The sequence below is a fragment of the Triticum dicoccoides genome, chromosome 2A, assembly GCF_002162155.2.
Source record: "Triticum dicoccoides isolate Atlit2015 ecotype Zavitan chromosome 2A, WEW_v2.0, whole genome shotgun sequence".
Classification (NCBI taxonomy): Eukaryota; Viridiplantae; Streptophyta; class Magnoliopsida; order Poales; family Poaceae; genus Triticum; species Triticum dicoccoides.
The window spans coordinates 88,764,199-88,825,696 of NC_041382.1; the positions used below are offsets into that span (position 1 = coordinate 88,764,199).

General features: G+C 43.1%; 2 protein-coding genes and 1 pseudogene across 2 annotated transcripts; all 3 read left to right on the top strand.

Moving 5' to 3' along the window:
* Nucleotides 1-27,063: 27,063 nt before the first annotated feature.
* On the top strand, nt 27,064-28,113 carry LOC119359055. The gene is made up of 3 exons (XM_037625400.1): nt 27,064-27,289; nt 27,454-27,565; nt 27,664-28,113. The coding sequence occupies exons 1-3, from the start codon at nt 27,069-27,071 to the stop codon at nt 27,907-27,909; spliced, it is 579 nt and encodes a 192-aa protein (XP_037481297.1). The 5' UTR covers nt 27,064-27,068; the 3' UTR covers nt 27,910-28,113.
* An 11,636-nt stretch (nt 28,114-39,749) lies between these two features.
* LOC119353501 (3-oxoacyl-[acyl-carrier-protein] synthase I, chloroplastic-like) lies at nt 39,750-42,366 on the top strand. Its single transcript, XM_037620124.1, has 6 exons — nt 39,750-40,613; nt 41,176-41,349; nt 41,465-41,578; nt 41,686-41,787; nt 41,904-41,973; nt 42,070-42,366. The coding sequence occupies exons 1-6, from the start codon at nt 39,750-39,752 to the stop codon at nt 42,135-42,137; spliced, it is 1,392 nt and encodes a 463-aa protein (XP_037476021.1). The 3' UTR covers nt 42,138-42,366.
* A 4,649-nt stretch (nt 42,367-47,015) lies between these two features.
* Nucleotides 47,016-53,460, top strand: LOC119353503 (annotated as a pseudogene).
* Nucleotides 53,461-61,498: the final 8,038 nt, after the last annotated feature.

The window sequence follows — 61,498 nt, forward strand, 5'->3', positions numbered from 1 at the left end:
ATTGATAACATGTGGGTATTGGGAAGTAGTTGATGAGGTAGGAACCTACTGCCCTGCATTCAAACCTTGGGAGTTACTATTACATTATGCTTATATTGCCATGCTATGCTCGTAGACGTGGATTGGGTTTGAGAGTATTTCATGACAGATGTGAGTTTGTTAATTGATGGTTACTTAAGGTGGCAACTTTAACACACATCTGGGTGGATTGAGGCACCTGGGTATTCCAGCGATTGCCTGTCTAGGCACCTGGGTATTCCAGGATTGCCTGTTTTTTTATGGACCACCACCCAGGTTCAAAGGGATCATGAGATTATTCATACTAGAAACTTCTGTGTGCAGCCACAAGCTATTATGGGCTCTAGCATAGTTGATTAAGTCGTGTGAACTCTTACAGTGGTAGACTAGCAGATGTAGGGGTAGTAGGTGGTACGGTCTACCCATCGTAAGGTGCAAACGCTTCTGAAAGACTATGTCTCGGTCATCCGTTTCTCAAACACCATGTAGTGCGAGAAATCCAACGGAGGAGATCGAGTCTTGTGGGGAAAAGTGCGCAAACCTCTCCAGAGTGTATAAACTAATCATGATTAGCCGTGTCCTCGGTTATGGACGTTTTGAGTATCTAGTACTTGGATTATCATCTGAATCTCATCATGTGACTTTAAATAATTTTGTTGGGTTTAATGATGTTACTTAATTGGGATTGAGAATGCTGTCAACCATTCTCAATGATTAACAACCACCATGATAGTTAAATAAAATGTATTCCTTTGCAGTAGGGAAAAATTGGCTTTTCGCAAAAACATATAACCATAGAGCTTTTCCACCAGCCATATATGCATGTAGTGATAGACATTGTTCATCATTCTCTATGGTGTGAATTTGCTAGTACATTCAATGTACTGACCCTCTGTGGCTGCAACGTCTCATGTTGCAGGATATCTTACGACGAGTAAGTGATACGTTAGGGTTACGATTTCTACACTCAACTTTGCCGTTGGCGTTGATGGGAATCCACAACCTTGTTACTTCCGCTATTTTGGATTGAGGTAATAATATTTACGTTACTTTACACATGTGATTTACCTCTGTTATAAATCCTCGAGTACTGTGTATGTCAGCATACCGATCCAGGGATGACACTTAAGCACAGAGACTTGATCCATTCGGGTCAGGTCGCTACATTAGCTTTATCTAGGAACACATTAAAATTCAAAGGAACAGTAGCACGGGCCATTTATCTACAACAACATAGACATGCAAAATACTATCAGGTACTAAGTTCATGATAAATTAAAGTTCAATTAATCATATTACTTAAGAACTCCCACTTAGATAGACATCCCTCTAGTCATCTAAGTGATCACTTGATCCATATCAACTAAACCATGTCCGATCATCACGTGAGATGGAGTAGTTTTCAATGGTGAACATCACTATGTTGATCATATCTACTATATGATTCACGCTCGACCTTTCGGTCTTAGTGTTCCAAGGCCATATCTGCATATGCTAGGCTCGTCAAGTTTAACCTGAGTATTCTACTTGTGCAAAACTGGCTTGCACCTGTTGTATATGAACGTAGAGCTTATCACACCTGATCATCACGTGGTGTCTTGGCACAACGAACCGTCGCAATGGTGCATACTCAGGGAGAACACTTACACCTATAAATTTCAGTGAGGGATCATCTTATAATGCTACCATCGTACTAAGCAAAATAACATGCATAAAAATATAAACATCACATGCAATCAAAATATGTGACATGATATGGCCATCATCATCTTGTGCCTTTGATCTCCATCTCCAAAGCACCGTCATGATTTCCATCGTCACTGGCTTCACACCATGATCTTCATCGTAGCGTCATTGTCGTCTCGCCAACTATTGTTTCTACACTTATCGCTAACGCATAGTGATAAAGTAAAGCAATTACATGGCGATTGCATTTCATACAATAAAGCGACAACAATAAGGCTCCTGCCAGTTGCCGATAACTTTTACAAAACATGATCATCTCATACAATAACATATATCAAATCATGTCTTAACCATATCACATCACAACATGCCTTGCAAAAACAAGTTAGACATCCTCTACTTTGTTGTTGCAAGTTTTACGTGGCTGCCATGGGCTTCTAGTAAGAACCGTTCTTACCTACGCATCAAAACCACAATGATGTTTAGTCAAGTTTGTTGTTTTAACCTTCAACAAGGATCATCCCTAGTCAAATTGATTCAACTAAAGTTGGAGAAACAGACACCCGCCAGCCACCTTTATGCAAAACAAGTTGCATGTCTGTCAGTCGAACCGATCTCATGAACGTGGTCATGTAAGGTTGGTCTGGGCCGCTTCATCCAACAATGCTGCCGAATCAAAGTAAGATGTTGGTGGTCAGCGGTATGACTATGATTGCCCACAACTCTTTGTGTTCTATTCGTGCATATCATCTACGCATAAACCTGGCTCTGATACCACTGTTGGGAAACGTAGCATGCAATTTCGAAAAATTTCCTACGCTCACACAAGATCTATCTAGGAGATGCATAGCAACGAGAGGGGGATAGTGTGTCCACGTACCCTCATAGACCGAAAGCGGAAGCGTTAGCTTAATGCGGTTGATATAGTCGAACATCTTCTCGATTCAACCGATCAAGCACCGAACATACGGCACCTTCGAGTTCTGCACACGTTCAGCTCGATGATGTCCCCCAAACTCTTGATCCAGCAAAGTGTCGAGGGAGAGTTTCGTCAGCACGGCGGCGTGGTGACGGTGACGGTGAAGTGATCCGTGCAGGGCTTCGCCTAAGCACTACGACGATATGATCAGAGGCTTATCATGATGTGCATTACCGAGAGGGCCCGGAGATACCTCTCCGATACTCGGAGTAACAAATACTAATCTCGATCTGTGCCAACCCAACAAACACCTTCGGAGATACCTATAGAGCATCTTTATAATCACCCAATTACGTTGTGACGTTTGATAGCACACAAGGTATTCCTTCGGTATTCAGGAGTTGCATAATCTCATAGTCAAAGGAATCTGTATAAGTCATGGAGAAAGCAATAGCAATAAAACTTAACGATCATTATGCTAAGCTAACGGATGGGTCTTGTCCATCACATCATTCTCCTAATGATGTGATCTCGTTCATCAAATGACAGCACATGTCTATGGTTAGGAAACTTAACCATCTTTGATTAACAAGCTAGTCCAGTAGAGGCATACTAGGGACACTGTGTTTTGTCTATGTACTCACACATGTATCAATTTTCCGGTTAATACAATTATAGCATGAATAATAAACATTTATCATGATATAAGGAAATATAAATAACAACTTTGTTATTGCCTCTAGGGCATATTTCATTCACACTCCCCTTGGCAACTGCTAAGCTTGGGGGAGATGCCCCGGTATCGTATTGTTGGAAATATGCCCTAGAGGCAATAATAAATTGGTTATTATTATATTTCCTTGTTCATGATAATCATTTATTATACATGATAGAATTGTATTGATAGGAAACTCAAATACATGTGTGGATACATAGACAACACCATGTCCCTAGTAAGCCTCTAGTTGACTAGCTCTTTGATCAATAGATGGTTACGGTTTCCTAACCATGGACATTGGATGTCGTTGATAACGGGATCACATCATTAGGAGAATGATGTGATGGACCAGACCCAATCCTAAGCCTAGCACAAGATCATGTAGTTCGTATGCTAAAGCTTTTCTAATGTCAAGTATCATTTCCTTAGACCATGAGATTGTGCAACTCCCGGATACCGTAGGAGTGCTTTGGGTGTGCCCAACGTCACAACGTAACTGGGTGGCTATAAAGGTACACTACAGGTATCTCCGAAAGTGTCTGTTGGGTTGGCACGAATCGAGACTGGGATTTGTCACTCCGTGTAAACGGAGAGGTATCTCTGGGCCCACTCGGTAGGACATCATCATAATGTGCACAATGTGATCAAGGAGTTGATCACGGGATGATGTGTTACGGAACGAGTAAAGAGACTTGCCGGTAACGAGATTGAAAATGGTATCTGGATACCGACGATCGAATCTCGGGTAAGTATCGTACCGCTAGACAAAGGGAATTGTATACGGGATTGATTAAGTCCTTGACATCGTGGTTCATCCGATGAGATCATCGTGGAGCATGTGGGAGCCAACATGGGTATCCAGATCCCGCTGTTGGTTATTGACCGAAGAGTTATCTCGGTCATGTCTGCATGGTTCCCGAACACGTAGGGTCTACACACTTAAGGTTCGATGACGCTAGGGTTATAGGGAATAGATATACGTGGTTACCGAATGTTGTTTGGAGTCCCGGATGAGATCCCAGACGTCACGAGGAGTTCCGGAATGGTCCAGAGGTAAAGATTTATATATGGAAAGTCCTGTTTTGGTCGCCGGAAAAGTTTCGGGTTTTATCGGTAATGTACCGGGACCACCGGGAGGGTCCCGGTGGTCCACCAAGTGGGGCCACCAGCCCCGGAGGGCTGCATGGGCCAAGTGTGAGAGGGTACCAGCCCCTGGTGGGCTGGTGCGCCCCCCACCAAGGCCCAAGGCGCAAGGGAGAGTGGAAGGGGGCAAACCCTAGGCTCAGATGGGCCTAAGGCCCACCTAGTGGTGCGCCCCCCCTCTCTCCCCCCTTGGCCGCCCCCCTAGATGGGATCTAGGGCTGGCCGCCACCCCTAGGGGTGGAAACCTAGGTGGGGGCGCAGCCCCTCCCCCCCTATATATACTTGATGTTTTGGGCTGCCATAGAGATGATTTTCAATCTCCTTCTTGGCGCAGCCCTACCCCTCTCCCTCCTCGTCTCTTGCGGTGCTTGGCGAAGCCCTGCTAGAGTACCACGCTCCTCCACCACCACCACGTCGTCGTGCTGCTGCTGGATGGATTCTTCCCCAACCTCTCCTTCTCCCCTTGCTGGATCAAGGCGTAGGAGACGTCACCGGGCTGTACGTGTGTTGAACACGGAGGTGCCGTCCGTTCGGCACTAGGATCATCGGTGATTTGGATCACGACGAGTACGACTCCATCAACCCCGTTCACTTGAACGCTTCCGCTTAGCGATCTACAAGGGTATGCGGATGCACTCTCCTTCCCCTCGTTGCTAGATTACTCCATAGATTGATCTTGGTGATGCGTAGAAAATTTTGAATTTCTACTACGTTCCCCAACAGTGGCATCATGAGCTAGGTCTATGCGTAGTTACTATGTACGAGTAGAAGACAAAGTAGTTGTGGGCGTCGATATTGTCAATTATCTTGCCGTTACTAGTCTTATCTTGATTCGGTGGCGTCGTGGGATGAAGCGGCTCGGACCAACCTTACACGTACGCTTACGTGAGACCGGTTCCACCGACTGACATGCACTAGTTGCATAAGGTGGCTGGCGGGTGTTTGTCTCTCCCACTTTAGTCAGATCGGATTCGATGAACAGGGTCCTTATGAAGGGTAAATAGAAATTGGCAATTCACGTTGTGGTTTTGGCGTAGGTAAGAAACGTTCTTGCTAGCAACCTATAGCAGCCACGTAAAAAACTTGCAACAACAATTAGAGGACGTCTAACTTGTTTTGCAGCATATGCCTTGTGATGTGATATGGCCAGAAGGATGTGATGAATGATATATGTGATGTATGAGATTGATCATGTTCTTGTAATAGGAATCACGACTTGCATGTCGATGAGTATGACAACCGGCAGGAGCCATAGGAGTTGTCTTAATTTATTTATGACCTGCGTGTCAACATAAACGACATGTAATTACTTTACTTTATTGCTAAAGCGTTAGCCATAGTAGTAGAAGTAATAGATGACGAGACAACTTCAAGAAGACACGATGATGGAGATCATGATGATGGAGATCATGGTGTCATGCTGGTGACAACGATGATCATGGAGCCCCGAAGATGGAGATCAAGAGGAGCAAAATGATATTGGCCATATCATGTCACTATTTGATTGCATGTGATGTTTATCATGTTTTACATCTTATTTGCTTAGAACGACGGTAGCTTAAATAAGATGATCCCTCACTAAAATTTCAAGAAAGGTGTTCCCCCTAACTGTGCAGCGTTGCGAAGGTTCGTTGTTTCGAAGCACCACATGATGATCGGGTGTGATAGATTCTAACGTTCGAATACAATGGGTGTTGACGAGCCTAGCATGTACAGACATGGCCTCGGGACACATGCGAAACACTTAGGTTGACTTGAAGAGCCTAGCATGTACAGACATGGCCTCGGAACACGGTAGACCGAAAGGTCGAAAATGAGTCGTATAGAAGATATGATCAACATGAAGATGTTCACCGATGATGACTAGTCCGTCTCACGTGATGATCGAACACGGCCTAGTTGACTCGGATCATGTAATCACTTAGATGACTAGAGGGATGTCTATCTGAGTGGGAGTTCATAAGATGAACTTAATTATCCTGAACATAGTCAAAAGGTCTTCGCAAATTATGCCGTAGCTCGCGCTTCAGTTCTATTGTTTAGATATGTTCCTAGAGAAAATTTAGTTGAAAGTTAATAGTAGCAATTATGCGGACTAGGTCCGTAAACTGAGGATTGTCCTCATTGCTTCATAGAAGGCTTATGTCCTTAATGCATCGCTCAGTGTGCTGAACCTCGAACGTTGTCTGTGGATGTTGCGAACATCTGACATACACATTTTGATAACTACGTGATAGTTCAGTTAAACGGTTTAGAGTTGAGGCACCGAAGACGTTTTGAAACGTCGCGAAACATATGAGATGTTTCGAGGGCTGAAATTGGGATTTCAGGCTCGTGCCCACGTCAAGACGTATAAGACCTCCGACGATTTTCTTAGCCTGCAAACTAAGGGAGAAATGCTCAATTGTTGAGCTTGTGCTCAGATTGTCTAAGTACAACAATCATTTGAATCGAGTGGGAGTTGATCTTCCAGATGAGAAAGTGATGTTTCTCCAAAGTCATTACCACCAAGCTGCTAGAGCTTCGTGATGAACTATAATATATCAGGGACATATATGATGATCCTTGAGATATTCGCGATGTTTGACACCACAAAAGTAGAAATCAAGAAGGAGCGTCAATTGTTGATGGTTGGTGAAACCACTAGTTTCAAGAAGGGCAAGGGCAAGGGCAAGAAGGGATACTTCATGAAACGGCAATTCAGCTGCTGCTCTAGTGAAGAAACCCAAGGTTGAACCCAAACCCGAGACTAAGTGCTTCTGTAATAAGAGGAACAGCCACTGCAGCAGAATTACCCTAGATACTTGGTAGATGAGAAGGCTGGCAAGGTCGATAGAAGTATATTGGATATACATTGTGTTAATGTGTACTTTACTAGTACTCCTAGTAGCACCATGGTATTAGATATCGGTTCGGTTGCTAAGTGTTATTAAACTCGAAATAAAAGGCTGCGGAGTAAACGGAGACTAGCTAAAGGTGAGCTGGCGATATGTGTTGGAAGTTTTTCCAAGCTTGATGTGATCAAGCATCGCACGCTCCCTCTATCATCGAGATTGGTGTTTGCGTTGAGCATAGACATGATTGGATTATGTCTATCGCAATACAGTTATTCATTTAAGGAGAATAATGGTTACTTTGTTTATTTGAATAATACCTTCAATGGTCTTGCACCTAAAATGAATGGTTTATTGAATCTCGATCGTAGTGATACACATGTTCATACCAAAAGATATAAGATAATAATGATAGTACCACCTACTTGTGGCACTGCCACGTAAGTCATATCGGTATAAAACGCATGAAGAAGCTCCATGTTGATGGATCTTTGGGCTCACTCATTTTTGAAAAGTTTGAGACATGCGAACCATGTCTATTGGTGTATATGCATGAAGAAACTCCATCCAAATGGACCGTTTGGACTCACTTGATTTTGAATCACTTGAGACATGCAAATCATACCACGGGGGAAAGATGACGGAAAGCCTCGTTTTCAGTAAAATGGAACCAGAAAGCAACTTGTTGGAAGTAATACATTTTGATGTGTGCAGTCCAATGAGTGCTGAGGCGTGTAGTGGATATCGTTATGTTCTTACTTCACAGATGATTTGAGTAGATGTTGAGTATATTTACTTGATGAATCACGAGTCTGAATTGTTGAAAGGTTCAAGTAATTTCAGGGTGAAGTTGAAAGATCGTCGTGACAAGAGGATAAAATATCTATGATATGATCATAGAGATGAATATCTGATTTACGAGTTTGGCACAGAATTAAGACATTGTGGAAATTGTTTCACAACTAATATAGCCTGGAACACCATAGTGTGATGGTGTGTCCGAACATCATAACTGCACCCTATTGGATATGATGGATACCATGATGTCTCTTATCGAATTACCACGATAGTTTATGGGTTAGGCATTAGAGACAACCACATTCACTTTAAATAGGGCACCACGTAATTGTGATGAGATGACATCGTATGAACTATGGTTTAGAGAAACCTAAGCTGTCATTTCTTAAAAGTTTGGGGCTGCGACGCTTATGTGAAAAAGTTTCAGGCTGATAAGCTCGAACCCAAAGCGGATAAATGCATCTTCATAGGACACCCAAAACAGTTGGGTATACCTCCTGTCTCAGATCCGAAATCAATAAGGGATTGTTTCTAGAATCGGGTCCTTTCTCGAGGAAAAGTTTCTCTCAAAAGAATTGAGTGGGAGGATGGTGGAGACTTGATGAGGTTATTGAACCGTCTCTTCAACTAGTGTGTGGCAGGGCACAGGGAGTTGTTCCTGTGGCACCTACACCAATTGAAGTGGAAGCTTATGATAGTGATCATGAAACTTCAGATCAAGTCACTACCAAACCTCGTGGGATGACAAGGATGTGTACTACTTCAGAATGGTACGTAATCCTGTCTTGGAAGTCATGTTGCTAGACAACAACGAACCTACGAGCTATGGAGAAGCGATGGTGGGCCTCGATTCCAAAATGACTCAAGGCCATATAATCCGAGAGAGGATCCATATATGAAAACAAAGTGTAGACTTTGGAAGAACTGCTTGATGGTCGTTAGGCTGTTAGGTACATATGGATTTTAAAAGGAAGACGGACAATGATGGTAAGTATCACCATTAAGAAAGCTCGACTTGTCGTTAAGATGTTTTCCGACAAGTTCAAGGAGTTGACTACGATGAGACTTTCTCACTCGTAGCGATGCTAAGAGTCTGTTGGAATTATATTAGCGATTACTGCATTATTTATGAAATCTTGCAGATAGGATATCAAAACATTGTTTCCTCAACGTTTTTCTTGAGGAAAGGTTGTATGTGATACAACCGGAAGGTTTTGTCAATCCTAAAAGATGCTAACAAGTATGCAAAGCTCCAGCAATCCTTCTAAGGACCGGAGTAAGCATCTCGGAGTTGGAATGTATGCTTTGATGAGATGATCAAAGATTTTGGGTGTATACAAAGTTTATAACAAACTTGTATTTCCAAAGAAGTGAGTGGGAGCACTATAGAATTCTTGATGAATATATGTTGTTGACATATTGTTGATCAGAAATGACGTAGAATTGCTGGAAAGCATATAGGGTTATTTGGAAAGTGTTTTTCAATGGAAAACTTGGATTAAGCTACTTGAACATTGAGCATCAAGATCTATAAGGATAGATCAAAACGCTTAATGGTACTTTCAAATGAGCACATACCTTGATATGATCTTGAAGGTGTTCAAGATGGATCAGTCAAAGAAGGAGTTCTTGCCTGAGTTGTAAGGTATGAAGTTAAGACTTAAAGCTCGACCACGGTAGAAGAAAGAGGAAGGACGGAGGTCATCCCCTATGCTTTTGTCATAGGCTCTATACGGTATACCATGCTGAGTACCGCACCTGATGTGTGCCTTGCCACATATCTGGTAAGAGGGTACAAAGGTAATCTAGGAGTAGATCACTAGATAGCGGTCTAAATTATCCTTAGAGGAATAAGGATATGTTTCTCGGTTATGGAGGTGATAAAGAGGTCGACGTAAAGAGTTACGTCGATGCAAGCTTAACACCTATCCGGATAGCTCTGAGTAGAGATACCGGATACGTATAATGGAGCAACAATTTAGAATAGCTCCAAGTAGAACAGTTATTTGAAATGGCTCCAAATGTAGCGTAGTAGTTGCATCTACAAGATGACATTGAAATTTGCGAAGTACATACGGATCTGAATGTTGCAGACCCGTTGACTGAAACCTCTCTCACAAGCATAACATGATCAAACCCAGAACTCTTTGGGTGTTAGTCACATGGGGATGTGACCTTGAGTGTTAATCACATAGCGATGTGAACTGGATTATTGACTCTAGTGCAAGTGGGAGACTGTTGGAAATATGCCCTAGAGGCAATAATAAATTGGTTATTATTATATTTCCTTGTTCATGATAATCGTTTATTATCCATGCTAGAATTGTATTGATAGGAAACTCAGATACATGTGTGGATACATAGACAACACCATGTCCCTAGTAAGCCTCTAGTTGACTAGCTCGTTGATTAATAGATGGTTACGGTTTCCTGACCATGGACATTGGATGTCGTTGATAACGGGATCACATCATTAGGAGAATGATGTGATGGACAAGACCCAATCCTAAGCCTAGCACAAGATCATGTAGTTCGTATGCTAAAGCATTTCTAATGTCAAGTATCATTTCCTTAGACCATGAGATTGTTCAACTCCCGGATACCGTAGGAGTGCTTTGGGTGTGCCAAATATCACAACGTAACTGGGTTGCTATAAAGGTACACTACAGGTATCTCCGAAAGTGTCTGTTGGGTTGGCACGAATCGAGACTGGGATTTGTCACTCCGTGTAAACGGAGAGGTATCTCTGGGCCCACTCGGTAGGACATCATCATAATGTGCACAATGTGATCAAGGAGTTGATCACGGGATGATGTGTTACGGAACGAGTAAAGAGACTTGCCGGTAACAAGATTGAACATGGTATCGGGATACCGACGATCGAATCTCGGGCAAGTATCGTACCGCTAGACAAAGGGAATTGTATATGGGATTGATTAAGTCCTTGACATCATGGTTCATCCGATGAGATCATCGTGGAGCATGTGGGAGCCAACATGGGTATCCAGATCCCGCTGTTGGTTATTGACCGGAGAGTTATCTCGGTCATGTCTGCATGGTTCCCGAACCCGTAGGGTCTACACACTTAAGGTTCGATGACGCTAGGGTTATAGGGAATAGATATACATGGTTACCGAATGTTGTTCAGAGTCCCGGATGAGATCCTAGACATCACGAGGAGTTCCAGAATGGTTTGGAGGTAAAGATTTATATATGGGAAGTCCTGTTTTGGTCGCTGGAAAAGTTTCGGGTTTTATCGGTAATGTACCGGGACCACCGGGAGGGTCCCGGTGGTCCACCAAGTGGGGCCACCAGCCCTAGAGGGCTGCATGGGCCAAGTGTGAGAGGGGACTAGCCCCTGGTGGGCTGGTGCGCCCCCCCCCCCCACCAAGGCCTAAGGCGCAAGGGAGAGTGGAAGGGGGCAAACCCTAGGCTCAGATGGGCCTAAGGCCCACCTAGTGGTGCGCCCCCCTCTCTCTCCCCTTGGCCGCCCCCCCCCTAGATGGGATCTAGGGCTGGCCGCCACCCGTAGGGGTGGAAACCTAGGTGGGGGCGCAGCCCCTCCCCCCTATATATACTTGAGGTTTTGGGCTGCCAAAGAGACGATTTTCAATCTCCTTCTTGGCGCAGACCTACCCCTCTCCCTCCTCGTCTCTTGCGGTGCTTGGCGAAGCCCTGCTGGAGTACCACGCTCCTCCACCACCACCACGCCGTCGTGCTGCTGCTGGATGGAGTCTTCCCCAACCTCTCCTTCTACCCTTGCTGGATCAAGGCGTAGGAGACGTCACCGGGCTGTATGTGTGTTGAACACGGAGGTGCCGTCCGTTCGGCACTAGGATCATCGGTGATTTGGATCACGACGAGTACGACTCCATCAACCCCGTTCACTTGAACGCTTCCGCTTAGCGATCTAAAAGGGTATGTAGATGGACTCTCCTTCCCCTCGTTGCTAGATTACTCCATAGATTGATCTTGGTGATGTGTAGAAAATTTTCAATTTCTGCTACGTTCCCCAACAGTGGCATCATGATCTAGGTCTATGCGTAGTTACTATGCACGAGTAGAAGACAAAGTAGTTGTGGGCGTCGATATTGTCAATTATCTTACCGTTACTAGTCTTATCTTGATTCGGTGGCATCGTGGGATGAAGCGGCCCGGACCAACCTTACACGTACGCTTACGTGAGACCGGTTCCACCGACTGACATGCACTAGTTGCATAAGGTGGCTCGCAGGTGTCTGTCTCTTCCACTTTAGTCGGATCGGATTCGATGAACAGGGTCCTTATGAAGGGTAAATAGAAATTGGCAATTCACGTTGTGGTTTTGGCGTAGGTAAGAAACGTTCTTGCTAGCAACCTATAGCAGCCACGTAAAAAACTTGCAACAACAATTAGAGGACGTCTAACTTGTTTTTGCAGCATATGCCTTGTGATGTGATATGGACAGAAGGATGTGATGAATGATATGTGTGATGTATGAGATTGATCATGTTCTTGTAATAGGAATCACGACTTGCATGTCGATGAGTATGACAACCGGCAGGAGCCATAGGAGTTGTCTTAATTTATTTATGACCTGCGTGTCAACATAAACGTCATGTAATTACTTTACTTTATTGCTAAAGCGTTAGCCATAGTAGTAGAAGTAATAGATGATGAGACAACTTCAAGAAGACACGATGATGGAGATCATGATGATGGAGATCATGGTGTCATGCCGGTGACAACGATGATCATGGAGCCCCGAAGATGGAGATCAAGAGGAGCAAAATGATATTGGCCATATCATGTCACTATTTGATTGCATGTGATGTTTATCATGTTTTACATCTTATTTGCTTAAAACGACGGTAGCTTAAATAAGATGATCCCTCACTAAAATTTGAAGAAAGGTGTTCCCCCTAACTGTGCACCATTGCGAAGGTTCGTTGTTTCGAAGCACCACGTGATGATCGAGTGTGATAGATTCTAACGTTCGAATACAATGGGTGTTGACGAGCCTAGCATGTACAGACATGGCCTCGGGACACATGTGAAACACTTAGGTTGACTTGACGAGCCTAGCATGTACAAACATGGCCTCGTAACACGGAAGACCGAAAGGTCGAACATGAGTCGTATAGAAGATACGATCAACATGAAGATGTTCACTGATGATGACTAGTCCGTCTCACGTGATGATCGGACACGGCCTAGTTGACTCGGATCATGTAATCACTTAGATGACTAGAGGGATGTCTATCTGAGTGGGAGTTCATAAGATGAACTTAATTATCCTGAACATAGTCAAAAGATCTTCGCAAATTATGTTGTAGCTCGCGCTTCAGTTCTACTGTTTAGATATGTTCCTAGAGAAAATTTAGTTGAAAGTTGATAGTAGCAATTATGCGGACTAGGTCCGTAAACTGAGGATTGTCCTCATTGCTTCCTAGAAGGCTTATGTCCTTAATGCACCGCTCAGTGTGCTGAACCTCGAACGTTGTCTGTGGATGTTGCGAACATCTGACATACACATTTTGATAACTACGTGATAGTTCAGTTAAACGGTTTAGAGTTGAGGCACCGATGACGTTTTGAAACGTCTCGAAACATATGAGATGTTTCAAGGGATGAAATTGGGATTTCAGGCTCGTGCCCACGTCAAGAGGTATAAGACCTCCGACGATTTTCTTAGCCTGCAAACTAAGGGAGAAAAGCTCAATTGTTGAGCTTGTGCTCAGATTGTCTGAGTACAACAATCATTTGAATCGAGTGGGAGTTGATCTTCCAGATGAGAAAGTGATGTTTCTCCGAAGTCATTACCACCAAGCTGCTAGAGCTTTGTGATGAACTATAATATATCAGGGACATATATGATGATCCTTGAGATATTCGCGATGTTTGACACCACAAAAGTTGAAATCAAGAAGGAGCATCAATTGTTGATGGTGGTGAAACCACTAGTTTCAAGAAGGACAAGGGCAAGGGCAAGAAGGGATACTTCATGAAACGGCAATTCAGCTGCTGCTCTAGTGAAGAAACCCAAGGTTGAACCCAAACCCGAGACTAAGTGCTTCTGTAATAACAGGAACAGCCACTGGAGCTGAATTACCCTAGATACTTGGTAGATGAGAAGGCTGGCAAGGTCGATAGAAGTATATTGAATATACATTGTGTTAATGTGTACTTTACTAGTACTCCTAGTAGCACCATGGTATTAGATACCGGTTCGGTTGCTAAGTGTTAGTAAATTCGAAATAAAAGGCTGCGGAGTAAATGGAGACTAGCTAAAGGTGAGCTGGCGATATGTGTTGGAAGTTTTTCCATGCTTGATGTGATCAAGCATCGCACGCTCCCTCTACCATCGAGATTGGTGTTTGCGTTGAGCATAGACATGATTGGATTATGTCTATTGCAATACGGTTATTCATTTAAGGAGAATAATGGTTACTCTGTTTATTTGAATAATACCTTCAATGGTCTTGCACCTAAAATGAATGGTTTATTGAATCTCGATCGTAGTGATACACATGTTCATGCCAAAAGATATAAGATAGTAATGATAGTACCACCTACTTGTGGCACTGCCACGTAAGTCATATCGGTATAAAACGCATGAAGAAGCTCCATGTTGATGGATCTTTGGGCTCACTCGTTTTTGAAAAGTTTGAGACATGCGAACCATGTCTATTGGTGTATATGCATGAAGAAACTCCATGCAAATGGACCGTTTGGACTCACTTGATTTTGAATCACTTGAGACATGCAAATCATACCACATGGGCAAGATGACTGAAAGCCTCGTTTTCAGTAAAATGGAACTAGAAAGCAACTTGTTGGAAGTAATACATTTTGATGTGTGCAGTCCAATGAGTGCTGAGGCGTGTAGTGGATATCGTTATGTTCTTACTTCACAGATGATTTGAGTAGATGTTGAGTATATTTACTTGATGAATCACGAGTCTGAATTATTGAAAGGTTCAAGTAATTTCAGGGTGAAGTTGAAAGATCGTCGTGACAAGAGGATAAAATATCTATGATATGATCATAGAGATGAATATCTGAATTACGAGTTTGGCACAGAATTAAGACATTGTGGAAATTGTTTCACAACTAATACAACCTGGAACACCATAGTGTGATGGTGTATCCGAACATCATAACTGCACCCTATTGGATATGATGCATACCATGATGTCTCTTATCGAATTACCACGATAGTTTATGGGTTAGGTATTAGAGACAACCACATTCACTTTAAAAAGGGCACCACGTAATTCCGATGAGATGACACCGTATGAACTAAGGTTTAGAGAAACCTAAGCTGTCATTTCTTAAAAGTTTGGGGCTGCGACACTTATGTGAAAAAGTTTCAGGCTGATAAGCTCGAACCCAAAGAGGATAAATGCATCTTCATAGGACACCCAAAACAGTTGGGTATACCTCCTGTCTCAGATCCGAAAGCAATAAGGGATTGTTTCTAGAATCAGGTCCTTTCTCGAGGAAAAGTTTCTCTCGAAAGAATTGAGTGGGAGGATGGTGGAGACTTGATGAGGTTATTGAACTGTCTCTTCAACTAGTGTGTGGCAGGGCACAGGGAGTTGTTCCTGTGGCACCTACACCAATTGAAGTGGAAGCTTATGATAGTGATCATGAAACTTCAGATCAAGTCACTACCAAACCTCGTGGGATGACAAGGATGCATACTACTTCAGAATGGTACGTAATCCTGTCTTGGAAGTCATGTTGCTAGACAACAATGAACCTACGAGCTATGGAGAAGCGATGGTGGGCCTGGATTCCAAAATGGCTCAAGGCCATATAATCCGAGAGAGGATCCATATATGAAAACAAAGTGTAGACTTTGGAAGAACTGCTTGATGGTCGTTAGGCTGTTAGGTACATATGGATTTTAAAAGGAAGACGGACAATGATGGTAAGTATCACCATTAAGAAAGCTCGACTTGTCGTTAAGATGTTTTCCGACAAGTTCAAGGAGTTGACTACGATGAGACTTTCTCACTCGTAGCAATCCTAAGAGTCTGTTGGAATTATATTAGCGATTACTGCATTAGTTATGAAATCTTGCAGATAGGATATCAAAACATTGTTTCCTCAACGTTTTTCTTGAGGAAAGGTTGTATGTGATACAACCGGAAGGTTTTGTCAATCCTAAAAGATGCTAACAAGTATGCAAAGCTCCAGCAATGCTTCTAAGGACCGGAGTAAGCATCTCGGAGTTGGAATGTATGCTTTGATGAGATGATCAAAGATTTTGGGTGTATACAAAGTTTATGAGAAACTTGTATTTCCAAAGAAGTGAGTGGGAGCACTATAGAATTCTTGATGAATATATGTTGTTGACATATTGTTGATCAGAAATGACGTAGAATTGCTGGAAAGCATATAGGGTTATTTGGAAAGTGTTTTTCAATGGAAAACTTGGATTAAGCTACTTGAACATTGAGCATCAAGATCTATAAGGATAGATCAAAACGCTTAATGGTACTTTCAAATGAGCACATACCTTGATATGATCTTGAAGGTGTTCAAGATGGATCAGTCAAAGAAGGAGTTCTTGCCTGAGTTGTAAGGTATGAAGTTAAGACTTAAAGCTCGACCACGGTAGAAGAAAGAGGAAGGACGGAGGTCGTCCCCTATGCTTTTGTCATAGGCTCTATACGGTATACCATGCTGAGTACCGCACCTGATGTGTGCCTTGCCACATATCTGGTAAGAGGGTACAAAGGTAATCTAGGAGTAGATCACTAGATAGCGGTCTAAATTATCCTTAGAGGAATAAGGATATGTTTCTCGGTTATGGAGGTGATAAAGAGGTCGACGTAAAGAGTTACGTCGATGCAAGCTTAACACCTATCCGGATAGCTCTGAGTAGAGATACCGGATACGTATAATGGAGCAACAATTTAGAATAGCTCCAAGTAGAACAGTTATTTGAAATGGCTCCAAATGTAGCGTAGTAGTTGCATCTACAAGATGACATTGAAATTTGCGAAGTACATACGGATCTAAATGTTGCAGACCCGTTGACTGAAACCTCTCTCACAAGCATAACATGATCAAACCCAGAACTCTTTGGGTGTTAGTCACATGGGGATGTGACCTTGAGTGTTAATCACATAGCGATGTGAACTGGATTATTGACTCTAGTGCAAGTGGGAGACTGTTGGAAATATGCCCTAGAGGCAATAATAAATTGGTTATTATTATATTTCCTTGTTCATGATAATCGTTTATTATCCATGCTAGAATTGTATTGATAGGAAACTCAGATACATGTGTGGATACATAGACAACACCATGTCCCTAGTAAGCCTCTAGTTGACTAGCTCGTTGATCAATAGATGGTTACGATTTCCAGACCATGGACATTGGATGTCGTTGATAACGGGATCACATCATTAGGAGAATGATGTGATGGACAAGACCCAATCCTAAGCCTAGCACAAGATCATGTAGTTCGTATGCTAAAGATTTTCTAATGTCAAGTATCATTTCCTTCGACCATGAGATTGTGCAACTCCCGGATACTGTAGGAGTGCTTTGGGTGTGCCAAACGTCACAACGTAACTGGGTGGCTATAAAGGTACACTACAAGTATCTCCGAAAGTGTCTGTTGGGTTGGCACGAATCGAGACTGGGATTTGTCACTCCGTGTAAACGGAGAGGTATCTCTGGGCCCACTCGGTAGGACATCATCAGAATGTGCACAATGTGATCAAGGAGTTGATCACGAGATGATGTGTTACGGAACGAGTAAAGAGACTTGCCGGTAACGAGATTGAACATGGTATCGGGATACCGACGATCGAATCTCGGGCAAGTATCGTACCGCTAGACAAAGGGAATTGTGTACGAGATTGATTAAGTCCTTGACATCGTGGTTCATCTAATGAGATCATCGTGGAGCATGTGGGAGCCAACATGGTTATCCAGATCCCGCTGTTGGTTATTGACCGGAGAGTTATCTCGGTCATGTCTGCATGGTTCCCGAACCCGTAGGGTCTACACACTTAAGGTTCGATGACGCTAGGGTTATAGGGAATAGATATACGTGGTTACCGAATGTTGTTCGGAGTCCCGGATGAGATCCCGGACGTCACTAGGAGTTCCGGAATGGTCCGGAGGTAAAGATTTATATATGGGAAGTCCTGTTTTGGTCGCTGGAAAAGTTTCGGGTTTTATCGGTAATGTACCGGGACCACCGGGAGGGTCTCGGTGGTCCACCAAGTGGGGCCACCAGCCCTGGAGGGCTGCATGGGCCAAGTGTGAGAGGGGACCAGCCCCTGGTGGGCTGGTGCGTCCCCCACCAAGGCCCAAGGCGCAAGGGAGAGTGGAAGGGGGCAAACCCTAGGCTCAGATGGGCCTAAGGCCCACCTAGTGGTGCGCCCCCCTCTCTCCCCCCTTGCCCCCCCCCCTAGATGGGATCTAGGGTTGGCCGCCACCCCTAGGGGTGGAAACCTAGGTGGGGGCGCAGCCCCTCCCCCCCCCCTATATATACTTGAGGTTTTGGGCTGCCATAGAGACGATTTTCAATCTCCTTCTTGGCGCAGCCCTACCCCTCGCCCTCCTCGTCTCTTGCGGTGCTTGGCAAAGCCCTGCTGGAGTACCACGCTCCTCCACCACCACCACGCCGTCGTGCTGCTGCTGGATGGAGTCTTCCCCAACCTCTCCTTCTCCCCTTGCTGGATCAAGGCGTAGGAGACGTCACCGGGTTGTACGTGTGTTGAACAGGAGGTGCCATCCGTTCGGCACTAGGATCATCGGTGATTTGGATCACGACGAGTACGACTCCATCAACCCCGTTCACTTGAACGCTTCCGCTTAGCGATCTACAAGGGTATGTAGATGCACTCTCCTTCCCCTCGTTGATAGATTACTCCATAGATTGATCTTGGTGATGCGTAGAAAATTTTGAATTTCTGCTACGTTCCCCAACACATATCACCATCACATTTTTCACCTTTATCATTTTTCTTAGTTCGATCATTTTGGTTATATCTTGATCTAGTAGAATAAAGTTTTTAGTATGATCTAGCTTTGAGTTTTGCTTTATGTCCCCCCTATGTAATCGAGTCTGTGAGTTATATATAATAAAGAGTAGTTTTGATTGAGGGCTTTGCTTTCTTGCTATGATCTTGAGGGAATTAAATAAAAGAAAGGATAAAAATAAATAAAAAGATCATATATTGATCTTATGGAGAGTTATGACTTCACATATAAAGAGTATGATGAATAAAATTTGTTGAGAGTTGACAAACATAGTTTTGGTCATTGTTGCAATTAATAGGAAGTAATAAAGATAGAGTGGCTTCACATATAAATATACTATCTTGGACATCTTTTCTAATTGTGAGCACTCGTTAAAATATGACATGCTAAAAAGTTGATGTTGGACAAGGAAGACAACATAATAGGTTATGTTTTCTTATATCCGAATAGAAGTTATATTGTCACGGATCCTCCAACATGTTTAGCTTTCCTTTCCCTCTCATGCTAGCCAAATGCTTTGCACCAAGTAGAGATACTACATGTGCTTCCAAACATCCCTTAGACCATTCTTGCCATGAGAGTCCACCATACCTACCTATGGATTGAGTAAGATCCTTCAAGTAAGTTGTCATCGGTGCAAGCAATAAAAATTTCTCTCTAAATATGTATGATCTATTAGTGTGAAGAAAATAAGCTTTATACGAACTTGTGGTATGGAAGAAATAAAAGCGACGGACTGCATAATAAAGGTCTTTATCACAAGAGGCAATATAAATTGACGTTCTTTTGCAATAATTTTTTGTGCATCCAGCCATAAAAGCGCATGACAACCTCTGCATCCCTCTGCGAAGGGCATATCTTTTTATTTTTAGCTCCTACCCTTATACAAGAGTCATGGTGATCTTCACCTTTCCTTTTTACACTTTTTCCTTTGGCAAGCACTATGTGTTGGAGAGATCCGGATATATATTTCCACTCGGATGTAGGTTTTCATAAAGTATTATTGTTGACATTACCCTTGAGGTAAAAGGTTGGGAGGCAAAACTAAAAGCCCCTATCTTTCTCTATGTCCGATTGAAACTTTGAACCCATAAATATCGCGTGAGTGTTAGCAATTGTGAAAGATTAAATGATAGTTGAGTATGTGGACTTGCTAAAAAAAGCTCTTGAATTGACTCTTTCTGATGTTATGATAAATTGCAATTGGCTCAATGACTGAGATATAGTTTGTTAGTTTTCAATGAAGTTTCTAATTCATACTTTACCTTGTGAATGAATTGTTACCTTAGCATAAGAAATTATATGACAATATATGTTGCTGTCCTAAAGATAATCATGATGCCCTCATGTTCGTATTTTATTTTATAGAACCTCTATCTCTAAACATTTGGACATATTTTTCGATTTCGGCTTTCGCTTGAGGACAAGCGAGGTCTAAGCTTGGGGGAGTTGATACGTCCATTTTGCATCATCCTTTTATATTGATGTTTATTGCATTATGGGTTGTTATTACACATTATATCATAATACTTATGCCATCTCTCTTATTTTATAAGGTTTACATGAAGAGGGAGAATGCCGGCAGCTGGAGTTCTGGAGTGGAAAAGGAGCAAATATTAGAGACCTATTCTGCACAACTCCGAAAGTCCTGAAACTTCACGGAGAATATTTTTGGAATATATAAAAAATATTGGGCGAAGAAAATATCAGAGGGGGGCCACCAGCCAGCCACAAGGGTGGAGGGCACACCCTACCCACTGGGCGCGCCCCCCGTCCTTGTGGGCCCCCTGGCAGGCCTCCAACGCCCATCTTCTCTTATATGGTGTGTTTTGACCTGGAAAAAATTAGAAGGAAGCTTTCGGGACAAAGCGCCGCTGTCTCGAGGCGGAACCTGAGCAGAACCAATCTAGGGCTCCGGCGAAGATGTTCTGCCGGGGAAACATCCCTCCGGGAGGGGGGAATCAAATCCATCGTCGTCACCGACGATCCTCTTGTCGAGAGGGGGTCAATATCCATCAACATCTTCACCAGCACCATCTCCTCTCCAAACCATAGTTCATCTCTTGTATCCAATCTCTGTCTTAAAACCTCAGAGTGGTACCTGTGGGTTGCTAGTAGTGTTGATTACTCCTTGTAGTTGATGCTAGTTGGTTTATCCGGTGAAAGATTATATTTTCAAATCCTTAATGATAATTAATACTCCTCTGATCTTGATCATGAATATGTTTTGTGAGTAGTTACATTTGTTCCTTAGGACATGGGAGAAGTCTTGTTATAAGTAATCATGTGAATTTGGTATCCGTTCAATATTTTGATGAGATGTATGTTGTCTCTCCTCTAGTGGTGTTATGTAAACATCGACTACATAACACTTCACCATTATTTGGGCCTAGGGGAAGGCGTTGGGAAGTAACAAGTAGATGATGGGTTGCTAAAGTGACAAAAGCTTAAACCCTAGTTTGTGTGTTGCTTCGTAAGGGGTTGATTTGGATCTGTATGTTTTATGCTATGGTTAGGTTTACCTTAATTCTTCTTTCGTAGTTGTGGATGCTTGCGAGAGGGGTTAATCATAAGTGGGAGGCTTGTCCAAGGAAGGGCAGCACCCAAGCACTGGTCCACCCGCATATCAAATTATCAAAGTAACGAGCGCGAATCATATGAGCATGATGAAAATTATCTTGACAATAATTCCCATGTGTCCTCAGGAGCGGTTTGCTTTATATAAGAGTTTGTCCAGACTTGTCCTTTGCTACAAAAAGGATTGGGCCACCTTTCCGCACCTTGTTTACTTTTATTACTTATTACCCATTACGATTTATCTTATCACATAACTATCTGTTACCGATAATTTCAGTGCTTGCAGAGAATACCTTGCTGAAAACTGCTTGTCATTTTCTTCTGCTCCTTGTTGGGTTCGACACTCTTACTAAGGACTATGATAAATCCCCTATACTTGTGGGTCATCAACCCCTAACAAAACTAACTCGATTACATGATGAATCACATCCAACTCCTCACCGACCAGCAAGCCTACGAAGAAATTACTCACTCCCGGTGGGGAGCATCATGGAATTGGTGATGAAGAAGGGTTGGTGATGACGAAGACCAAAGATTCCCCTCTTCGAAGCCCCGAACAGGCTCCAGGTCTGGGCTCCCGATGAAGAACAGGAGATGGTGGTGGCTCCGTATAGTGAAACGCGATGAAACTTTCTCCCTAATTTTTTCTCCGAAAATATGATTTTATAGCGTCGGAATTAGGGTCTGCGGGGCCACAAGGTGGGGACAACCCACCAGGGCATGCCAGATGGGGGGCGCCCTGGTGTATTGTGCCCAACCATTCCCCCTCCTCCGGTGGTTCTTGGCTCCAGTATTTTTCTTTTATTGTAAAATAATTCTTCAAAAAGTTTCGTTCCATTTTGAGAATTTTTATTTCTGGACAAAAACAACACCATGATAGTTCTGGTAAAAACAGCGTCAGTCCGGGTTAGTTTCATTCAAATCATATAAATTAGAGCCCAAAATAAGAGCATAAGTGTTAGGAAAAGTAGATACGACGGACATGTACCATATAACTTTCGTCATGATAATGAGTTTATGTATGAGATGATGTAACGTTTAATAAACTTGCGCGTCATAATACGACATGATGGCTGGAGCCACATAATTATCACTTTAATGACCGACGTGTTAAAACTTAATATAATAGAATAGCTATAGAGATAGCATACATGTTACTAACGGTGGTGGCATGCTTGCACGAAGGACCCTCGGCGTGAGAAGGTTGTACAAGGCACGGAGGAGAACGGCTGAAATTTCCTTTTTCATTAATCTTGCCAAACCTTTTTTATCTAGTTCTGTAATAGAAGGTTGTACAAGTTCTATAAGGGCCTCTTTAATTCGCAAGATTGTCAAAATGAAGGAATAGAAAAAATGTAGGAATAGGATGGCATGCCCCATATCATCCTACAACATTTGAAAAAATGTTTGATAGCGCAGGAAAAATAAAAGATTTCTACAAAAAGATTTGAATGGATGGAAAATTTCCTCTAAAATGTAGTACAAATGGATCCAATGGAAAAATTTCTTAGGATGCCAATCCTACCAATCAAACGAGTATCACAGGAAAAATTTCTAAAGGTTCAAATCCTCCAAAATCCTATGCAATTCCTTTGAATCAAAGGAGCCCTAATATTGTCAAACCATTTTTCCTTTTTCTGTTTCTCTTTTCGTTTTTATATATTTTTTAATTTTTACTTCTTTCCTTTTTCCTCATTTATTTTTTCATTCTCTTTCTTTTTAAATTATTTTTTCCTTTTCAATCATCCAATTTCGTGAATATCTTTTGAAATCGTGAACATTTTTTAAAATTATGTTTTTCTAGAATTTACAAACATTTTTTGAATCCACAAACAATTTTGAAAATCATGAATAGTTTTCAAATATGCAAAAAATACAAATTTGCGAACAATTTTTTTAACTGGTCATTCTTCTGAATTGGCGAACATTTTTTGAATTGACAAACTTTTTCCAAAATTTGGGATTGTTTTTTAAGTTCATGATTTTTTGGAAATGCATGAAATAATTCGAGTTATGATTTGTTTTGAATCTGGCAACATTTTTTAGGCGATGTAATTTTTCCGAAATTTTGGAACAATTTTTTTGAAATTTTTAAACATGTGGAAAAAATCATGAACAGTTTTTAACATCGTGAACATTTTTTCAGATTCATGTTTTTTTGAAGATGTGATTTTTTTGCAAAATTGCGATCATTTTTTTATTTCCCACAAAATCACATTTTTTTAATCTGCATCATTTTATGATTTCCCGAGCATTTTTCAAAATAATGAACACTTTTTAATTCATGATATTTTGTGATTTCTTGATCGTTTTTATCAAAATTCACATTTTTGAAAATTTATAACTTTTTTGAAATCCAGAATCATTTTTAAATAAAAGAAAAATAAAAACAGAAAAGAGAACACAAAAAGAAAAATACTAAATTTAAATGAAAAAACAGGGGGCGTCCCGTCTGCACATTGGCCGGCCTAAAAGGGCACGGAGGTAAATGAGTGAATCTACATTCTAAATATGTCTATATACATCTGTATGTGATAGTTTATTTGAAATCCCTAAAAAGACAAAAATTTAAGAACAAGGAGAATAATAAGCATAGGTTGAAGACGAACATTCATGGGCTTGCTGCCTCTTGTTCGGCGTCGTCTCGCTAATGGTCAACAAAGAAACAGCCCAGAAATCAGCCATGTTGCCCTACTCGCATCTGTGTGACTCCGAAATCACTAGTTGAGAAGTATTCATTGCAAAGATCACCCTAACCTTCTCAGGTTGTGACAAATGGCGCGCTGCATGTGCATCACTTGTCGTAACCTGAGAGTTTTTTTGTAGATCCGTTTATTTAAAATGTTTTATCTCTTAAATCATGCGTCCAAATCTTGAACCGCTTTCACCGCTGGATTCCTCGCACCGAGATCTACAAAACTAAATGCCATGTTGATAGGTTTTGATGATCTTTTTTCACAAAAAAACCGGATAAAAAACCGTACGAAAAAACCGAATAGGGAGCAAGGGTTTTTTCCCTTTTCGAAAGAGGCACGCCCGTGCCTCTCACGAAATCACAACTGTGCTTCTCACGTAAGCAAAATCGTGACTCTCGCGGAAGAAAAAGAAAAGAGAAAATGTGTTTTTTTTCGTTTCCGAAGAGGCACGACCGTGACTCTCGTGAAAGCACAACCGTGCCTCTCGTGGAACCAAAACCGTGACTCTCGCGAAAGAACAAAAAAACAGAAAACACGTTTTTTCCGATTCCGAGAGGCACGGTCGTGACTCTCGCGAAAGCACAACCGTGCCTCTCGCGGAAGCAAAACCGTGACTCTCGCGAAAGAAAAAGAAACAAAAGACGGGTTTTTTTTCGTTTCCGAGAGGCACGGCCGTGACTCTCGCTAAAGCACAACTGTGACTCTCGGGAAAGGAAAAAAAAACTAGAAAACGCGTTTTTTTCGTTTCCGAGAGGCACGGCCATGATTCTCAAGAAAGTAAAATCGTGCCTCTCGCGGAAACAAGACCGTGACTCTCACGAAAGGGAAAAGAAAAGAAAACGCATTTTTTCGCGCAAATTTTTTCTGAAATTTTTTTGATCGAAAAGCTAAGGAAGACTGGTGGAAAATGAAAACGTCGAAAAAACCCGGAAACCCCATTTAAAAAGCCGAAAACGCGTGGGAAAAAATAAAAAATAAACAAAATCCGGAGGGAGCCCCAGAGCGCGACACGTGGCGAATGGCTAAGAGCGCGCCAAGTGGCCCTGATTGTTGCGAGGTTCCCGAAGAAGCGTTTGTTAACTAATTGCCCTCGTGTGACTCTGGCCTCCTATCCGGTCTATCTTTAGCAGGCCCATCTGACTCGGCCAAGGAGGAAAATGAGTGGGAAACGCTATGGAAAAGGCAAAGTTCGGATGTTCTTGTGGCATTTGTCACAGCATTTAATTCTGACAAATGATGTCCGGGCGCACAGGCACATGGCAGATTCGAGCTCTTGCGGCATTTGCGGAGCACCGGACTCTTGGCGGCACTCGCTCGTGGACTGCACGATGTCGAGATGCATGTGGGTACTAGTGGATGAGGAACTGGGAGAGACAATTGTATCGACACAGCACAGAACCTAATGCGAAGCAATGGCTTTTCACACACATGCAATCACTTACTCATGAGCTTTTTGTGAAGCTTGTTGTGACACTATGAGCAATCTGGGCGGTTAGACCAAAAGCTATCCATGAAGGCGTGTTCAAAAGCCCTCATGCTATTTACTCTTTCGTGAATCGTTTCATCCAGGAGCTGGCTATGGTGAAAGAGGAAGCAAGTCCTGATGCTAATCGGGAGCCGGCTGCAAGGGGGCCGAACATACAGCGACCAAAAGCTTCACCAGCTGGTTACTGTAAAATCCATGTAGATGCCAGGGTGCGGTTTGGAAGAAGAGGAACAGCAGCGGCAGTGTGTCGGGACAGAGACGGTAACTACTTGGGTAGTTCAGCTCTAGTTATCAACGGTGTTTCTGATCCATCGACTCTTGAAGTCATCGCATGCAGAGAGGCGCTTGCCTTAGCAGCAGACTTACAGGTACAAGTAGAACAGCTTGTTATCTCATCAGATTCGAAATGAGCTGTTGGTGACATCAACAAGGGAGCTAGAGGAGACTACGGAGCCATTATCAAAAAGATAAAACTTAATGCGTCCTTACTTGTACTTTTATCTATGAACATCGTGAAGCACATAGTTTACCCAAATTCTCTCATAGAACGCCACGTGTGATATAGTCAACCCATGATTTAAATTGTATCCCACATTCTGTGGTTTTTGATGAATAAACTTTGATTAAACTTAGAAAAAATCCAGTCTATCTTTAGCTCAAAAAATAAATCCGGTTTATCCAGCCGCCCTCTCAGACGCTTGGTTGTCAGGATGCAAGCGGGCATCCCGCATAAGCCCGCAAAATCGACAGATCTGAAGTTCTGAACCGGAAAATTATAACAGACATGATATACTTTCACTTGGAAGCGGGTCGGATCGGGCGCCGCTCTGCACCCCATGTCACTGCCTCACCGCTCAGATGGTCCAAGGACTTCGTACTCCATCACCGGGCAGGGGCATCATGGCATGGTCCCGGCCTGCCGCACGGTGCCGACCTGACGCAACAAACGAGTCCCGAGGCCACCGTGGCAACCCTCGCCGTCGACACATCTGCCTGAGCCGCACTCGTGCCGAGCAGCCCGTGCGCGCACGCAAAACCACACGGAGCTACGTGTTGCCGCCTCAACACGACGCGTATGGCTGGCGCCATGCATGACCCGAAGCTCGGTGCTCGGGTTAAAACGCCGCGCGCACACCCTCCACCTCCATCGCTCGCTCGCTCGCTCGCTTCTAGGACGTCGTCAAGAAACTCGCGGGGCAAGATGGGAGAAGAGTGCAAGGGCGCGGGGGCGGACGTGAACGCCGGCGTCGACCCGGCGGCGATCGAGAAGCTGTACGAGGACGTGCCGCCGATGCCGCTGATGGCGCTGAACCACATCTCGCGCCTCTGCAAGTCCGTCGACGCCTCCGTCCGGTTCTACGTCAAGGCGCTCGGCTTCGTCCTCATCCACCGCCCTCCCGCGCTCGACTTCTCCGGCGCCTGGTATTTTTTTTTTTTTTTTGCGTTCATCTCCGGCGCCTGGTACGTGCACCATGACGTGTTAACTGCTAAGAAAATACGTACGTAAGAGAAAATGGCTTCTTGCATGGCATGGCGCCGTGATGTTTGAAACTTTGTGCGTCACGTAAACGTTGGTGTTTGATCAGGCTGTTCAACTACGGCATCGGGATCCATCTCGTCCAGAGAGACGACGCGCGACGGGCCGCCGACGTCAACCCCGGTGAGCTCGACCCCATGGACAACCACATCTCGTTCCAGGTAATTATACTATGTATGTTTGCTAAGGTTCAGAGTCACGTCAGTTGCGCAGCATGCGGTGAATAGTAATTAAGCTTTTGGATCGTCTTGGTGTGCAGTGCGAGGACATGGGCGCGATGGAGAGGAGGCTGAAAGAGATGGGGATCAGGTACATGAAGAGGACTATCAACGAGGAGGAGGGTTCGCCGATCGACCAGCTCTTCTTCAAGGACCCCGATGGCTTCATGATCGAGATCTGCAACTGCGAGAACCTCGAGCTCGTCCCCGCCGGCGCGCTCGGCCGCCTCAGGCTGCCGCGCGACCGCCACAACCCGCCGCTCCGGATGGACGGCGCCGACGAGTAGCACCAAGCCAGACGTAGCACGGGGCTTGCGCGCGCGTGCGTAGCTAAGCAAGTTAGCTAGTGGAAGTGGTGTAACGAACTGCTGTTGCGTTTAAATTTTGGCTAGTGCCAAGTTTCTCTTTACTCTATGTTGCGCCGTGTGTGCTTCCCAATCAGCTGGTAGCTGCACCCTGATTTTTTGCTGGCCAGTGTTTGGTTCCGCTTAGCACAAAAAAAATATCATGCTTTTCCGTGAAAAAAATAAAAAAAAAATAAAAATATTATGCTACGAGAGCTTTCACAGTGCTCCAGGAAAAAATTCTGCTCTCTGGTTATTTTACTTTAGGATCACGAAGAAATTACTTGCTCTATGGGTTGCGTTCACCCACTAAAATCTCAGACAAATCTTTGCATTTACAATGACTAAATTGACCATCTTGTGACATGACATATCATTTTCTTTTTATGTTTTGAAATCGTGCCAATAAGATCTATCCAACATGTGTTTTGGGGTTAGAGATAGAATGCATGACAGAAATTATTTCATCTTGATGTAGTACACAATTTGAGATGAACGATTTACTTGCTCTGCGGCATATCAAAAACCAAAATATCAAAATAGACACTAAGGTGAAAAGAACAATCAAGACACTAAGATTGCTGCCAAAATAATTACAAAGAAAATCATAGATGTAACAATAACCTTGCAATCCCCACATCTTGGCATGAAGATCATTAGATATTCAGAACAAAATTCTAGCCAAAGCCACATACGAAAAGTATGGTATGCAAAAAAATTGTTAGGGTATGACCAATTGTAACCTTCATGAGCAAACCAAGATGTGGAGGAACTTAAGAAAACAAATAAAAATGTAAATACAAAAAGACCAAAGCAGGAGAAGAGCATAATTAAATAAATTGTTGTAGCATCACAGAAATTTCCCGGCATGGATAAGAATAGTCGGAATGTATGGACCCAATTTATCAAAGGCATGTCATAGGAATTAGCCTAAGACTATTCATAATGAGTAACAGTAGTGTGACACTAATCTATGTTACTATTTTTAAGATAGTGTCATATGTGATCGTATTTATTAGCTCGTCTCATTTTATCTTTAAAAGTGCTATGTGATGGTAACATATTTATGTTACTACAAACACCTTTCTCCTCATTGACTACCCGCTACATAAGCAAATTTATTCATTATGTTACTTGCTAAGTTACTTCTACTATGATCAGACTCTTACTCTTACTATGATCCGTCTAGAGTCCGATTCTTTGGGATTATCATCATCTGGCATTGGGAGTACTATCTTCCTCCTGATTTATTGATCATCATTGTAATTTGTGTTAAATTTTGACCAAAGATTTAACTGACAAAATATTAATGCATGTCAATAAAAACTATATCGTTGGATTCATATTTAAACATAGTTTTCAATGATACAATTTTTTATGACATGCATGAACATTTTGTTAGTTGAATTTATGATCAAATTTTACACAGAATACAATGAAGACCAATAAACCAAAACGGGGTAGTACAACTTATTGACATGTAAATCTAGCCTTTCAGTTGCTGCATCAGATATGTTCATTTTATGTTTGTTGTCAAAACAGATGACGTCTTTGAAAAAGTGTGATTCCGCATTACATGCATAGTCCTTTCATCAACAATAGGTAGCTCCAAAGAGGCAAAGATTTTTTTTCTTGATTTAGTGGGCATAACACATGGTTTTTGTCTAAAAAGGAAGCACATGTGTACATACATTAATCTTCAAAATAGGGGTCAAACTAGCAATAGATTGCATCTATAAGCAGCACTGGCCCCAACACTGGTCCATAAAGCACGACGCTTGAACAACAACAACATTGCATGAGCAGTGACTGGGATGCGAAGGGGGCAAAGCGCAAAGTACAAATGTTGGGGGAGGTAGCTAATGAGAATATTTCCTTCTAATTATGTCCCTCTAAAAAACATTCGTTAAGTGATTTTGTCCTGGGCTGGGGAGGGAGGGGGCATGGGCCCCTCAGATATACACATAGCTCCTTTCAACGGTACTATGGAATTTACACGCGAAAATCAAAGGAGACCGAAGCATATTGACATGAATGTACTATGCGTATGTGACTCACTATGCGGGTTGAAGGTGAGCATCCTCTCAAAGAAGCTCCCAAGGTAGGAAAAGATCTTTTCTTAATTTACTGGGCAAAACATGTGGTTTTTCTAAAAACAAAAGGGAGCACATGTCTACATACTATAATCTTAAAAATAGGGTCAAAGTTGCAGCAAATTGCATCTATAGCCAACACACTGGCTCCAACACTGGTTGTACAAAGTCAGTCAACAAAACACGACGCTCGAGAAATAACAACATTGTGTGCAGTGCGCAGTGCTTGAGCTTGACTGCTATGTCAAGGGGCAAAAGGCAAAGAATGAAGGTTGGGGCGGGAGGGGGTGCTAGGTAATAAGAATATTTTATTCTAACTATGTCCCTTCAATTTTTTTCCTTTAGCGATTGGTCCTAGGCTGGGGGAGGGGGCACGAACCCCATTATACATACACACATAGATCTGCCCCTGGCAGTGCGGTACTACAAAAATTACACGCGAAGATCAAAGAAAATTCGCACAAACATACAAGGCACATGTGATCCTCTGCAACGGGTTGAAGGTGAGAATCCTCTCGAGGAGGTCAAGTGCGGCGGACTGCACCTTCGAGAATCGTCTCATGAAAGGAACTAGAGCACATTCGAGAATTGTCCCATGAAGGGAACTAGAGCAGGTGCCTCATGTACCGCCTAGCGTCCGAATGAAGCGCATGTCATCGTGGTCCCTCCCTGGGAAGAGAGTGTCGTGGTTGATAAGCTCCACAGAGATGCATCCAATGAATCAAATGTTGATGGTACCAGAGTAGTTGGTGGAGTTGAGCGGAAGCACCGGGGCCGGTACCACCAGGTAACCATGTACTCCATCATCATGTCAGTCTTCGATGATAGCCGCGCAAGACCAAAGTGGTAGATCTTGAGGTCGCAGTTAGCGTTCAGAGGCAGTAACTCGACAGAACGTGAGATTTACCTCAGAACTCCTTGGTTACCGGCTCTTGCAATGACGACATCAAAGAATGAATACGGCCATGGAGTGCAATCTTACATGTTGCAACTTCCAAGTATCTTCTTTGCGTATGCCTCATAGCATAGTGTGAACCCCTCGGGTTTTTGTTATACCTCGGTCCCACTGTAATAACTCAATAGCATTAGATCACTCATCTTGAATAGGTTCTTCATTTGTAGTTTGAATCTTGCAATCGCCTCTTCATATGCGCATGCTCTCAATATATGTCAACTAAGAGATGATCCATATCTTTACTTTGCTTATGCTTGAGTGGACTTTTCTCAAACCTGGGAGAAATCAATCTACGGTCATGCTTGATGTTCCGTTCCTGATGGCCTTGTCGTAACCCGCACAATGACTTGTGTAGCTTCATAAACTTCTACTCTTGTCCTTTTAACACCCCATTCAAAACGTATTTTACATCCATGTGATGTAGCCCCTAAAATTCTTGATCCTTGAGGGCGATAAATAATCTCATTGTTTCAATCCTTGCAATTGGAGTGAACAATTCTTGAAAGTACACACGTTCTTGCATGTATCCTTTAGCCACGAGCATTGGCTCATAGCATGACACAAACACTCATTCATATTTGCATCTTCAAATTTTATCGGTCCTCAATGTTTGGCATACACCGTTTTCATCCTTGCCTTATCTTCACCAGATTTATCGTCCGAGTGAGTCCTTTGGATAGAGATCCAACACGTGTTGCAAGCCTACTAGTGTGGGTGGTTGTTCCGTTGCCTCTAGTGCAACCGAATATGATACCCCTAGAATTATCAAATTCCCTATCTCTAGCACTACATGATTGCTTCTGAATCAACATTCACCTTGTGGAGGCGTTGCTCATCCATCGGTTTAGCTACAAGGTTAGTGGAAGCAAGAAAGTAGGAACCATTAGTGGGAACAAGAAGCGCTGGGTAAATTATGTGTGTGTGTCGATTATGTATTGATCACTCCCGTATGATCATATAAAAAAACCTCACTTACATGAGGTGACGTGGAGCAATATGAGAGGGTGGTGTTGGAATAGCTGTTGTGATAATCATGTTGATATTGATGACTGAAAAGGAAGGAAGAAAATGAAAAAAATGATATGTTTTTATCACAAAAGGAAAATAAATAATTGGTGAGATGGCATGTGCGTGCTGAGAAAAAATAAAAGTGTTGAAGTACTAGATTATTTTAGGAAAATAGAAACCGACAAACACTCCCCGGGAGGGCAACCCTGGCAAATGTTTTATCGACCATAGCACGGATCTTGGAGCAGACCCCTGGCCACATAGGATTGTTGAAGTCGTTCGCTGTCAGCTAATTCCTGACGAACGCTCTTTGTTTTTTTTTTCAAAAAATGTGTAGCCAATATTTACACGGTGTGCCATTAGACTAAGTGGGGGGGGGGGGTTGTGAACATATGGGACAGACACTAGTACATGTTTTTAAAGTTAACTTTGATTCTTCATTTTAAAAATCCCGAAAATCTGAATTTTTACATTTTTGAAAGAACAAAAATTCCTATTTTAGAGAGTATTTTATTTTAACTTGCCATGTGCATTTTTATAGGTACCATGGTGTTTTTATTATTTTTTATTATTGTAGATATCATGTCACTTTTATTATAGGTCACGTGGTACTTCATTATTTTGAGACTGTCATTTTCCTTACCTGTTGACATGGCATTTTTATTATTAGGAGGATGGCAGTTTGATTATTTAACAGAATGGCATTTTTCTTATATAGAGCATGTCATTTTTCATTATAGTTGACATGCTATTTTTATTATTAGGAGGATGGCAGTTTAATTATTAAAAGGATGTAGTTTTATTATATAGAGCATGACATTTTTCAATTGTTGACATGGTATTTTTATTATCAGTTGGATACCATTTTTTATTTCTTTACTGGCATGGCCAAAAAACTTACATTGAAATGACATTTTTTAATAAGAAATGCATTTATTTTTTCACGGCATTTTTGTTAAGAGCATGGCATTGTTTATTTTTAATGGCATGGCAGTTTTATGAGAAATGCATTGTTTTTAATGTTGAAGGGATGATTTTTTTATGGCATTCCAGTTTATTTTTGGTGTTTATCCAGATAAAACATTTTATCTAGAGGATGACAGTTTTATAAAGTAGCACGCCAATTTACAAACTTTCAGAGCATCGTGTTATATAAATTTGTGCTTTTTTTGCTCACGGCATGTTTTATCTAGAGGATGGTGGCATCCCTCCTCTAAAGCTGCTTCCTTCCTTCAAGCAATGCATCCGCGAACCAATACGTAGTACACGATGTAGTAAATCAATTAAATAATGCAATCCGGGTTAAAGAAATGAAATGGTTGTTGCCTTCTCGGACAAGAATGATTTCTTTTACGAGCGCTAAAGGGACGAGCTAGATACCTTTTCTATATGACAAGCGCTAGAGAATAGAAATATCATACTTTTTGCGTTGGATCATCCGATGAAGTGGATGCATAAGTTTATGACATTTTTCTTATCTAGAGGACGGCAGTTTTAAAGTTTAGCATGGCAAGAAAAAAATATAGATTACTCAGCCTATTTTTGTTTTAAAATATAACGTCGCGGTTAGAAAATTTAACGGGGCCTCTTGGGTTAGTCGAGAGTCGCCCTGGCGAACGACCGAAACGGTCGCCGGGACGTCCCTGGTGATCAGTTTCTATCGCCCAACCCTTCTCACCAGCGAGGTACTAGAGTCCTCATTTTAGGCATATCCATCACACCTTTTTATATGCATGATGGCATTTCTTTCGTAATTAGCGAGAAAGTTTGAGGACAAAGTTTTGAGGAAAGCGAGAGTAATGGGTGAACCCCAGCTCGGTTCACCCCGATACACCCACGCGAGTAGCAAAACATTTAAAAAAAATCTAAAACTTTGTGAGAATAATTATGGACAAATGTTATAGATGCTTGCAAAGTTTGGTGATCAGATAACATTCGAGAAGTTTTGTACAAAAAAGAACAAGATTACTCAAAATATATGTGTGTTGTTTGAGCAGAAATTGTAAAAATAAAGTGCATATCTCACCAGATGTCATCTGACCATCAACTTTGCAAGCATCTATAACATTCGTTCATAATCATTTCTATATATATTTTTTTCAGGTTTTTTTGAAACATTTTGTTATGTTTTTTGCGAGGGCGTAACGAAAGCACACGCCGAGCTCGGTGTAAGAACCACTCTCGGAAACGGAACGGCTGGAAATCGAGTTCCGTATATAGATAGATAGATGTTTCCTTACAGAAAAGAACTCGGCCTCAACTCAGAAAAAAAAGAGAACGCGGCCTATATATAGATAATTGAAGTTTCCGGGCGGCTCCGATAATCCTCAGGCCAACGAAACTTGAGTTCCCAAACCTATCAAATCGCGGCGGCGAGATTTGTTAGATCCCTAAGCCACCGCAGCCGCGCAGGGATTGAGATTGAGATCGATCGATGGAGGGTGACCATGACGCCCTCGTCTGCCAGTTCATGCAGGTCACGGCCTGCATCTCCCTCTCGGACGCCGCCCAGCACCTCGCGTCCTGCAGCTGGCGGCTCGACGAGGCCGTAAATCTCTACTTCGCCGGCGGTGCCGCATCGTCGGCGCCGGTGGTGCCAAAGGACGAGCCTGCTGTGCGCGCTCCCATCCCTGCCCGCTCCGAGACAATCTACGGCCCCTCGTCCTCGACCGCTCGTCGTCAACCACGAGTCAGACCTACCGGATGGGAGAGCGAACACGACGACGCACCAGCACCCGCAGCCGAGGGCCACCCTCGCCGCCGCCGCCGCGGCGAAGAGTGCACCTCAGGTGGCAGCACCACGGATCAGGCGGGCAAGAAGAAGAAGAAGACCCTGGCGGAGCTGTTCCGGGCGCCGGTCGAGCTGACGTACAAGGGGCGGTTCCACGACGCCAAGGCGCACGCGGCGGGCCTGTCCCGCTGGCTGCTGGTGAACGTGCAGGCGAGCGGCGAGTTCGCGTCCCACCAGCAGAACCGCGACGTGTGGGCCAACGAGCTGGTGGCGCAGGCCGTCCGGGAGCGCTTCGTGCTCTGGCAGGTGGACGTGGACGAGCGGGAGGACGGCCTCGACGAGGGCGGCAAGGTGTCGTGCTACTACAAGCTCGCCCACGACATGATGCCCCACGTGCTGGTGGTCGACCCGGTGACCGGGCAGCTGATGCACAGGATGCGCGCCGCCACCGACCCGAACGACATGATCGCCGTGGCCGACAAGTTCGCGGAGAGGCGGCCGGTCATGCCCGCCAAAGCAACCAAGCATCGTGCTGCGTCATCAGCCGCTCCGCCTCCGCGCGGCAAGCAAGAAGCGCCGCCGGTGGGCACGGCGGCATCGAGCAGCAGTGATCCATCTGCAACGACGGCGACGAAGAGAGTCGAGACCGCCGCGGCCGCGGTGGCACCGCCGACCTGTGAGATGGCACCCGGGCCCGGGGAGAAACTGTGCAAGCTGAGGGTTCGATTGCCCGACGGTCGGGCGCTCACGAAGCAGTTCGGTGCTCAGCGCGGAGTCGCCGCGCTTTTCGCGTTTTGCAGGTCAGAGGAAGAGCGGCCGTTCCGGCTCATGCGCTTGGCCGCCGGTGGCTCCATGCAGCAAATAGGTGACGAGAATGTGTCGTTTGACGATTTGGGGCTACACATGTCCACTGTTTTTATGGTTCTAAGCTGGTCCTAGTCTGAAATGTTCAGAGTGTACATATAGCTGTCGTAGTTCTCAGTAGTACTACAACTTTAATCTTCTGTTTTGTTTCCTTTAAATGCCACCTTTTGGTTCTTTTTTTTTTTAGGGTAAATGTCGCCGTTTATTTTCTTAAACGAAGTTCGGAATCTCGTCCGCAATTACATCCAGAATGCATTCTGGCGGCGATCCAAACCAAACCTTACATAGTTCTTCTCCTATCCCTAACTTAGCTAATTTATGCGCGGCAACATTTGCGAAACGTCTAACCCACGAAACTCTAAAATCAACAAAACTACGTAGCATGGTCTTGATCTCCTCTAGCCAAGGCCCTGAAGCATACATGTTCTTCTCTGGGTTGTTGACAGTTTGTACGAGAGCCTGGCTGTCCAGCTCGATGTGTACCCTCTGAACATTAATTTTTATCGCAACCAACAGAGCACGTTTGCATGCCAAAATCTCTGCTACTACCGGGTCAGCAGCCGTGGGGAAAAAGTGACATGCACTAGCGAGGAAGCCTCCGTTGTTATCCCGGAGCACAACACCGCCTCCTCCCTTTCCACCATGCCGTGATGTTGCACCATCAGCGTTTGCTTTGACCCACCCGGCATCCGGTGCATGCCATCTCTGAATAATAGCAGGTTTGATCTGACTGTCTGGCTTCACATGGACTTCCCTCCATTCCTTCACAAACAAACAGACTCGTTCTACAATTTCATGTGGAGCATCAATACGTTTTCCATTCTTTGTGTCGTTGCGGGCCAACCAAAGGCCGTATAATGCGTTGATCATTATCTCCTTCTCGTCGTCATTAGCAGCAGCAAACCAACCAAGCAGCCAGTTGGCTAGCTCGCTCTGGGAGCCGGTGAAGATCGGTGGAGCAGCCACCATGACTCCCTTTTCCGAGCGCAGCTGGTCCCAAAACTGGACTAAATGTTGACACGACCAAAAACGGTGCATGATCGTCTCCTCACGTCCACAAACGACGCAGAATACACCAGGTTTGATTCGCCTTCGATGGAGCTCTGACCCTACAGCCAAGCCATTGCGGATGACTCTCCACATGTGTATCTTGGCCTTGGTTGGCGCACTTGTATCCCACAGCCCCAAAAATCCCTTGTACGTATTGACCGAACTGGACGACTCCGGCCGTCCGGATCGCAGTCTGTTCACAGCCATCCTGAGGTGGTACGCCGAGCGCACAGTGAACACACCATTTTTAGTATAATTCCATGCTAAAAAGTCCTCCATGCCTGGGCCTCCAATCGCAATTTGTTTGATATCTGCTGCATCTTCGGGAGAGAACATCTCGTCCAGACGGTTCTGGTTCCACGCAGTACCATTTGGTGATAATAGGTCCGCCACCCTTGTCACTCCCTGTATGTACATCGCACCCAAAGGCTGCATGCTGCCGCTCCTAGGTATCCAGTTGGCGTGGTGAATATTAATCTTGGAGCCGTCCCCTACTCTCCAAATGAGACCCTCACACAACAAGTCTTGACCATGGATTATACTTTGAAAGGTGAATGAGCCCCCTGAGGGACATGTTGCAGATATAATTGAGTTCTCAGGGAAATATCTTGCCTTGAGCACACGCGCACACAGAGATTGTGGAAACTGCAGTATTCTCCATGCTTGGTTCATAGGATAGGATTATCGTAGGAGTAGGAATTTTGTAGAAAATGAGATGACATGTATCTCAAATCCTATGAGTAGGAATAGGAAACGAGATGTCATTTGATTGACACCAAAGGAATTTTTTCATCGAGTCTAGGCTCATTTTTATTTTCCTATGAAATATGGAGGATAGGAACCAATCCTATGTAGGAATAGGAATCTATTCCTATGAACCAAAGGGTTTTAAAGGAAAAAATCCTATAAGAATTCTATCCTCTAGTATTCCTATGAAATTCCTTCAAACCAAAGGAGGCATACACTACTCTATACTCTTAAGGGTATCTCCAACATTGTCTTCCAAAACAAAAACAGTACTCCGAGGAGTATTTGTTCTCAGACTGAGCGGACTAGTCCGCCGACATTGATGCAGGAACCAGCCATTCAATAATGCCCGCAAATATTTAAAAGCGGATTTAAAAAATGGAGGAACTTCATGCAGATACGACCGAAATCACTTAAGTTCGAGCCTAATTTACATAAGATGACGATATTTCGTCTGTTCAACTAAAACCGAGAAACAAATCTACACTAGGTAGTGGACGGTGACCTCGTACACGTGGCCTCCGTGGTCGGCCGCACCTTCGTTTGTGTCCATGCTGTCGTCGGAATCGGAATGGTCCCTGCGGCGATGGAAGGGCGCGCGGGGCGTGACAGCCCTGCCCGACGAGGCGGAGCTCCGTGCCGGCCACAGGGAATTGCAAGAACAGCGCCGGTAGGAGCAGCGCCACCACGACGCAAAACATCTCCAGCCGCAGCTCGACCTCCACCGCACCTAGAAAAGCCCTGCCATATACATGCGCAGCGCCATGCGACATCACCTCCCCCACTCTCGCTCTTGAGCTTCCGTCGGGATTCATGGGCCTTGGGCTTCCGCTGGAGCACAACACGGGAGTCCCAAGCCATGACGACACGCGAGGACGCTGCAACCCACCTCCTCTCCCGCCGCGACACCCTAATGTTGGGTCCGACAGAGCTCCTCTCTGCCGTCGTCGGCGCATGGCTGCTCTTCCCTCCGTACCCACAGCGAGGAGAGAAGTGGATAAGACATAAGAGACAAGTGGTCATGGGAAGATCAAGGCGTTTGTTGCGGACCGTGTTTCTTCAAACGGCAAAATTCGCTGACTAGGTGATCTCACCTGCTCTAAGATTCATGTCAGGATCCAATGGCCTAGGAGATGTTCGTTCCAACAGTCTAAAAATCAGATGTCAGATTTTAGTGTTTCCAATAAGTTGTTGGTTGCTCGACCGAACTTTCTTTTAGTCTAACCATACTCTTTATTACTGATTGATAACAAGGCTCCTAGGAATACAATTTAGGTCTGGAGTATTAAGTAGCCACACGTCCCAACGAAAGTCCTAGAGCGTGTTTAGCGAGGCTCCGTGCCTCAATATTGGTATCACGTCCTTCAAAGATGAAGAAGCATCCTGCAAATTGCCTTGATGTCGCTATAATCTCTTTGATAATGCTTGCATACTGTCCACCTGTGCCTTTCTTGATGTCATTTACCACACCCTTGCAGCCCAATGCTATGATCACATGTGATAGAGAAAGATCAAAGGCAATAGAAAGGGCTTCACGGCACGCCAAAGCATCCAAGGTCACCAGATCTACCCGCGAGCATTTGAATGTGGAGGATGCTAAGTACGTGCCTGCATCATCCCTGCAAACGGTGGAATATGAACCTTCCAAAGAGCTCCGAGCAACAGCCCCGTCAACTTTTATCTTGGCAAAACATGGCTCATGAGGGGCCATCGTCGCCTTGTGGCTGTAGCAGGAGTAGCAATTTTTTTACGAACCAATTCGTGGTTGGATGGTTAGGAGGACAGTGGTATCCCCGTACCATCAGAGTTGAAGTCCTAGACTCGACATTGATGCTCACATTATTCTTGGATATATTTCAGACTTCCGACGATGTTTATTCAGCGGGAGAAGACGTTCCTATCGATCACGAGGCGTGTGGTGACTTTGTAAAATCTTAAGATGCTATGTCAGCTCAGTCTCTCGGAGGTGCTCATAGCGATAGGGTGTGCGTGCGCATGCGTTCATAGGAATGAGTGTATGCTCGTGTATGTCAGCGACTTTGATTATACTGTGTTTAGGAAAAAAATGTTCTTTTTTTGATTTATACTAGATATAACCCTGATTTTTGAGCTCAGCGTTGGCCTGACCCAAAATAACACGGCACTTTGTCACGAAATTCTTGTTGTATCCGGAACTCCCGGAACCTGGCGTGTCGAGGCCCATCACTGTTGCGTTGGGCCATCTGCAAACATAGGCGGACACGTTCTCTAGCGTTTCGTTGCCCCAAATAAGGCGAGCAGCAATCTTCGACGGGCCCCGTGCACCAAGTCCCAAAACCTGCCGTAGCCGCACGCCATGCAAAACCTGCTTCTCCCCAATGCCGCCGCCGCCGCGCCCTGGTGCGCGCAGCCGCGGCGGCGGCCATCCCGCCTCTCCGTGCGCGCCTCGGCGTCGTCACCGTCGGCGCCTCGGCGGGAGACCGACCCGAGGAAGCGGGTGGTGATCACGGGGATGGCCGTGGTGTCCGTGTTCGGGAACGACGTGGACGCGTACTATGCCCGGCTCCTCGCCGGGGAGAGCGGCGTCGGCGCCATCGACAGCTTCGACGCCTCCGGGTTCCCCACCCGCTTCGCCGCCCAGATCCGCGGCTTCTCCTCCGAGGGCTACGTCGACGCCAAGCTCGACCGCCGCCTCGACGACTGCCACCGCTACGCCCTCGTCGCCTCCAAGAAGGCCCTCGAGTCCGCCTGCCTCGCCGCCGGGTCCAGCGCCATGGAGAAGGTCGACAAAGAACGTGCCGGCGTGATCGTCGGGTCCGGCATGGGCGGCATCACGGCCTTCTCCGACGGCGTCGAGAACCTCGTGACCAAGGGGTACAGGAAGATATCTCCCTTCTGCATCCCGCACGCCATCACCAACACGAGCTCCGCCATGATCGCCATGGACGCGGCCGTCGGCTTCCGGGGCCCTAACTACTCGATCTCCACGGCATGTGCCACCTCCAACCACTGCTTCCACAGCGCCGCCGACCAGATCCGGTTGGGCCGAGCCGACGTCATGGTCGCCGGTGGCACCGAAGCCGCCATCATTCCAATAGGGCTCGGCGGGTTCGTGGCGTGCAGAGCGCTGTCGCAGAGGAACGACGACCCCGGCACGGCGTCGAGGCCGTGGGACAAGGACCGCGATGGCTTTGTCATGGGCGAAGGAGCCGGAATACTGGTATATTCGATACTCCCCTCTCCCCCCTTTTTCTGAAGTTGAAGAAACCTCTTGTGACTATTAATTTAATAACACTGTATAATATAAATTATTTATTGTAAATCTTATACTATTAAATATTTATTTTAATGTAAAATCCAATTGTATAATCTTATAAGATGGAACTTATCTTTTGTTCGGTCAATATTTGGTCAAAGTTGAAATCTGAATCGATTTTGCTAAAGCAGATGTAGGTGTGTCCTAGGCAAAATTATAAGCGGCATAAAAGGTAAAGTTATGGATATATAATAGCAGAATGTTGTAGAACTATTTTAGATCCAGTTATTTATCTTTTTTGTTGCAGTTCAAATAGAATGATCTACAATGGTCACACCTATATATACATCTATTTTTCAGATTTTCTTTAGCAATAGATTATTCTTCTTAGATCAATGAAATATTTTCTATTTATTATTTGGAATCCCGGATTCTATTTTGCATCTTTGGGGCATAAGTGTTATACAAACATCATTACTTTTTCTTCTTACTATTCGCTAATGATCATTTTGAAATAAAAATGCAGGTCATGGAAAGCCTCGAGCATGCAATGAGACGCGACGCTCCGATTCTGGCGGAGTACTTGGGAGGCGCCGTAAACAGCAACGCTTACCACATGACTAATCCGAGACCAGATGGCTGCGGCGTGTCGGTGTGCATCAGGCAGAGCCTTGAAAACGCAGGCGTCGCACCAGAGGAGGTGACGATCATATGTTTTAGTTTCTACCATTTGAAATTGTGTATTAATCTCGATCACCATTTGGTAATTACTTCCAAGTTGGGTCATGAATTGTAAATTAAATGTTTCACCGCAGGTCAATTACATAAATGCTCATGCAACCTCAACCCCCGCTGGAGATCTTGCAGAGGTGAATGCTTTGAAGCAAGTTTTCAAGGACCCATCTCGGATTAAACTGAACGCAACCAAGGTCCATTTTTTTAATCTTGGAAGCTTCAAAGACATTTGTGTAATTCATTTGGAATTCATTTGGATGTATGTTTCTTTCTGATGAGTGAAACCTCCTTTTTTTTCTAGTCAATGATAGGGCATTCCCTAGGTGCAGCGGGCGGTTTGGAGGCCATCGCTACCATCAAAGCAATAACCACCGGATGGGTGCATCCTACTATAAACCAATTTGTAAGTACTTATTTATGTTCGAAATAGTATGTCATTTTGTACGTATGTTCAAATTGCATTACAAGTGCAATGTATGATTACATGTTACTAGCAATTGGGATCTTTGTAAATTACAGAACCCAGAGCCGGAAGTTGATCAATTTAACACGGTGCGTAGTGTAAAGCAACAGCATGAAGTACACGTTGGTGAGTAATATGTATTCAAATGCAAAATACAAATGGAACGGGGCACACCCTATACACTCCTTACTCATTTCTTTCTACCCTTTACATAAAATGCAGGTATCTCCAATTCATTTGGATTCGGAGGACAAAATTCAGTGGTGGTATTTGCGCCATTTAAGTCCTAATGTGTGTTCTATTTATTGCGGTGTATGCGATTAGGGCAGGCGGCCACGAATATGTTTTAGCCCACAATGGTGGTATGGTCTTTCGAGTAGACTTTTCACCACCCATTTCGTCTTAGGCATGGTTATGATCTTGTATGACTTTATGCCAGTTATGTAGAGGACGAGTATATGCTTTTTATGCTTGTACCGCCTGATGAGACGTTTTGAGTTAATAAAAGTGACATTTATCGGGGGGAAACTGTTCGTTCAACAATAAGTGTTGTTTGACCAATATGTTGGACATTATGTTGGCAAGAAAGGTGAAGCAACATGGAGACAACTTCTGAGAAATTACAAAAGCCGTGAGTTCCGAGGGCGGTGTCTTGTTGTATCAAGTACATTCATCCAGACTTTTGTTTTGGATCACGTGGACTGCATATATGTGCAAGATTTCATGCACTTAAGGTTCCATTTTTAACTTCTTGAACTGCATGTCGTTCTACAGAACGTGATCTCGGCTGCTTTCAAATGATGAAGTTTGTTGCAAAAATGCATCCACCTTTGGAGCTTATATCGATGTATGAAGTTTGACGTGGTGCATTGCAATGGAACAAGCAAATTATATGTGCATCAATTGTTCTATTTGAAAATGCATCGAGGACAACATATATTTAGTTTTCACCACATAGCTATAAACATGAAAGCTAATTATTTTGCCCCATCCGTTTTGGCCACCATGTGCGTCGTTTCTCTTTCTCTATCCTTATCATTTAAAAATCCCTTGTGTATACAATGAGTATGGTTTGTAATAGCACCACAACAAACGGTCGGTCACATCTTTCTCTTGCTACTCTCCGTTCCATCAACCATTCCTTACATGTAACTTCATACTATACATTTTGCCCTTCATTCATAAAATTAAAATTGGCACAGTAGAGGCCTTTCAATATGTGGTCGCTAAAAAACATACACTATTTGACAATTGGAAGAATTGTAGCCGCTGAAGCCGAACAGGAAGGCCCGCCGCTTTCGATGCGGTCGTCGCGACGAGCATCGAAATTCCCGCAACAGAAGTGCCTGCCGCCACAGTCTTAGTCACACCCTCGCAGTAGAAGTGCCCACCATCGATGATGACTCAATACATACTCAGCTCGTCCGGGTGCAGAAGGCAGGTGTTGCCTTCATCATCTTCCAACTTCCCCAACTTCCCAGGTCCAAGGCTCCCTTGCCTCAACTCAATGTCGGCAAGCTATCAAAGGTGAGTACTCTTGTAGGTGGACATGAATTTGGGGGGAGGGGGTGGTAGTGGAGCAATGGCGACCATCGATGGGACGAAGAGGGTGAGAGAATGAGGGTTTGCAGTGGTGATGAGAATGGAGATGTGGGTTTAGGACGAAGTGTCTCATCTCCTACACTTCCCAACGCGTGCAGACATGTGCCACATTGCGCCTACTGGAGCATGGCTCTAAGGAAATGACTGATTCGGATATTCCTCCTTAGCCAGAATGGGGTCTGCATTGAGAACCGTGTGGGCCAAGATTTTGGTGCAACCTAGGAAACCCAAGCACACGCATTTTGCATCTGCAGGACCTATATGAGCTGAATACTAACAACCAAACACGCCCTTAGCGGACAATGCACATGCATGTACCAGGACCATGCCCAAGCACCGCCAGCGACCAGGCCTGTGCTATGACCAGCGCATGGGAAGCTCGAACAATAACACCAAGAGCTGAGACCAGTGTTATAATGGGCCACACGACAAAGATGAGGATGCTGCAACCGACATTTAGTGGCGGAGCGTGACGACGAGCAACTAAGGGGGGCCAAAATTTCCAAACTAGAAAAAAAATGTGCATGAAAAGTCAAAAATAGGCGTGTACCCAACGTAAAAGAATTTAAAAAATTGTTACCAGAAACAATAATTGAATAATCATTTCTACTTACCAGAATCAAGTTTTCTTAATTGATATAACCGGAATATGTTGGTTCATCTGATGATCCGAATCATGTTCCTTTAGTTTATACAACATGTTAACCCCCATGGGCCATCAATTAGAACATGTGAGTCATCTTTACGTGGCAATCAAAATTGACATGTAGGAGTTCACTTTCAGCTCATCGGTTGTCGTTACTTTAGGTTTCGGCCGTGGCGCGCAGCACAGCAGCAACATGGGGAGGGAGCAACTGTTGCGTGCATATGCAGGAGCAGCAGCAAGCAACCGGCGTGATGGTTTGTTGGAAATCGGAGCCTCGATGGAGCAGTCGGGAAAGGGGAGAAGTCTACAGTGGAGAAACATGATTGAAGAATTGGGACATGGTGTAGAAATCAAATTTCTATGGAGCGAGAGGCTGGAGACATAATTTCTTTCTACTTGGTAGGAGAGACGAGCGTCAAAGGCTGAGAGGTGTATCGCAGCATTAGGATGGCGAGGAAAGTTGTATATTCACTAGCAAAAGGGCCCGTGCGTTGCAACGGGAGAAAAAAATTCATAATTTCAAATGGTCATGATCACATTTCGTTGCATCACCGAGATACAATATCTCTCTCAATTTCTCAAAATCATTAACATTTTGAAATTATGAACAATTTGTTAAACTCATGCACATATTTGAAATCGCAAACAACATACTATTACAAATTTCTGAACATTTTCTACAATCAAGAACATTTTTTCAATTTATGAATATTTTTTGCTATTTACAAACATTTTTTAAAAATTGTGAACATTTTTAAGCAATTTTCCTGAACTGGCAAACATTCTATAATCGATGAAAATATTTAGAAATTGGGTGGAATAGTTATTGAATTTGACGAACTTTTTTTGATTTAGCGAACATTTTTGGAAATGCCCGTGCCTTGCAACGGAAAAAAACTATCAAGTTATACATGTGTGGTAGATATAAAAAAGTATGAATCAAATTCACAAAGTATATACAAATCATGTCATGATGCGATAAGACACTTTTAAAATGTAATTTCAAAAACGAACAATATGATGCTCATCAAGACTTGATTTTTTAAGGCGTCACAACAAAATATTTTGTGGCTGAGCAAACTGCATTGACGGACCCTGCCTGAGCTATACTGATAAATAAAGTGTCTCGTCTGGACTTAGCGTAGCGGTGTTTACCATAACCACTATTGTGATATGAAAATAAGCATAACTGTGTATGGAAGCAAAATAGACATTTAGTCATTTTAATATAGCTTACAAAAACAAACCCTTAGAAAGTTATGTCAATTTTGTTGGGTTCAGCGTTGTACAAAACACGGAAACCCTTTTTTACCCAACACGAAGGACTAAATAAAATCATAAAACGAGCTATATGGATCTCCTAATAAAACCTTTATGGAACCTACAATTAGTTTTGTTCATTATTTACGGATGTGTTTTAATTTTTGTGAACATTTTCTAAAAGCTGATGGACATGATTTTTAAATTCCTGAATATGCTTTGAATATTGGCTTATTTAAAAAAATCATGAACATCTTTTATTTCATGAAATCATTAGAAATCGTGATTTGTTTATAATTTGTGAGCAATTTTTTAAGTCATGAACATTTTTTGATTTTTAGAATATTTTTTAAATTCACAAACAGTTTACCATTTTCCTACTTTTTTCAGAACTCGCAATTGTTTGATATTTTGGAAATCCGAAATTAATTTTGAGATAAAAAACCAAAACAGAAATAAAAAAGTAAAAAGAAATAAAAAATAGGGGGCGCCATCAATCCGAAATTTATTTTTAGGGAAAAAACAAAATAGAAATAAAAAAAAAGATATAGAAAACAGGGGGCGCCACGACCCGCACATGGGCTGGCCCATTACTGCGCTTGGTAAAAAGAAAGAGAAAAAGCGTGAGAACCAGGGATCGAACCCTGCTCTCCTGTGTGGAGCATCATTGCCTCAGCCATCGCGCTGCTCATGCATTGGTGCTATTATATCGTATCCAAGTTTAATAACAGAACCCTGGAGCGATATTAGAAATTAAAAACGAATCGTTTTTACCACTTACGGGTGGCATTGGTGGGTAATTATTGCCAACTTCGAGGGTTGTTTTTATGACGTACCACCAGAAGCGATGCGTGGTTTATTAGTAGGTAAAGATGTTTTGGACCATAATGCTTAGTAATAAATTTTGTTTTTCACTTTTGGAAGGGGGTTCATGACCCCCTTTGGCCTCCAAGAGGCTTCGCGAGTGCCGACATTGGCCGGTGCTGTGATCGGTGTACCCGGGAGCTATGATGGGTCTACGGCGCTGCTGTAATGGGAGTAGGGGCGCGTCGACTATGCTGCAACTGGCTCGGGTTGGCGCTGTGACTAGAAACGATGCGTGGTGGTGCCACGAACAAGCGGGGCTGGAGCATCGACGGACACAACAGTGTTGCTAGGTCCAGTGGCTGCGGTGATCCAAGGTCGATGTTGCGAATGGCGACACCCAATGCTGCGAGCGTCCTCACCGGCATTGCGACGGAACACGCGGCGAGCTGCGACACGGACTGTCGTGGTCTCACCGGTGGTGTGTGCTGGGAGCGGGACATTGGGGATGCCGCTAGCGATGTGCAACGAGCTCGTCGCCGTGAGTGCAAGGCGAGGGGCAGAGATGCAGCTGCGCGCAGAGAAAGCTGCAGGAGAGGAATATGAGATATTGGACACGGACGGCTCTTATCGGACGGCTACGCATAAGTACAGCCGACGGCTGCGGAGGTTGCCGGTCGGCTGCCCAGATCGGGCGACCGACGCGATATAACAAGGCACTTTGTCACGACATTCATAGTGTACCCGGAATTCTCGGAACCTGGCGTGTCGAGGCCCGTCAGCAACGAAGGCGGACACGTACTTCTTAGCGTGATGTTGCCGCCGACGTATACCCAAAACCTCCCTCCCGCGGGCCATGCAAAACCTGCTTCTCCCGAACGCGGCCGCCGCGCCCTTCTGCGCGCCGCCGGGGCGGCCATCCCGCCTCTCCGTTCGCGCCTCGGCAGTGTCGTCGTCGGCGCCTCGGCGGGAGACCGACCCGAGGAAGCGGGTGGTGATCACGGGGATGGGCCTGGTGTCGGTGTTCGGGAACGACGTGGACGTGTACTACGAGCGGCTCCTCGCCGGGGAGAGTGGCGTCGGCGCCATCGACCGTTTCGACGCCTCCGGGTTCCCCACGCGCTTCGCCGCCCAGATCCGCGGCTTCTCCTCCGAGGGCTACGTCGACGGCAAGCTCGACCGCCGCCTTGACGACATCCACCGCTACGCCCTCGTCGCCACCAGGAAGGCCCTCGAGTGCGCAAGCCTCGCCCCCGGCACCAGCGCCATGGAGAAGGTCGACAAGGAACGGGCCGGCGTGGTCGTCGGCTCCGGCATGGGCGGCATCACGGCGCTCTCCGACGGCATCGCCAGCCTCGTGACCAAGGGGTGCGGGAAGATATCTCCCCTGTGCATCCCGCACGCCATAACCAACATCAGCTCCGCCTTGGTCGCCATGGGCGCTGCCGACGGCTTCCGAGGCCCGAACTACTCGATCTCCACCGCGTGTGCCACCTCCAACCACTGCTTCAACAGCGCCGCCGACCAGATCCGACTGGGCCGAGCCGACGTCATGATCGCCGGTGGCACCGAAGCTGGCATCATCCCGATCGCCCTCGGCGCGTTCTTCGCGTGCAGGGCGCTGTCGCAGAGGAACGTCGACCCCGGCACGGCGTCGAGGCCGTGGGACAAGGACCGCGACGGCTTTGTCCTTGGTGAAGAGGAGCCGGACTACTGGTATGTTTGATATGCTACACGTATAAACGAGTTACAAGCTTTTGCAAAGAGGGTTATGGGGCTATTCGGTAATGCTTCGCTCCCCAACTCCGCTCCGGGAGTTGGCGGAGCTGCAGTTCAAATTTGCAGAGTTGCGGCTTCCCTGCTCCGCAAATTCTGGGAGTGAGTGATTACCGAATAGGGCCTTAATTTGATTGGTCAATAGGTGACGAGGCGGCCCATCCTTTCTAAAAATCAGGAGGGCAAATTTATGATTGGTCAGTAGATGGAAAAAAATCCTAGTCAACATGTAATTGCGTGTAACTCTTTGTATATTTAGCATTATTGGTTTGATATTTACTTACCAAAAGCGCCATCCTTACGTAAGAGTCCTACAAAATCTGTACTACTACTGGTGTCTTCAAGTTGGCAACTGTTCCCTTGATTCTAGCTAACCGTTGTCCATTCGAATTAGTACGTAAACATCTTGTAAAATCCTTAGGTACGAATAAGCAGCTTACTTACTGTAATCAGTATGCGCATATTTTTGGCAGAGTAGGAGGAACGTTCACTTCACTCACGCCCAACTCCGCAAGAAGACATGTTAGACTTGCAAAGTTTGAACATGCGTTTTATCAGAAGGGCCGTTTTGGCTCTGGGAGCATATGTTCTCAGATAAACAGTAAATTCAAACAAAAACTTGCTTTGTAAACTAATATAATATAAGATTTTATATCACTAATATAAAACGTCTTATATTAGTTTACAGAGGAGGTAGTAAACAAGTTTCACCAATTTTGTTTTTTTATGTGGATGTTCACGTTAGCCTAACATAATAAATTAACAAGCGTGCTTGATAATTTTCATGCGAACGAAATAGCAGTGATTCGTCAGTGAAAATAATAATTAAAAGTAACATTTGGTGTTTGATTTTTTTTCCACAGCTCAAATGCTTAAACTTTTTGACTAAAAATTTGCAGGTACCATTTGGATGTGACAATGGACACATCTATTTTTTTTATTTTCTATTGACATTTGTAAAAAGAAAACATTTTTGGTGGGCAGGAGCATATGCTCCCAAGAGCCGAATTGGATTTCTACATTTTATCAATCTATACAAGCACTTCAATCAGACAAGAGAAAAGTCCAGTTTGAACTACCAACTATATATTGTGTTTAGTCTGGTTTCAACACTAAATTATGTAACCTTGTGAAAATTAAATCTTGAATTTCTCAATAGTTTAGTATCAAACATAGACTAGTTTTTAGCAGTGGTTTTGTGCTGCAATGATCTATGAAAACTCCAAAGCATATGACTACTACTGTCATATGCACAAATGAGAAGAGATATTCAGTTCTCTTTTGCGCTTCTTTATATCGAACATAAACAATCATGTGAGTATAAACGGGTTGATGATTCATGCTTAATAGCCACACTCGTATAACATTTTCAGAACACCATAATGTGAAATCAACACCAACCCTCCATGTGACTGTTTTGTAGGACAACTTTGTATATTATAAGTTAAAAAATCAACAAAAAATGTGACCATTTATGTTCCTTAGACAAAAAAAGACAATCAATCTACTCATCTCTCTTTATTTTGGTGATATGAACAATCAACAATTTTATGAACATTTGCACATTATAGATTCCTAGCATTTGCTACATCTATGAATGGTGTGACAATTTTTGTCAACACGGAAGTAAAAAACACTAACGATACCTGGCCTAGGTTCAAGTTCAACATCTTTAAATAGTCAAGGTTTAATATGGACGGCTTCATGTTCCGGTCCAAATCGGACTTACATGTTGTTCTGGGTGGATCGCAAAGGACGGGGTTCTGGAGGCCAGCTGTGAGTTGTGCGCGAGGAGGCAAATGTGATCTTATTAGATCTGGGTGACATACGTCTGAGCTCGGCTCGGGTCATTCACAAAACACGACGTCGGCACAGGAGGAGTGCGTGAGAACCACTCTTCTTGTAGTTCTCTGATAGCATTTGGAAGAGAATCCTTTTTAAAGAGGTCCAAAACTTCCTCTTCTTCCAAGGTGGTATTAAACTTCCCCCAACCTAGTCATGACATCCACATGGGCCTTTAGAGATTTCTCTGAAATTGTTTTATGGCCTAAAGCCCATCTATATTTCAACACTTGGCTGGCACAAAAAATCGCCATGTTCTTTGCTCTTCTACCATCTCTCCGGTGCATCCATGAAAGAGTGAATGGTGTGAGTGAGTAACCGGTTGTATTGGTGGTAAAATATATTTAGATGTCGAAAACAACCAGGCTTTGCATCTAAGCTTTGTATGTCACAGCCTTGATTGAGCGCTCATATGAATTTATGTACATTGCAAACAAAGTAAAATATCTCTTTGTCTACTATATGTTGAGGAACTCAGTAGTATAAATGTTCTCTATGTTATTGGTGTTCCCGTTATAAAATTAAAACTAATAATTAACATTTATTCTCGCAAACATGAGAAGTATTCCCTCTGATCCATATTAATTATCGCTAAGACGGATGTATCTAGATGTATTTTGGTGCTATATAAATCCATTTGAGCGACGACTAATATGGATTGGAGGGGGTACTAAAATATCTCGAAGCAGAAACTAGAAAAACTAGCCCATGTTTTTTTAATATCAAATCAACCAACAAGTGGAACGTTGCTGCCATTCATGTGGGATTGACTTCTAAGTTCTCAATTTTGACACTTAAGAGTTACTCTTATGTTTTTATACTCATCGACATATGGTCACAATAAGTTTCTTGTTTTTTTTATGTTAGTGCCCCGTTCAAATGACTACTCTCGCAATATAATTATTTTTTTATTATCTATTAGGCACATGCATATTTTTGTTAAATCCTTTGATGTTTTCATGTTTTCCTATTCATGTAAATGGTTCAAATTCTCTCTCTCTCTCTCTCTCACACACACGCGCGCGCGCGCAGACACACACACACACACACACACACAATCACGTGAGCGTGTACACTATACAGCATGCATAGCGGCAGTCATACTATACACTTGGTGAGGATCAAGACTATCAAGGAAACCACATTCTTATGACAATAACTAATTCTTTATTAACCTTTCAAAATTTGGCAGACAACACATGCTTCTTAGTAGCTATTATTCCTTCTTACGCCATTCTCTCATAGCTATACCTAGGATCATGCTTCATAGCCATTGTATTCTAGACACATGTCAAGATCATATCCTCATTTATAATATATTTTCTAACTAGAACGTTCTCGATAAATATTTATCTTTGAATATTCTACCATTTACAATTGCACATATCTAGAATATGTATTCTAATAACTTTATGGCAAATATCAATCTCTTTTAGTTTGTTGAATGTTTCTAGAAGCTTCTAACTTTGCCCTGAAGAATTACTTGCATGCATATCGTGGGAAATAGTAAGTTACTAGCTCATCAGATCTCATGAATCTTTATAAAGTTCTCACATAGGCATTGCATATCCTCAACATCTATAGTTGGCACCCCCGCAAAAAAACATCTATAGTTGGCATAATTTCAGGATAATTTGATGTAATCCAATCATCGTTGTATGCGCACTAAGATGCAACAATTACAATTGTGTTTAATGAAAGATAATAGTGGAAGTGGTAACATATTCTCATCTAGCTAGCTTACATGAAATATAATAGTTTCAGTTGCTCTTTATTACCGGTAAGTCCTTGCTATTTTTCACATGAAAAACTCTATACATAATTAGTCAAATCTACTCGTTACACTGGTTGGGTCTGCACTGCCGAAATTTGACACCACTTTTGGTACACCGACATAGAAAAAGCAAATACCTAAACCAGGCTAAGCTCAAAGTTCAACAGTTTAAATAGTTGAGGGTTTAATAACAAACATGGTCTCACATAGTTCAGGGTTCAAATAAGAATTGGCACAATAATTTTGAGTTTAATATAAACATTTCCCAATAAACAGCAACAGTTTTGTCTAGTTGACATAAAAAAGAGACTTATGGTCAGATTTTCTAAAATTTACTCAAAACATGTCTACAACATTATTATTTTCGTGAACTGGAGAGAGTATTCTAGTTGCAAGAATATTTTGGAATATTGTTGTTGGGTTTGCTCACCTTCGTAGGGCAACAATACATGCTTCTCTCAAACTTACCACTTTTTTAAGCATAAAAACGGGAGCAGAAGTGAAAAACATCACCAGGAGACTAGCCCATAGACTATCGGTTTTATCCGGCATTGTACATCATTAAACCGTTATATCATTTTGCAGGTCATGGAAAGCCTCGAGCATGCAATGAGACGCGGCGCTCCGATTCTCGTGGAGTACTTGGGAGGCGCTGTAAATAGTGACGCTCACCACATGACTGATCCTAGACCAGATGGCCTTGGTGTTTCATCGTGCATAATGAGAAGCCTCGAAAATGCAGGTGTGGCGCCGGAGGAGGTGACCACCAAATGTTTTTACCTCCTACCAGTCGCAGAATAAACCGGGGCGATTAATCTGGTCATTGTGTTTTTGTTCCTGAACTGGCCAGAGAGTTTTGGCACATGTATAATTATTTTTTCATTCGCATTGCAGGTCAATTACATAAACGCACACGCTACCTCGACCCTTGCTGGAGACCTGGCAGAAGTGAAAGCTTTGAAGCAAGTCTTCAAGGACCCATCCAAGATTAAGATGAATGCAACGAAGGTTAATTGCTCTTCCATGCAGATATGTGTCATTCTAAGCACACATTTTACGTACCTTTGCAACTTCACTGGAGAGATACTCTAGTGAGATGGCTTTTCTAGGGTCTTGATGCATGCAAAACCTGTGTTTCCAGTCCATGATTGGCCATAGCCTTGGCGCGGCAGGTGCCTTCGAAGCCATTGCGACCATCAAAGCGATCACCACCGGATGGGTGCACCCAACTATAAACCAGTTTGTAAGTATATATGAAACTCTAAAAAAGTATTACTAGTGACCATATATATAATGATGCCTGAAGCTCAGCTATATGAGAACATTTGGTTTACATGCACGTAACTGAAATTTTCTTACGATCTATCAATCGCAGAATCCAGAACCGACAGTTGATCAATTTGACACGGTGCCTAATGTGAAACAACAACACAAAGTAAATGTTGGTGAGTATTGTATGCAAATGAAAAATAAAAACGGAATAGTGGATACCCTACAAACTCCTCTCACTAATTCACATATACCCTTTAAAATGCAGGCATCTCCAATTCATTTGGATTTGGCGGACATAATTCAGTGGTGGTATTTGCACCGTTTAAGTCATGATGTGTTGTTTGCACGATCTTCTGATGGACCAATTATCTTGGATAGAATGGTGAAGTACTTTCCTAGAGGTGAAAAGAAAGAAATTACTAAATGCAAGCAGTTCAGAGGGCCACGACATATTGCAATGAAGGAAAACTTGCATATGTTTGGTTCCATCCAAATGAATTTGTCCAAAAGTATTCTCGACTGCTGGAACTAACAGGGTGACCCATGTATTTGCGTGAATATTTATACATAATATTGTAATTTGTATTTACATATTTATTATATTACTAAGGTGTTAGTGAAGTACAATATTATGTAGACATTTAAATTATGGGAACCTGATAGGAAAGTCCTATCATACGGAAACTTAGTTCGTATCATTATCTCTATCAATAATTCCTCCCACCCCAAGAGTGGCAATTCAGAGCTGTGAGTGGTAATTCGGAAACTCATCATGCTTTGTATCCGCTTGATGCTACATTTTGAGTCAATATAAATGTCATTTGCAAAAAAAAGAAAATAGAAAACATAAGCAAAAAAATCTGAATTGTTTTGGCATGCAAGATGCTCGAGTGCGCTAGGTGCGTGGAAATTTTTGTGGCGAAAGGACATTCAAGGAGCTAGTGGCACAAAAACAAAATTCGGCGCTGAAAGAAACTTTGGGAAATGGCACCTTTTGGAGGCCGGATTTTGTTAGTTTTCCACGAGCTCCTCCAATATCCTTCCACCACGAAAAAATGCGCGCACATAGTGCACTCGCGCGTCTTAAGTGCCAAAAAAATTGAGATTTTTGGAATATTTTTTTCCTTTTTTGATGCTCATTATGAGCATTACCGCCCCGCCCCCTCCCGGCTTCTCGTTTTTATTTTCCATAGCATGACTTTGGTAAAAGAATACATCGAGTTTAGGTCACGTCAAGTGGTAAAATACTTTCATGCATGACAATGATCCAGTAAAATTTGAATTAATATCTTACACTCATCATTGTCCCTTTAGTGGCTTCTCACTTCAGCGTGGCACCAATTGCAAAACTGAATACGGCGATTGCGACAGAGATCATACATGATACATATATATAGCCCTTGAAATTTTAACACACTTACTCCAAATCAAAGGACTGAAATATATGTGTTTCAATTTAAATGAACTCATTGATGAAGGGGAGGAGTGAACTCCATGTGATTTGTACCCTATGTGAATCAATGTAAAATTAAACCCAACCAAACTATTGAACATGATATATTAGGGGACCGACTACTGGTCAGGTGACTGGATTTTAATTTCGGGCCAATCATTTTTTTACGTGTGCACGTACGATGCAAGAGACAATTAAGAATTAACAGACAATCGATCAAGCAAGCTAATGGTAAATGGACGATCAATCTATCCTCAACGGCACTAGCTAGCATGTTGCACCAAAGCATGTAGCACCTCATGCATGCAGAGAGTGATCGATACACGCACATGGTAGCAGAACATACGCATGCGTGGACGTCCCCTACAGCGCAATCACTAGTGCATGCCATGCTTTGTTTTCTGCTAACCTCTTCCATTGTATGCTACTTGAATTAAGAAATGATATCTCTACTCCTATAAAAATGCGAGTTGGTGATGATGGTGTGCCTGCCTTTAGGCTATATGTATCGTCTGATCTGAAATCTAAGGTTGAGATTGAGACTGAGACGTATTGTGCCCAACTGCCAAAACACGAATAGTCTGAGGTTTCTCCTTCTCTGAGGAAACAGATTATTCTAGAACAACCCCTCCAAATTTCCTCGTCATCGGCCCCTCCCCTCTCTTTCCCCGCAAGGGCTAGAGTTGAGTTGGGCCAGTGTCACGTCTCTTGTATAGCTGTAGCTAGGGTCTCAATAAATCGTACGTATTTGGCATTGAGATTTCCCTTGGAATTGAGTTGTTTTTTTTGTTTGCCTACATATACTACAGACCCTCTAAATTTTTCCTTTGTCTAAATAATTTACAGACGGTTATATACACTACATACAATTTTTAGGTAGAAGATGAAGGGAGAGCTCAGGGACTAATATTATTGGCACAGATGTTTTGAGCGAACAACTAAAAGAAGGGTCTAAAATATTGATTCTCTTTATGGTGGCATTGTATGTAGATTCTTGTAGTGGTTAATGGGGTGCGGACTGGAGGTGGATCATGTGCTAACCAAAAGCTGGTTGTGTTCGTCGCAATTGCCAAATGTGTGTGGGCGGATTTTTTATTTGCCGCATGCTTTCTGTCCTCTCAATATGGATTATGGAACAACAATGAGAAAGTTGGGTAGGGAGAACAACAAGTCTTCTGCAAGGTGAGGCTTGAACGAGGGGGTTGATCGGTCGGAAACCATAGGTTTGATCTTTCTCAATGTGTCAACAATATGGCATCACTTTGATTGATGTCAATTCTCACCTGATCTTTTGGGATTCCGTAGCGTAGCACGGGCATCATACTAGTGTAACTTAAAAGCTTCGCAAACCTACAGGACATTCAAGATTCAATATCATACATGTAATTGCAGTGGCGGAGCCAGGAAACTTGGATTAGGGGGGTCAAGTGGTGTCAAAATAGCTTGGGGAGGGTCAAACAATAGGACAATAGGTTTTTGTGCCTTGATGTATGGAGGACTAACTTCCAAAACCTTGGTAAGGTAGCAAGCTGATGACGCATGTAGCCAACTAGACATGCGTGGGCACGTACTGTTGGATGGATATGATGATACATGCATCTTCCTCCCTTTCATCCTCAAGTCTTACTTTCCTTGATGCCTTAGTTTACTTGATGCCCGATTCATTCCTTCCTATATTCAATCTCTCGAGCCATATTCTAGATCAGGTTTTACTTTACTTGCTTTTCCTATCTATTTTGTTTAGAAAGTGGAAAGAATTAGTGGCATTGGAATTACCCTTAAATAAAAAAGAAACTGAAATAAAAACTATAAAAACCAAAATAATGAAGTTTCTAAGTAAGAATGAATTAGTGCATTGGTATTTCCCATTAAAAATAAAGGATTAAAAGAATCAAACAAATAATGACATTTTTCACACAATTTACACATATATTACGCCTTTTTATAATATGCAAGAATAGGCATATAATAGCGGAATTATCACAAACAAAAGTTTCCTAAAAAAGAATGGATTACTGGCATTGGTAGCACTCTTAAAGAAGAAAATAAATTAAAATTAAATCAAAATAAAAACAATGAATTATTTTTTATAGAATGAATGAGTGTCATTGGTATTATCCTTTAATAAGAAATAAAATGAAAAATAAAACAAATATTGATAAAAATTACCAAAAATACATAGAAACTGCATTTTTATGATACGCCAGAATAAGCATAAAATAGTGGATTTTTTGCAAACACAATTGTAAGAAGGAATGCAGTAGTGGCACTGATATTACCATGGAAAAGAAAGAAAATATATAAAAAATGAAATCAAATGATGAAAAAACTATACACAATTTACATAGAAATATAATTATTTTATACACTTTCTCAGAAGAGAAGATTCTCAAGATAGACTGAATTAGTGGCACTAGTGTTACCCTTAAAAAGAAAACAAATGAAATAAAAATAAAAGAAAACCAAAATGATATAATATAATCTTCTAAGAAAGAATTAATTAGTGGCATTTATTACCTTTTAAAAATACAGAAATTTAAAATTTAGAACCAAATAATGAAAAATTTGCACACAGTTTACACAAAATTGTGCTTTATAATATACATAATAAGCATGTAATAGTGGAACGTTCATAAAAAATAGAAAGTTTCCTAAGAAGCAATGAGTTTCTTTTAAGATCGAAGGAATGAATTTATGGCATTGGTATTACCATTAAATAAGAAATAAAATAAAGTAAAGTAAAACCAACATAATCAAGTTTTCTAAGGAAAAAAATAAATTAGTGGCTTTGGTATTACTAGTTAAGAAGAACAAAAATGAAGTAAAAAACTAATAATAAAAATGAAGTTTTCTAATTTTCAGATTTGTAAAGAGTAGCATCATACTTTTCAATATTTAAGTATGGCATAATTATCATAACACTATTTAAGTATGGCAAAATTTTCAGATTTGTAAAGAGTAACATCATACTTTTCAATCAAAGAAGCAATTTCATAAGCACCCTTAAAAGCAACAAATTCTTCAATTTGTTGAACATCACAGTAATTATAAACACCCTTAGCATATGAAGATACGATTCCATTATCACTAAACTCACATTGGTAGGGAAGGTGTTTCTTAGGGTTTTCAGAACAACAACATCATATATTTCACATAAATTCCAAGCATAGCATTGCAAACGATGAATTTGATCCAGTAAAAATTTCCCTTTTTGAGATAAGCGATGTCGCACATAAGAAGCATGTTCATCTAAAGATTTGCCCTCAACTAAGCTAGTTGGGGTTTCAGCACGAGCACATAGGGATCAAAGATGATCCAAGTAAAAAGCTTCAGGAGTGTGATAGATTTTGAGTGGTTCTTCAACCATTGGTGTAGTAGGTACAACTCATTTTTTTTGGTATTTTGCGTTTCCTACCCATAACTAAAGATAGAAAACAAGAGCACAAAATAAAAACTACTTAGTGATAAAGCAAACAAGCACACACGAGAATATTCACCCCACGCTATAACTCCCCGGCAACAGCGCCAGAAAAAGGTCTTGATAACCCACAAGTATAGGGGATCAATTGTAGCCTCTTTCAATAAGTAAGAGTGTCGAACCCAACGAGGAGCTAGAGGTAGAACAAATATTCCCTCAAGTTCTATCGACCACCGATACAACTCTACGCATGCTTGACGTTCACTTTACCTAGAACAAGTATGAAACTAGAAGTACTTTGTAGGTGTTGTTAGATAGGTTTGCAAGATAATAAAGAGTGCGTAAATAAAAAGCAGGGGCTGTTTAGATGAAGACACAACTAAGTTAGTTTTAGTAGAGAGCTTGTTGTCACACAAGAAAGTTATTTGTCCCTAGGCAATCGATAACTAGACCTGTAATCGTTATTGCAATTTTATTTGAGGGAGAGGCATAAGCTAACATACTTTCTCTACTTGGATCATATGCACTTATGATTGGAACTCTAGCAAGAGTCCGCAACTACTAAAGATCATTAAGGTAAAGCCCAACCATAGCATTAAAGTATCAAGTCCTCTTTACTCCCATATGCAAACAACCTACTTACTCAGGTATGTGCTTCTGTCCCTCACGCCACCCACCATAAACAAATCATGAACGTATTGCAACACCCTACAGCGGGGATCCCTCACGCTTGCACGACACGGAGAGCACCATACGACAACACCAATAATAAAACATGCAACTCAAACCAATCACGATCATCACTTAACCCATAGGACAAAACAGATCTACTCAAACATCATAGGATAGACACACATCATTGGGAAATAATATATAGCGTTGAGCACCATGTTTAAGTAGATATTACAACGGGTAAAAGAGGGGTTACACCGCTGCATAGAGGGGGGAAGAGTTGGCGATGACGGCGGTGAAGTTGTTGGTGAAGATTGCGGTGACGATGATGGCCCCGGCGGCACTCTGGTGCCACCAGAAGGGAGGGGGAGAGAGCCCTCCTTCTTCTTCTTCCTTGACCTTCTCCCTAGATGGGAAAAGGGTTTCCCCTCTGGTCCATGGTCTCCATGGCGTGGGAGGGGCGAGAGCCCCTCCGAGATTGGATCTTTCTCTTTGTCTCTCTCTGTTTTTGCGTTCCCAGATCTGACCTTTCACCGTTTCTTATATTCCCGGAGATCCGTAAATCCGATTGGGCTGAATTTTGGACACAATCTCTATCCGGATATTAGCTTTCTTGCGGTGAAATAAGCGCACCAACCGCCTTATGGGGTGACCACAAGGGCCCAGGGCGCGCCCCCCTGCCTTGTGGCCCCCTCGGGCATCGTCTTGCGTTGATTCTTCTTCCCAAAAATCACATATATTCCAAAAAAATCTCCGTTAGTTTTTATCCCGTTTGGACTCCGTTTGATATGGATTTTCTGCGAAACAAAAAACATGCAACAAACATGAACTGACACCGGGCACTGGATCAATATGTTAGTCCCAAAAATTGTATAAAATGTTGCCAAAAGTATATGAAAGTTGTATAATATTGGCATGGAACAATCAAAAATTATAGATACGACGAAGACGTATCAGCATCCCCAAGCTTTATTCATGCTCGTCCTCGAGTAGGTAAATGATAAAAAAGATAATTTTGATGTGGAATGCTACCTAGCATAATCTTGATCATGTAGTCTAATCATGGCATGAATATTAAGACACGAGTGATTCAAAGCAATAGTCTATCATTTGACATTAAGACAATAATACTTCAAGCATACTAACAAAGCAATTATATCCTCTCAAAATAACATAACCAAAGAAAGCTCATCCCTACAAAATCATATAATTTGGCCATGCTTCATTTTTGTCACATAAAATGCTCCCATCATGCACAACCTCGATGACAAGCCGAACAATTGGTTCATACTTTTTAACGCGCTTCAGCTTTTCAACCCTCACACAATACATGAGCGCAAGCCATGGACATAGCACTATAGGTGGAATAGAATATGATGGTGGAGGTTGTGTGGAGAAGACAAAAAGAAGAAAGTCTCACATCGACGTGGCTAATCAACGGGCTATGGAGATGCCCATCAATTGATGTCAATGTGGGGAGTAGGGATTGCCATGCAACGGATGCACTAAGAGCTATAAGTATATGAAAGCTCAAACTGAAACTAAGTGGGTGTGCATACAACTTGCTTGCTCATGAAGACCTCGGGCATTTGAGGAAGCCCACCATCGGAATATACAAGCCAAGTTCTATAGTGAAAATTCTCACTAGTATATGAAAGTGATAACTCAATGAGACTCTCTATATGAAGAACATGTTGCTACTTTGAAGCACAAGTGTGGTAAAAGGATAGTAACATTGTCCCTTCTCTCATTTTTCTCTAATTTTTTTTGTTTCTTTTTTGCTTTTTTGGTGGGCTTCTTTGGCCTCTTTTTTTATTTGGGCTTCTTTGGCATCTTTTATTTTGATGACCTCACATGGGACAATGTTCTAATAATAATGATCATCACACTTTTATTTACTTACAACTCAATATTACAACTCGATACTAGAACAAAGATATGACTCTATATGAATGCCTTCGGCGGTGTACTGGGATGCGCAATGATCTAGCGTAGCAATGACATCAAAAAACGGACAAGCCATGAAAACATCATGCTAGCTATCTTACGATCATGCAAAGCAATATGACAATAAATTCTCAAGTCGTGTATATGATGATGATGGAAGTTGCATGGCAATATATCTCGGAATGGCTATGGAAATGCCATGATAGGCAGGTACGGTGGCTGTTTTGAGGAAGATATAAGGAGGTTTATGTGTGATAGAGCGTATCGTATCACGGGGTTTGGATGCACCGGCAAAGTTTGCACCAACTCTCGAGGTGAGAAAGGGCAATGCACGGTACCGAAGAGGCTAGCAATGATGGAAGGGTGAGAGTGCGTATAATCCATGGACTCACATTAGTCATAAAGAACTCATATACTTATGTAACACCCCGGATGTAATTTACCTCATATGTACTCCAACTCTTGCCGTTTCCGGCCTAAGTTATTTTATTTCCTCGTTGTCGGGTTTTTGTCTCCGTGTGTTTTGTCTTTGTCATGCATCTCATATCATGTCATCATGTGCATTGCATTCGCATACATGCTCGTCTCATGCATCCGAGCATTTTCCCCGTTGTCCATTTTGCATTCCGGCGCTCCTATGTCACTGGGTGCCCCTTTCTACCTCTTTTCATGTGTGGGGGTTAAACATTTCCGGATTGGACCGAGACTTTCCATGCGGCCTTAGTTTACTACCGGTAGACCGCCTGTCAAGTTTCGTGCCATTTGGACTTCGTTTGATACTCCAACGGTTAACCGAGGGACCGAAAAGGCCTCGTGTGTGTTGCAGCCCAACACCTCTCCAAAGTGGCCCAAAACCCACCTAAACCGCCTCCATCATCTAGATCGTTCAATCATGATCGCGTGGCCACAAACCGTGCTCAATTTGGATCCTCCTAGCTCCTCCTACCTATAAAAAGGTCACTCCCTCAAAAATTCCGGATCCCATCTACCCCTAAACCCTAGCCTCGCCCATCTCCGCCGCCGGACACGTCCGGTTCCCACCGGACGAGTCGCCGCCGTCGCCCGCAGCCAATGGCGTGCCGCCACGTGGCGCACCGCCACCCGCACCCGCTCCGGCCCGCTCGGCCCGGGGAGAGCCCCCGAGGGCCCGAAGCCACCGGAGCTCCGCCGCCCCGCCGTCAAGCT

Excerpts from the sequence above, each read along its gene's own strand:
- LOC119359055 (XM_037625400.1), top strand. The coding sequence starts at position 27,069 with ATGGGAGAAGAGTGCAAGGGCGCGGGGGCGGACGTGAACGCCGGCGTC. Across the intron at positions 27,290-27,453 it reads CTCGACTTCTCCGGCGCCTG|GCTGTTCAACTACGGCATCG; the intron begins GTATTTTTTTTT and ends GTGTTTGATCAG. Across the intron at positions 27,566-27,663 it reads ACAACCACATCTCGTTCCAG|TGCGAGGACATGGGCGCGAT; the intron begins GTAATTATACTA and ends CTTGGTGTGCAG.
- LOC119353501 (XM_037620124.1), top strand. The coding sequence starts at position 39,750 with ATGCAAAACCTGCTTCTCCCCAATGCCGCCGCCGCCGCGCCCTGGTGC. Across the intron at positions 41,788-41,903 it reads ATCCTACTATAAACCAATTT|AACCCAGAGCCGGAAGTTGA; the intron begins GTAAGTACTTAT and ends TGTAAATTACAG. Across the intron at positions 41,974-42,069 it reads ACAGCATGAAGTACACGTTG|GTATCTCCAATTCATTTGGA; the intron begins GTGAGTAATATG and ends CATAAAATGCAG.